The following is a 60,948-nucleotide window of genomic DNA, read 5'->3' as shown; positions in this document are numbered from 1 at the left end:
GGGCGGGGGTAAAGGACCGCACAAGCGCTGGGAATCCGAGACCAGATCGTTGCCCCCGTGGACTGCCTCGCTAACCGCTCGGTCCCGAGACCGGGTAACAGGCATCGTGAATCTTTACCGCACTCGCTCCGGCTTCGGGACTCCAGTGCGGCCCCCGCCCCCGCGAACAGACCGCAGCTGACCAGCGGCACGTCGGAAGCCGCGGTTTAATCGGGAGGCCGGCGGCTGCACCCCCGCGTTCGATCTGTGTCTGGCTCACTGACGGCCAGGGTTCGGACCCGCACCCGGGCCGAGGAGGAGCCAGTTCCCACGCGTTTGAGGAGTAGCGCAAACAGACGAAGACGCGGCGAAAAGAACTCACGTACTCAGGGCAGGATAAACAATAGGGGCAGAATTTATTACCGACAACATCACAGTAAGTTTGTATTTCCCCCACACCCCCCGCAGGAGTGGCCTACTTTCCAGTGCCTTCATATAATCTCTCTCACACACACCCACCCTTGGCAGTTCACCCACAGCAAGAACAAGCCCATTCGGCGCAGAACGTGTTCCGGAAACTCAGCTCCGTGCACGTGCGCGGACACGCGCGCTTTCCACAGTGGGGGTGGGTGGGGGGACTCGGGCGTTGAAGAGCGTCCCGAGGGGGGTTCACGAGAACTGTCCCGAGCATGAAAGGGGGGGAGAGGGGGTTAACGTGCGAGGAGCATTTGGATGGCCGAGGTCCGTATCCGCTGGGGTTTAGAAGGACTGGGGTGGTGGACAGAAAACTCACGGAAACCTATCGGATATTGCAAGGTCTCGCTGCCATGGAAAGGGAGGATGTTTCCACTGGGGGGGCAGTCTAAGACCAGAGGGCCCAGCCTCAGGTTAGAGGGACGTCCACTTAGAACAGAGATGAGGAGGAATTTCTTCAACCAGACGATGGTGATTCATTGCCACAGATTGAGTCATTGGGATCTTTAAAGCAGAGGTTGATTGGTTCTTGGTTAGTCAGGGTGTCAAAGGTTATGGGGGGGGTTTAGAAAAATGGGGTTGAGAGGGAAAATAAATAAATCAGCCATGATGGAATGGCAGAGCAAGCTCGATGGGCTGAATGGCCTGATTCTGTTTCTATATCTTGTGAACACACACACACACACCCCAGCTTCCTGTCCATCCTGGAGGGAGGGCCAGCCAGCAGACTGCAGAGAGATTATAGAGGGTTAACAGGCCAAGCTGGCTACAGCTGGAGAGAACAAGGCCTGGTATTTGGGAAGGAGGGGGGAGGAAGAGAAAGAGGCTGGAGTAAGGCAGCAACACCCCAACAGTGGCGGTAACATCGGTGAGGTGGGATCATCACACCCCACTGGTAAAGGAATGGACTGCAGTCAGCCCTGGGGGGTGGGGGTGGGGGGGGAGGAGGTGACTTTCTCCCCCACCCACAGTGACAAACCACAAACCAGTGATTTCTTTTAACTCCAAACTTAAACATCTCTGCAGTTGAACTGACAAGAGAAGTTTTAACCCGCCATGTTTTCTAGGCCCCTCTCGATACTGGGGTTAACATTATTCCCATTTCTCACTGCACCCACCTCTGCATCGGATACGGGTTGTCAGGGAAACGGCCTGCGTGTCGAGCCGAAGGAATTTCGCTCCCTGGCACCCCCCCCCCCACCCTAGTGGGTTGGCCGGTGAACCACAGAAGCAACTAATTGCCAAGGTTGGCGTGCCCTCCTGCGCCAGTGGTTGCCTGAAATGGTGGGGTAGGGAGAGAGAGGGGGTAATTGTCCCACAATTCCGATGCTGCCACCCACCCGTTTTCCTTGCACCTCCCTCCCTCCCCACAGGGTAAGCCCCCAGGACGCGAGGGGGACGAGCAAGCTGGTGGGGCAGGGGAGGGGGGGGGAAATCGAAACGGCACACGCCCGGCCTTCACACCACGAGGGAGCGGGTAGGCAAGCAGCCTTGCAGGCCCAGACTGCCACTCAGACACATGGTTCTAGCCCCAGAGAGGCTCTTCCACAGCCGGTCTCCTCCCCCCCCCCCTCAAAAGGTCCCCGATCCCGCGTCCGGTTACAGCAGCAAGCACGCACATTGAAATGCTTCCACAGTTAGGGAGGGTGGGGGCACCATTGGCCAGTGACCTTCACCCCTTCCTCGCCCAGAAATCTACAGCAGATGCCACAGACAGTTGCTTCCAGAGAAGGACGACATATTTATAACACGTTTATATACACATGTATATTATAATATATATATTCATATATAAAATCTTATTTCGACGTAAGCTGATGAGGAATGTTGTTCTCAGCTAGTGCACTGATGGGTAATACTGACCACTGTCCTCGTTCTCCCCCTTCTGCCTCTCCTGCGTGTGGAGGGAGGAGGGGTGGGGAGGTGAGAGTGGAGGGAGGGGGTGGCCGGGGAGGCCTCGGTGACCCATCACAGCAGACTGGTGACGACAGCAGTACAGATCCAAGCACGGGCATTGAGCGTTTTAATTTCAAAACACACGTGGGCTGGGGGGAGGGGGGTGTGGTTTGTAGCTTGTTTGGTGGGCGTGGGGAGCAGAATTCCCTGGAGTGGGAGTCCAGCCATTTACTCAGTCTTCCGCTTTGTGCCGGGCAGTTTCTCCTGGATTCTGTGGGAAAAGGTAAAGAAAGAAAGAAAAAAAAAAATCAGAATCAGGAGGGGAGGAGAGGGTCGGGGGTGAAACGGATGAGGAGAATGCGGCAGGGAAGGGCGCACTGGCTGGATGCCCATGTACCCACAAGTCACAGCCAGGAGGAAGAATTATTCAAATTTCCCTCTGGGTCCTCAATCCCACAGCCCCGTGTCAGTCCCCACACCAAACCCACTGTCCCACTCTCTCCCCACAGTCCTGTGTCAGTCCCCACACTAATTCCACTGTCCCACTCTCTCCCCAGTCCTGTGTCAGTCCCCATACTAATCCCACTGTCCCACTCTCTCCCCACAGCCCCGTGTCAGTCCCCACACCAAACCCACTGTCCCACTCTCTCCCCACAGCCCCGTGTCAGTCCCCACACCAAACCCACTGTCCCACTCTCTCCCCACAGCCCCGTGTCAGTCCCCACACCAAACCCACTGTCCCACTCTCTCCCCACAGCCCCGTGTCAGTCCCCACACCAAACCCACTGTCCCACTCTCTCCCCACAGTCCTGTGTCAGTCACCACACCAAACCCACTGTCCCACTCTCTCCCCACAGTCCTGTGTCAGTCCCCACACTAATCCCACTGTCCCACTCTCTCCCTACAGTCCTGTGTCAGTCCCCACACTAATTCCACACTCTCCCCACAGCCCCGTGTCAGTCCCCACACCAAACCCACTGTCCCACTCTCTCCCCACAGTCCTGTGTCAGTCACCACACCAAACCCACTGTCCCACTCTCTCCCTACAGTCCTGTGTCAGTCCCCACACCAAAGCCACTGTCCCACTCTCTCCCCACAGTCCCGTGTCAGTCCCCACACTAATCCCACTGCCCCACTCTCTCCCTACAGTCCTGTGTCAGTCCCCACACTAATCCCACTGTCCCACTCTCTCCCCACAGTCCTGTGTCAGACCCCACACTAATCCCACTGTCCCACTCTCTCCCCACAGCCCCGTGTCAGTCCCCACACTAATCCCACTGTCCCACTCTCCCCACAGCCCCGTGTCAGTCCCCATACTAATCCCACTGTCCCACTCTCTCCCCACAGCCCCGTGTCAGTCCCCACACCAAACCCACTGTCCCACTCTCTCCCCACAGTCCCGTGTCAGTCCCCACACTAATCCCACTGTCCCACTCTCTCCCCACAGCCCCGTGTCAGTCCCCACACTAATCCCACTGTCCCACTCTCTCCCCACAGTCCTGTGTCAGACCCCACACTAATCCCACTGTCCCACTCTCTCCCCACAGCCCTGTGTCAGTCCCCACACTAATCCCAGCTCCCCTTTAAAGAAGTCGGCCCCCAGGAGGTGAGACAGAGGTTACACTGCCAGGGCTGGCTCGTGCTGGCTTTCGGAACGGCCGCAAGGTCTTACAGTTCGAGGGCGACTCACTTCCCAGTGGCACTGCTGATCTGCTTCTGAACCAGCTGCACGTAGTGGTCGATCTCCGTCTGGAACACAGGGAGGGATCGGAACGGTCAGCGACAAGGGGAAAAATCCCCACCATCTCCCCATCCCTCCCCACTCCACCCACAACAGGCTGCTCTCCTCCGTAACTCCAGGAAGTGCAGAGGTAACAGGGACCCCACAACAGACCCGGGGGGGGGGGGGGGGAGCATTCAGCCCCTCACACCCATTTCTCTACTAGCCCTTGCTGACCACCCCTCCCCCCCCCCCCCCCCCACAATTTCACTCCAGCAACCGGCCTTCCCAAGGACCAGCAGTGCCGCTGGGTAGGCGGGAGACAGCGGGACGCGGGTCGGATGGCTGGCCCTGGGACTCACCTGGTATTTCTTGTAGACAGCGGGAACACTGAACGTCAGCAGGAGAGCTGGGTGAGGCAGAAAGAACAAACCCCGTCAGAAATGGCTGGGGGGGGGGGTGAGGAACGTCAGGTCACACCTCAACCCGTCATCTTCCCCCCCACCAGCCCACACACAGACACAATCACAGTACTGGGGGGGGGGGGGGGAGATGGGAAGCTTTCTGACTGACTTCCTATCACCTCCCAGTGTCTCACTTCATCCCCCCTCTCCCCCACCCACCCAACTTCCCCCTCAGTTGGTCTCACCTATCACCTCCTAGTGTCTCACTTCATCCCCCCTCTCCCCCACCCACCCACCTTTCCCTCACATGGTCTCACCTATCACCTCCCAGTGTCTCACTTCATCCCCCCTCTCCCCCACCCACCCACCTTCCCCCTCACCTGGTTTCACCCATCACCTCCCAGTGTCTCACTTCATTCTCCCTCTCCCCCACCCATCTTCCCCCTCACCTGGTCTCACCTATCACCTCCCAGTGTCTCACTTCATCCCCCCTCTCCCCCACCCACCACCTTTTTCTGGCTTGCCCCTTCCTCTCCAGTCCTGCTTAAGGGTGTTGGCCCGAAACGTCAACCGTTTATTCCCCTCCGCAGATGCTGCCTGACCTGCTGAGTGGAACGCCCTGCCAGGGGAGGTGGTGGAGGCAGATACACTGGAGACATTTAAGAGACTCTTAGATAGGCACATGGAAAACTGGAGGTGAACGTGGAGAGTGAAGGGATCGACTGATCTTGGAGTGGGTTTATACAGCATAAGCACAAGAGAAAATCTGTGGATGCTGGAAATCCAGAGCAACACACATAAAATACTGGAGGAACTCAGCAGGTCAGGCAGCGTCTACAGGGAGAAATAACAAGTTGACATTTCAGGCTGAGAAACCTCATCAGAACTGGAAAGGAAGCGGGGCAGAAGTCCAAATAATTCAGGTGTGGTGGAGGCAGATACACTAAGAGACTTAGATAGACACATAGGTGATAGAAGAATGGAGGGGTATGTAGAGGGAAAGGTTAGATTGATCTTGGAGTGGGTTAAAAAGTTGGTAGAGCTACGGAATCAAGAAGAGTTTGCTCCTTGGCCTTACCCAGGATGAGAAGGGTCAGTCCGTTAAATACCGCGCCGACGTATGTCATTAACCACATCAGAACCGCGAGCTGCAGAGAGAATCGGTCACTGGTTCATTAATGGTTCGCAGTCGGGAGGAACAGAGGGACCTTGGGCTCCACGTCCACAGATCCCTCAAAGTTGGTGCACAAGTTGATCGGGTGGTTATGAAGGCGTTTGGTGTGTTGGCTTTCATTAGTCGGGGGATTGAGTTCAGGAGCCGTGAGGTAATGCTGCAGCTCTATAAAACCCTGGTCAGACCACACTGGGAGTATTGTGTTCAGTTCTGGTCGCCTCACTGCAGGAAGGATACGGAAGCTTTAGAGAGGGTGCAGAGGAGATTCACCAGGATGCTGCCTGGATTAGAGAGCGTGTCTTGTGAGGATGGGTTGGGTGAGCTGGGACTTTTCTCTCTGGAGTGTTCTCTCTGGAGTGGAGGAGGATGAGAGGTGACTTGATAGAGGTGTACAAGATGATAAGAGGCACAGATCGAGTGGACAGCCAGAGACTTTTTCCAGGGCAGAAATGGCTCATACGAGGGGACATTTTTAAGGTGATGGGTTGAAAGTATGGGGGGGGGGGGTGTAAATGTTATAAGAACTACTTATTTATTACAGAGAGAGTGATGGGTGTGTGGAACGGTCTGCCAGGGGTGGGATGGAGGCCCGGACATTTGGGTCTCCTAAGAGTCGCATATGGATGATAGGAAAATGGGGGCTTTGTGGGGGAGAAGGGTCAGATTGACAAGATCTGATCAACTGATCGGATTGATAAACACAGGAGGTTCTGCAGGGCAAGTAGACAGAAAACGTGCAAGGTCCACAACGAGGTAGGTTGTGGGACGGAGAGTCACTCAGCGTGTGAGAGGTCTGTTCAGGAATCTGACAACAGTGGGACAGAGCTGTCTACGACAGCGACAGTACACACTTTCAAACTTCTGCCCGATGGGAGAGGGGAGATGAGAGGACGTTCTGGGGTGGGTGGGGTCTTTACTGGAGGGGAGGCCGGTTCAGCAACTCTCTACGGTTCCCCAAGGCCAGAGCAGTTGCCACCCCAAGCTGTGCTGCATCCGGACAGGATGCTTTCTGTGGTGTGTCGATTGAAACTCGTGACATTTATTGGCGGATGGCAGTAACGTGACCAAATCCATTCGCCTAAAGCTTCCCAACATCTACCACGGAGCCAAGGGACTTAGCCATAGAGATATAACCAAATATTAGTGCGGGTCATCGGGGAGAGGAGATCCCCAATCAAACAACCCTCGCTAAAGGCGCTAGGACATCGAGAGCGTGCAGAGGGATGGGAGTGGTGGGGAAAAGGGAGGCCGGGGGGAGAACAGAACATGAGCCGTCGCAAATGGAAGCGTCCAGCCCCAGCAGGCAGCAGACTGACCTTGAGCGAATCGACCAGATCCTGGACCAGGAAGAGCTGCACCAGGTACTTCAGAGCCTGGTTCATGTGCACCAGGGTGGTGTCGCAGTACTTGCGGAATGTGTCCGGCGACATGGTGACGTCCTGCTCCAAGTAGGCTCTGCAGGGAGGGGGGAAGAGATCAGGAGGTGGTTCCCAGCCACAGAATGGGGCAGCTTCTGGAAAACAGAGACCCCCCCCCCCCACCCCCCAAACCCCGGGTCAGCGCTTCGCAAGGCAGCGGGGACGGGCCAGGAGCTGACGTTGTGGGAAAGACTTTCAATGATCCGTTTCGGTTTGCCTCAGGAAAGAGGGACAAGAGAGACGAGAAGCATTAATCGGCATAAGCTGACAGGCCCAAATGAAGTTGAAAGTAAAAGATAAATCTTGTATTTCCACAGGTACTTCAAAACATGTAGTGAATACCAGGAAAGATTCTAGCATGGACAGGGCAGTGGCTGATTGGCAGGAGGCAAAGGCTGGGAATAAGGGGAGCCTTGTCTGGTTGGCTGCCGGTGACGAGTGGTGTCCGACAGGGGTTCGTGTGGGACCCATTCTTTTTACGCCGTACTTCAATGATTCGGATGATGGAGTTGATGGAATTGTTGCCAAGTCTGCAGACGACATGAAGATAGGTGGGGAGGCAGGTAGTTTTGAGGAAGCAGGGAGTTTGCAAAAGGACTAGGACAGATTGGGAGGATGTGCAAAGAATTGGCAGATGAAATACAGTGTTGGGAAGTGTCTGGTCATGCACTTTGGTAGGAGAAATGAAAGGGTTGAATATTTTCTAAATGGAGAGAAAATATAGAAATCTGATGTGCAAAGGGACTTGAGAGTCCTTGTGCAGGATTCCCTAAGGGTTAATTTGCAGGTTGAGTCTGTGGTGAGGAAGACAAATGCAATGTTGGGATTCATTTCAAGAGGACTAGAATACAAAAGCAAAGGTGTAATGTTAAGTCTTTATAAAGCACTGGTGAGGCCTCACTTGGAGTATTGTGAGCAGGGTTGGGCCCCTGATCTTAGTAAGGATGTGCTGACACTGGAGAGGGTTCAAAGGAGATTCACAAAAATGATTCCAGGATTGAATGGCTCGTCATACAAAGAGCGTGTGATGGCTCTGGGCCTGTATTCACTGGAATTCAGAACAATGAGGGGTGGGGGGAAACTCATTGAAACCTATTGAATGGTCAAAGGCCTTGATAGAGTGGATGTGGAGAGGATGTTTCCTATAGTGGGGCGGTCTAGGACCAGAGGGCACAGATAGAGTGGATGTGGAGAGGATGTTTCCTGTAGTGAGAGAGTCTAGGACCAGAGGGCACAGATAGAGTGGATGTGGATAGGATGTTTCCTATAGTGGGGGAGTCTAGAACCAGAGGACACAGATAGAGTGGATGTGGAGAGGATGTTTCCTACAGTGGGGGAGTCTAGGACCAGAGGATACAGATAGAGTGGATGTGGAGAGGATGTTTCCTGTAGTGAGAGAGTCGAGGACCAGAGGACACAGATAGAGTGGATGTGGAGAGGATGTTTCCTATAGTGGGGGAGTCTAGGACCAGAGGACACAGACTCAGAATAGAGAGACGTCCTTTTAGAACGGAGATGAGGAGGAATTTCTTTAGCCAGAGAGTGGTGAATCTGTGGAATTCACTGCAACAGGCGACTGGGGAGGCCAAGTTGTTGGGTATATTTAAAGCGGAGGTTGACAGGTTCTTGATTAGTCATGAAGGGACACGGGGAGAAGGCAGGAGAGTGGGGCTGAGAGGGAAATGGATCAGCCATGATGAAATGACAGAGCAGTCTCGATGGGCCAAATGGCCCAATTCTGCTCTTGTATCGTATGGTTCTATCCGTCTTTGTGACTGTGGCACCTGCAGGAAATCCACGCGGTGACGGGAGGCTGGGGGGGGGGGGCGGGGGCGGTGGGGACGGGACAATGTAGAAACCCCTCGCAGACAGCGGCAGGAACTGAAACCCACTCTCGGAGCTGTGGCCGTAAAGTGTTACGCTAGCCAGAACCACGTCGCCCTGCGCAAGCAGAAATCCGGAAACATCCGCTCCCAGGGAGCCTCCGTTGCCAGGGCGCGGCCTCAGCTGAACACCCTCCATGAGGTGTAGGAAAGAGGAAGATCAGATTTCTGAGGGTGGAATCCGGAACATAGAAGGGAACAGCACAGGAACAGGCCATTCGGCCCACAATGTTGTGCTGACCCGGCTGAAAATCAAATCAAAAATACCCAGACACTAATCCCTTCTACCTACACCATGTCCACATCCCTCCATCTTCCTCACATCCACGTGCCTATCAAATGTCTCTTAAAAACCTCTAATGTAATGGAGGGATATGGACGCTGTGTAAGTAAGAGGGGTTAGTGTTTGAGTGGGGTGTATGGGGTGTCAGGGAGGGGTAGCACCTCCGGTGGGGGAACGTGTCACGTCCTTTTCAAGGCGGTTAGCCCACCTTTGGTCCCCACCTGGCACTCAGCTCTCCCCTGTGGCTCCCCGGAGCTGTTTGCATGTGACAGCGGCCACACCCCGGGCAACGGCTTCGACAAGCCGGCTAAACCAGGTGGGGGTAGCCGACGGGTCTCAAACCCTCGGTGAGATAGGGAGTTGTCTATCCCAGCATGTGAAGACAGACTCTGGTGGATTGAGCGGACGAGACCAATGGAAGGTCCAACAGTCAAGAAGGCGGTTTCTGCAAGCGTCGTGGAACGTGTAGAGCAGGACAAGACACAGAAGACATCCTGGTCATCCACTGCGCCTAGTCCCATCTCCAGCCATCTCGACTCTGTCTTGCCACTGGATCCAGATGGGAATTGGGAAGAGAGAGTGAGGCTGACACTGCGCAACTCTCCCTCACTTAAATCCAAATCACGGGCTAGTCTCGACACCATCATAAGCCGGCCGGCGGCGCAGTAACATCAGCACCGGACTCCGGGAGCGAAGGTTCCCGAGTTCGAACCCAGTCGAGCCGCTCCCGGGCACGCTACCCATCCGTGCCGGGTTGAGTGTCGAGCTCGCAACTCAACTCGTAATTTAAAAAAAAAGTACTAATGGTGTCGAGGTCTTCATCGATGACAATGGACGAACCCTACTGTTTGGGTGTTTTTGATTTGCTTTTTAGCCGGTTCAGCACAACATTGTGGGCCGAATGGCCTTCCTGTGCTGTTCTGTCCTATGTTCTATGAAATGTGCCTCAAATAACCATTGACAACCCAGTCCAGCTCCTGGCCTTCACGGGTGGCTTAGCTACCAAGCCCGGCGGAACAGCGGGTTACTGACTCCGTAAAAACAGTTGCTTCGGGCTCGTCAGCCGCGGTCGGCGGCTCATCCAGGAGAAGGAAAACTCCGATCTCAAACCTCCGCTGCCTTGTGGCTATACCCACCCACGGGGAAGGCTTTGGGAGTGAACCCCGAGGGAAAAATCCGGAGCTGGGGTCCCTAAGACAGTCCTACGTTGAGTTCAATGCCGATGGGCAACTCCTGCGACACTGCCGGTGCCAAACTGTGTCGGTCTCTGCCGTTCCTTTGCATTCATCAGCTGTGAGCCTGCTCCCCATATCGTCCTGTCCTGGCTCACATTTCAACACGGCGAGGGTGTAACATCCATGCTCGACCCTGACCGGTGGAGAGCCTCGGTAAACCACTGAAGGCACAGCCTCAGAATGGAGGGGCGTCCCTTTGGAACGGAGGCGAGGAGGGATTGCTTTAGCCAGAGGGTGGTGAATCTGCGGAATTCATTGCCATACTTGGCTGTCATTGATGTGTTTAACGCAGAGGCCGATGGATTCTTGATAATGGGGTTGAGAGGGATAATAAATCAGCCATGAAGGAACGTCGGATCAGACTGGATCCTGTTCCCCTGGCCTGTGGTCCGGGGTCACTCCAATCAGCGGACAATCCAGAGGGGTTGGGGGGGGGGGGAGAAAAAAAATCAGAGGGGGAACTGTTTCCCCACGTAAAGTGGGTGGGGTTTAGGAAGAGGCTTTCTAACAGAGTGGGGCAGGGAGATCCAATCGGACCCTCCATAAAGGGGATGGGATAAATCCCAGAAGGAATGGATGTTCTTCAGTGTAGAAGAACGGGAGAACCCATGAAATGTTACAGAGTTCTCTTGGGTCGTCGTGGCCGGGGGTGGTGATGGAGATAAGCTCCCACTACCTATAAAGTGCTCCAAATGGCGTGCAGCCCTGACAGCCCGGGCCAACCAGGTCCAACTCTTGCCCTTCATAGGTGGATTAGTTACTAGGCCCGGCGGAACTGTTTCTACTGGCAGGAGAAGAGGCAAAGGTGGACCACTGGGGCCTCAAAACCAGCTGCTTCAGGCAGGTGGGGCTCGTCAGCCTTGGAGAAGGAAAATTCTGATTTTAAACCTCCGCTGCCTTGTGGCCATACCCACCCATGGGAAAGGCTTTGGGAGTAAACCCCGAGGAAGAAATCCGGAGCCGGGGTCCCTAAGGCAGTTTGATGTTGTTTACAACTTCACCCTGGCAACCTCTGCGATGACACTGGTGCCAAGCTGTATCGTCGCTTGCCCATCCCTCAGATACGTCAGTGACGTGGAGAGGGGGAAACCACTGCATGGGCAAGAGCCGGTTCTTCAAATCTTCCCGCCCTGGCTTGCATCCTGGAGAGGACACCTTTCGACGCCCTGACTAATCAAGAACCTGTCAACCTCTGTTTTAAGGATACCCAGTGGCTCCACAGCCACCCGTGGCCACCAGTTCCACAGATTCACCACTCTCTGGCTGCAGAAATTCATCACCTCCATTCTAAATGTACACCCCTCTATTCTGAGGCTGTGCCTTCTGGTTCCAGACTCTCCCAGTACCGACATCCTCTCCACATCCACCCTATCTAGACCTTTCAATATTCAGTAGGTTTCGATAAGATTCTGCACCCCCCCCACCCCCCCATTCTTCTAAACTCCGGTAACAACAGACCCAAACGCTCCTCATACGTTAACCCTCTCATTCCTGTGAATCTCCTCTGGACCCTCTCCGAAGGCAGGCCATCTCTTCTTCGATGAGGGCCCCCCCAAAACTGCTCACGATCCTCCCAAGTGCTAACAACCGCCGCCCGAATCTCTCCAGCCCCACCCTCCCTCCCTTCCTCGAAAACAGCGACTCCACCGCCCTGCGCGCCCCCCCACCCCTACCTGAAAGGGTTTCCCTCGTTGGTCTTCTGCACGGCCTGGATGACCGACTTGTAGACGCGGTAGCTGATGGTGACAGCGAGGAGAGCGAGCACGAGGTAGGCCAGCACGCTGACCACGCTGAAGACCGCCAGCGACACCAGGAGGGTCAGTGCCGAGCCGAACACCAGGCCCGTCTTCTTGGGGTCGGTCCAGTAGATCAGATCCTTCACTGCAGACGAAGGGGACAAACTTAAGTTAAATCCGTTTATTGTACGCAAGACGCAATGAAAATTTCAAACCGATCAGATCATTACACAGTGCACTGAGGTACGGCAAGGTTAAAGAGTAACAGAAAGCAGAATAAAGTGTCACAGCAACAGAGAAAGCACAGTGCAGGCAGCAAGTTCAACACACGCACACACACACACACACACACACACACACGCACGCGCACACACACGCAAAATGTTGGAGGAACTCCAGAACGTTCTGCCCTTGTCTCTGGAGTCCTGCTCTGTAGCTTCTGCCTACACGCAGATGGGAAGAGGACGACCTGATGGTCAGATTTCCCGAAATGCGGCTTTTGACAAACTTGTATAGAAGCGCAGTGGAGAGAACGTTCACTGGTTGCATTAGCGCCTGGTCTGGAAACACCAGTGCCCTCGAACGGAAAATCCTACCAGAAAGTAGTGGACACGGCCCAGTCCCTCACGGGTAAAGCCCTCCCCACCATTGAGCACGTCTACGTGAAACATTGTCGCAGGAAAGCAGCATCAGGGACCCCCACCACCCAGGACATGCTCTCTTCTCGCTGCTACCATCAGGAAGGAGGTCCAGGAGCCTCAGGACCCACACCACCAGTTTCAGGAACAGTTATTAACCTTCAGCCATCAGGTTCCTGAACCAGAGGGGGCAACTTCACTCACCCGACACTGAACTGTTCCCACATCCTCTGGACTCACTTTCGAGGACTCTTCATCGTCGCTTGTTCTCGATATTTTTATCGTTTATTTATTTTTTTCTTCTTTCTTCTCGTATTTGCACAGGTTGTTGCCTCTTGTACGCCGTCTGTCTGGTCCTTCATTGATTCTGTTATTCTATGCATTTACTGTGTCTGCCCGCAAGGAAATGAATCTCACGGTTGTACACGGTGACACACATGCACTTGGATTCGTGCGAGTTACATTTGCGTCAGTTCCAAGCTGAACCTCTCCCACAAAAGACTCTGTGCTGGAGGAACCCGGGCATCATTCACGGTGGAGACGTTTTCAAATCAGCAGCAGCCACCGCCAAACTGGAAGCAGGCGGTTCGCCCTTCGGCTCGCGACCCTTCATCAGGATGGGACGGGGAAAATGGCGTGGCGAGACAGGCTGAGTGATCCCGTCACAGCCACCTTCCCCCTCAATGTCCGTGCGAGGCCAAGGAATCGGGACTCCGGGAAGGAGAAGTTGAGTGAACACCCGCCAGCCCTCAGTTGAGGGGTCGGTGGCGGAAAAGGGTGAGCTGTTTCAAACAGCGATGCCCGTAAGAGATGGCATCCATCATCACAAAGGACCCTTACCACCCAGGACACCATCAGAGAGGGGGCACAGGAGCCCGAAGAGACAGACTCAGTGTTTCAGGAGCCCTCCGCAGTCCGATTTCTGATCCATTTTGCTATTTGTGCACTCAATTTTTAGAGACATTTCTTATTTTTAAATTTACCTTTTACCTATTGCCTCTTACCGCCGCCACGAAAACAACAAATTTCATGACATGCCAGTGATTATTCATGACATGCCCCTTGGAGGGTCAGACACCCTGAGCCAATAGGCTGGTCCTGGACTTATTTCATAATTTACTGGCATAATTTACATATTACTATTTAACTGTTTATGGTTCTATTACTATTTAATTATTTATGGTGCAACTGTAATGAAAACCAATTTCCCCCGGGATCAATAAAGTATGACTATGACTATTATAAACCTGATTCTGATATAAAGTTTAAAAAAAGAGCTGCAGGGAAGAGGTCTGAGGGGAGCTGGCAGGTGACAGATGGGTGGATCGAGTTGAGAACCTTCTCCATTTGGTCAGTCACAGGTAACAAAATGCTGGAGGAACTCAGTAGGTCCATGGAGGGGAATAAACAGTCGACGTTTTGAGCCAAGATCTATCATCAGGACTTTTGGGGGGGGGGGGGGGGGCGGAGAAGCCAGAATAAATAGGTGTGGGGGGGGGGGGGGGAAGGAGAGGAGTATTTCAGTCCTGTTCTCCCAATCTATAAACGTGGTACAAAAGGACACTGGGTGCTCAGAATGAGCACGATGGACCGAACGGCCTCTCTCAGTGCTCCACGGAGCCAAGACTCTCTTTATTTTAATCAGGAACTGCCCCCCCCCCACAGGGGGACAGAGGAGGAGGAGGGTGGAGATGCTTCAGGCCCAGACCCTTCATTCCCAGTCACCCCCTCCACGGATGCTGCCTGACCCACCGAGTCACTTGGCGCAGCTATCCCAGTATCTAACTCCACCTTGATGGAGCAGACCCAATGGGCTGAATGGGCTAATGTTCACCCCGACAGGTCTCACGGAAACTTCGCCGCGGACGGACCCAAGCCGGGCCGCGTATGGTGGAGGGTTGGACCTGGAGCTGGCAGCCCTGTCTCATGAAAAAACCCAGAATGACAGGGACGCCAACAGAAGCTCACGAGGCCTCCTCCCGGGGAGAGGAAGGACCCTGAAGGCGGCCTGGAAGACCGGCCCAGGACAGGGCACTCTGACGAGCTGCTCTCAGTGGCCTGAGCCCCAGCAGGGACGAGGGGCTTAAGCAGATTTTCAGTATCAGCAATTTCCTGCCTTTCCTCCCAGAACACGCCGGGGGGCAGGGGGGGGCAGGCTTTTCAGAGGCACATGTGACTGCAGATACTGGAATCCGGAGCAAAGATAACACATACACTGCTCACCCTGAGGTTCCCAGCTTGTCCAGGGAAAGAGGTCGAAGGAGGGTCTGAGTGAGAGAGCACGAGAGCGACTCCAGAATTCAAAATATTAAAGCAAATTCACCATCAAACGCAAACACAAGGAAATCTGCAGATGCTGGAATTTCAAGCAACACACATCAAAGTTGCTGGTGAACGCAGCAGGCTGGGCAGCATCTCCAGGAAGAGGTACAGTCGACGTTTTGGGCCGAGACCCTTCGCCAGGACCATCAAACTAGCTAGATGTCACCATATACAGCCCTGGGATTTTTCCTTGCAGGCATCACAGGGAAACAATGAAGTACAACAGAATTTGTGAGAAAAGAAAACTACACACAAAGACCGACAACAATGGGGAAAAAGATGACAAGACATGCAAACGCGAGTTGTAAGGAGTCCGTAGGTTGTGGAATCAGTTCGCTGTTGGGATGAGAAGTTATCCACGTCAGTTCAGGAGCCTCACGGTTGAAGCAGGCATCCCACCTCTCTCGGAAGTTCCGGGAGTCTCCTGCATATTAATAGTGCTACCTCCCTGAAATGAGTGTTTGCAGGGTGGGATGACTGTTGAAGGGTAATAACTGTTCCTGAATCTGATGATGTGGGATTAAAGCTCCTGTACCTCCTTCCAGCATGAAGAGAGTATGGCTTGGATGCTGGGTGTCCTTGATGAAGAATGCTGCTCTCCTGCAACAGTGCTCCTTGCGGCGAACGAGGGCAAATCTACAAGGTTGCATAAAACCCCATCTGGTTCACCATGGCCCTCCCTGACCCATGGAGCATTTGCAATTTAAAGACCCAGCAAACCCCAGTTCAGCTATCAGCAATTAAAGATGGGCAATAAATGCCAGTGACGCTCAAAACCCGTGCTAAGTAACAAAAATAATAAAAATTTCTGAGAGGTCAAAGATCAAACCGGAAAGACAAGCTGAGACAGCTCTCCTGCACGCAGTCCAAGCCTGGTAACTTTAAGACCGGCCTTACCGGACGAATCTCAGGGTAGTGTCAAGTGACCTACACGTACCTTAATCATAAATTTACTTTGACCAAGCAAAGACGGGCAATCTATCAATATGCCAAAGCTGGCAAACTGCAAGTAAAATAAATAAGACTGAGAACGCGAGTTGTAAAGGGTCCTTGAAAATGGGTCTGTAGGTCGTGGAATCAATTCAGAGTAGATTTGAGTGAAGTTACCTGCACTGGTTGAGGAGTAATAACTGTTCCTGAACCTGGTGGTGTGGGTCCTGAGGCTCCTGTACCTCCTGCCTGATGGTTGAGGGGTAATAACTGTTCCTGAACCTGGTGGTGTGGGTCCTGAGGTTCCTGTACCTCCTGCCTGATGGTTGAGGGGTAATAACTGTTCCTGAACCTGGTGGAGTGGGTCCTGAGGTTCCTGTACCTCCTTCCTGATGGTCGAGGGGTAATAACTGTTCCTGAACCCGGTGGTGTGGGTCCTGAGGTTCCTGTACCTCATTCCCGATGGCAGCAGTGAGAAGAGAGCATGACCTGGGTGGTGGGGCCCAATGATCGATGCTGCTTTCCTGGGGCAGCGCTCCGCGGTGGGAAATCTACTCAGGGATCAGCGCAGTTCGCGGACATGGGAAGCGCCCACGTGGAGGTTGTGGCAGGGTAAGGTTTGAGACGATGCCCACTCAAGGACGGTTTACAGATCGTGGGCAGACAGTCCGGGGCAGGAGAGATCTTTGCAGAGCGTAACTTCCCTTTGTACAGCAGGGGACCGGAGACAGACAACGATGCAAAGGAAGGATTCCAGGCTGACATTACTATTGGATGGTTACTTTAATACTGAAATATTACTGGCCTTTAGCGTGTCAATTCTATCGGCTGCTAACACCTGTATTACTGTAGTGATTGATTATGTAAATAAAGAATTTGACCTTTACACATGGTTGACAATTGATGGAGCAACACCTCATACTCCACCTGAGTAGCCTCCAACCTGATTTCTCTGACGATGATTTCTCCTCCTTCCCCTCTCTCTTTCTCGTCCATTCTGATTCCTCTCTCACCCCTCTTCTCCTCACCTACCCATCATCTCCTCTGATGGCCCTCCTCCTTCCCTTTCTCCCCTGGTCCTCTCTCCTCTCCTGTCAGATTCCTTCTTCTTCATCCCTTCACCTCTTCCACCTATCATCTCAAGCTCCTTACTTCATTCCCCCCTCACCTGGTTTCACCTATCACCTCCCAGTGTCTCACTTTATCCCCCATCCACCCACCTGGTCTCACCTGTCACCTGCCAGTGTCTCACTTCATCCCCCCCCTCTCCCCCACCCACCCACCTTCCTCCTCACCTGGTCTCACCCATCACCTCCCAGTGTCTCACTTCATCCCCCCTCTCCCTCACCCACCCACCTTCCCCTTCACCTGGTCTCACCCATCACCTCCCAGTGTCTCACTTCTTCCCCCCTCTCCCCCACCCACCCACCTTCCCCCTCAGCTGGTCTCACCCATCACCTCCCAGTGTCTCACTTCATCCCCCCTCACCCCCACCCACCCACCTTCCCCCTCACCTGGTCTCACCCATCACCTCCCAGTGTCTCACTTCATCCCCCCCTCTCCCCCACCCACCCACCACCTTATTCTGGCTTGTGCCCCCTTCCTTTCCAGTCCTGATGAAGGGTCTCAGCCCGAAACTTTGACTGTTTCACATGCTGACTGACCTGCTGAGTTTCTCCAGCACTGTGTTCAAAGTAAATTAATCAAAATACATGTCTCACCACATACAACCCAGAGATTCATTTTCTTGTGGGCACTCACAGTAAATCCAGGAACCACACTAGAATCAATGAGAAACCGCCCCCGGGAGGACCAACGAACAACCACTGTGCTAAACAGCAAATGCATAGGGAAAAATAACAACCCCCCCGTGCTGGGGACATGGTCGGAAAACGCCGAGCACAATCTACAACTGAACTGGCAGGCAGTACACGATCAGGGTTTTGGGGGGGGGGGGGGAAGAATTCACAATAACGCCCTTTAACACCCCCCCGACAACTGACGGAGACGCAGCGACCAAGTTGAACACAGGGCGAGCACTGGATTTTTTTTTTAAAAGAATGATCTAATAGTAGTTTGTGGTTCCGTTGATATGTTGGGCCCAGGAACACAGGTGGCATACCAGTGGCTACACTTTGTCAGAGTTCAAGGAGATTTGGTTCGTCACCAAAGACTCCGGCAAATTTTTAAAAAAATTTAAAACAGATGTATTGTGCAAAAAGTCTTAGTCACATAGCTAGGGTGCAGGGCGCTGAATGTTGGCTAAAATAGGAAGGTAATTGGGAAACAGAAATAAGATTATTTGTTAGTTTAGTAGTATTGTCCGTTTGGTAACTGGATGGACAATTTACAGAACTGTGCACAAGTCTTTTGTTTTCAACAGTACACAGACAGCATTCTGACTGTAGGTCAGGGTGGAATGCAGGGCGCGCTGATGGGAGCGAGGAGGTTCCGCGCGTCGCCGAGCGACTCCAGCGAGTTTCCACCCGTGTCTGGCGGAGGGCATTCTCTGACCGGGTCGCATCACCGCCAGGCACGGAGGAGGGGCCGCTGCGCGGGGTCAGAGAGGAGAGCAGCGGGGGAGGGGGGGGGGTCACAGACGCAGGCGGCCCCCGTCGCCGGCTCGGCTCTCCCCTCACGTCTTCAAAAAGGACGCGCCATCCCGCGCCCATCGTCAGCAGCCCGAAGGCAACATCGTAGGAGCAGTCTCTTCCTCTCCGCCATCAGACCTGCCAAGCCAACTCGTAGGTCTTTGGAACGAGGAGTGCTCAAAGTAAATCCCACAACACACGTCAGTGATAATGAACCCAATTCTGAGGAGGATACCACCCAACGAGAAGGGAGCCTTCCCACGATAGCAGCTACGGTATCTCTCACCTCCTGTCCACAGCAGTCAATATGGCCCCATTCCAGTCCTCCACCCTTCCATCTGCCCATTACCACTGGGTCCTCTCCTCACCATCGAGGCCATCCTCGAAGGGCAATGCCTCCAGGCGGTGTCCATCACTGAGGCCCCCATCACCCAGGACGTGCCCTCCTCTCACTGTTACCATCAGGGAGGAGGTACAGGAGCCTGAAGGCATGCACTCGACGATTCAGGAACCAACACCTCCTTTGCACTAGTTCTGTGTTATGGCTTAAATAAATTACTTTGGCTTGTGACTGTACGGCTGCAAAACAAACTTCATGACAGATGTCGGTTATAACAAACTTGTTTCTGCTCCCATCTGCCCCCCTCTCCTCCTGCATGCCGTTGAATGCTTCACCTTCATCTCTGATCAGATCTCACCATCTGCAGCCCTCTGTCATGACCCCCACTTTCCCCTCCTCCGTCTGCCCATCACTCCCCCTCACCTGGATCCCCCCGTCACCTCCCAGTCTCTGTCACTATTCTCACTCTCCCCCCCTCCGTCTGTCCATCACTCCCCCTCACCTGGATCCCCCCATCACCTCCCAGTCTCTGTCACTATTCCCAATCTTCCCTCCTCCGTCTGCCCATCACTCCCCCTCACCTGATCCACCCATCAGCTCCCAGTCTCTGTCACTATTCCCACTCTCCTCTCCTTCGTCTGTCCATCACTCCCCCTCACCTGGATCCCCCCGTCACCTCCCAGTCTCTGTCACTATTCCCACTATCCCCTCCTCCGTCTGCCCATCACTCCTCCCTCACCTGACCCACCCGTCACCTCCCAGTCTCTGTCACTATTCCCACTCTCCCCCCCTCCGTCTGTCCATCGCTCCCCCTCACCTGGATCCCCCCGTCACCTCCCAGTCTCTGTCACTATTCCCACTCTCCCCCCCTCCGTCTGTCCATCACTCCCCCTCACCTGGATCCCCCCGTCACCTCCCAGTCTCTGTCACTATTCCCACTCTCCCCTCCTCCGTCTGTCCATCACTCCCCCTCACCTGATCCACCCGTCACCTCCCAGTCTGTCACTATTCCCACTCTCCCCTCCTCCGTCTGTCCATCACTCCCCCTCACCTGATCCACCCGTCACCTCCCAGTCTCTGTCACTATTCCCATTCTCCCCTCCTCCGTCTGCCAGCTCTTTCCTCGCCCCTTAGGGACCATCTCCCTTCTTTCATACTTCAGTCTGGGTTAAGGGCCTTGGCTTGAAATGCTGCCTGTCCATCTCCTTCCACAGATGCTGTCTGACTCGCTGAGTTCTTCCAGCACCTTTGTTTGTTGCCACAGACCTCTAAACGTTTCCCACACTGTGCAGTTACTTAAATCAGGAGCCAGATTCAACTCATCCGAGTTAAAAGATGTCAGTTCTCTGATAAAGGATTAACCCCTTCTGAACTAAAAGGGGCCCATTGCCTGGGAGAGAAAGGGGAGAACTTGGTCCTTCATTGGCCACTTCAAGGACTGAATAGTTCAGTATCCAAAACAAAGATCAGCTTTAATTGTCTCTTTTACATACCATAAAAAGCCTTGTTTACATCAAATCAAACAACCGTGTTGATGTAAGGTTAAAGACCATCGAAAACCTCCAGCACAATTACCTAGGGCGACTCACAGTCCTCTATTTATCTAAGCTCCAGCAGTGTCTCTTAAAAGACCCTGTCGTACCCACCTCCACCACCGTCACCGGCAGCCCATTCCACGCACCCACCACTCTCTGCGTCAAAAAAACACTTAACCCTGACATCTCCTCTGTACCTAGTTCCAAGTACCTTAAAACTGTGCGCTCTCATTCTAGCCATTTCAGCCCTGGGAAAAAGCCTCTGACTATCCACACGATCAATGCCTCTCATCATCTTATACACCTCTATCAGGTCACCTCTCATCCTCCGTCGCTCCAAGGAGAAAAGGCCGAGTTCACTCAACCTATTCTCATAAGGCATGCTCCCCAATCCAGGCAACATCCTTGTAAATTTCCTCTGCACCCTTTCTATGGTTTCCACATCCTTCCTGTAGTGAGGTGACCAGAACTCACTACTCCAAGTACACAGGCACAGTACTCCAAGTGGGGTCTGACCAGGTCCTATATAGCTGCAACATTACCTCTTGGCTCCTAAACTCAACCCTACGGTTGATGACGGCCAGCGCACCATATCATCTTTAACTGTCGCCTGTACACGGATACATGGGGTGAAATGTGGTGTTTGTGTTAGTGACCACGCTCCGAGGATGTGCTGGGGGGGGGGCAGAAGGGAGCCCACAGGCGCTAACACAGCGTGCCTGCGACCCCCAGCAGGAGGACACCAGACAACGATGCAAGCAGCATTAACGACGGAACAAAACCAGCCCCTTTCCCACCCTGTCTCTGTCTCTCTCTCTCTCTCTCTCTCTCTCTCTCTCTCTCACACACCCCTCCAAGCCCAGAGCCGGTGGCCTCCTGTCCTCAGTCACCAAGCTTCTGGCACCAACACTGCGTTCCCACAACACAGTAACCCTCATCCATGCGTGTCTACGGACTGCGGCGGGCAACCCATGAGGTCGCGGGTGGAACGTACAAACCTCCTTCACAGTTAGCGGCAGGATCGAACGCCGACCCGCGATCACTGGCACCATTACAACATCACACCGGCCGCTAAGCTCCCACTGGCTGAGCCCTTCAATGTTACCAATCTTCGTTCAGTCAGCTACCCTCCCGCCCCACCAACCCCCTTCCCAACGAAAGCGCGTTGAAACGTCCCCAGTCTCTGTACATCGCTGGCAGCGTGCTGGCGGACGACAGAATCCCGGGGGAGGTAATGGCCCTGTCCTGGGCTCGTGTCGATGATTGGAATGGACGCACTGATGGGGTGAAGCGCGTGGTATGAGGTCACACTGCCTACCCCAAGGAAGTCAAGCTCCCTTCAACCAACTATCCCAGAGCATGCACCGATCTCCAGCTCAATGCAATGACCCCTCCATTAGACATAGGAGCAGAGATAGGCCATTCGGCTCATAAAGCACACTCCGCCATTCCATCACGGCTGATTTACCATCCCTCTCAGCCCCATTCTCCTGCCTTCTCCCCACAACTAATCCAGAACCTATCCATCTCTGCTTTAAATGCAGTATACCCAATGACTCAGCCTCCACAGCTGTCAGTGGCAATGAATTCCACAGATTCACCACCCTCTGGCTAAAGAAATTCTTCCTCATCTTGTTCTAAATGGACATCTCTCTATTCTGAGGCTGTGCCCTCTGGTCCTAGACTGCCCCACTATTGGAAACATCCTCTCCACATCCACTCTATCTGTGTCCTCTGGTCCTAGACTGTCCCACTATTGGAAACATCCTCTCCACATCCACTCTATCTGTGTCCTCTGGTCCTAGACTCCCCCACTATAGGAAACATCCTCTCCACATCCACTCTATCTGTATCCTCTGGTCCTAGACTCCCCCACTATAGGAAACATCCTCTCCACATCCACTCTATCTGTGTCCTCTAGTCCTAGACTCCCCCACTATAGGAAACATCCTCTCCACATCCACTCTATCTGTGTCCTCTGGTCCTAGACTCCCCCACTATAGGAAACATCCTCTCCGCACCCACTCTATCTGTGTCCTCTAGTCCTAGACTCCCCCACTATAGGAAACATCCTCTCCACATCCACTAAGCCTTTCAATATTTGTTAGGTTTCAATGAGATCCCTCCTCTCCCCACCCCCCACCCATTGATTTGAACTCCAGGGAGTACAGGCCCAAAGCCATCAACCTCTCCTCGTATGTTAGCCTGTTCATTCCTGGGATCATTCTTGTGAATCTCCTCTGGACCCTCTCCAATGCCAGCACATCCGAAACTGCTCACGGTACTCCAACTGTGGTCCGATCCTTGCTTTTCTATTCTAGTCCTCTCGAAAAGAATGCTCTTGCTTTCCTCACCACGAACTCAACCTGGAAGTTAACCTTCAGGGAATTCTGCACGAGGACTCGCAAGTCCCTATGCGCCTCAGATTTCTAAATTTACTCCCCGTTTAGGAAATAAGTCTATGTTTCAGTTCCTTCTTCCATAGAGCTGGTTATTCAACCAGATGGGTCATCACAAACACAGCTTATTCCGAAGGGGAATAAACAGTTTGACATTCCAGGCCGAGACCATTCCAAGTGCTGAACAACAATTTCTCTCCCTCCCCCTCCTCTCTTGTTCCATTCCCCATTCTGGATCCCCTCTTACCCCTTCTCTTCTCCTTACCATCCTCTGGTTCCCCGTCTTCTTCCCTTTCTCCCAGGATCTGCTCTCCTCTCCAACAAAATCATTTTCCTCAACCCTTTACCTCTTCCACCCATCCCTCCCAGTGTCTCACTTCATCCCCCTCTCCCCCACCCACCTTCCCCCTCACCTGGTCTCACCTATCACCTCCCAGTGTCTCACTTCATCCCCCTCTCCCACACCCACCTCCCCCTCACCTGGTCTCACCCATCACCTGCCAGTCTGTCCTCTTCACCACCCCCACCCCCATGTTCTTACCCTGACACCTTCCCCCTTCCGTTCTAGTCCTAATGAAGAGTCTCGGCACAAAACGTTGACAGTTTATTCCTCCCCACAGATGCTGCCTGACCTGTCGAGTTTCTGTGTCTCTGTCTGTTCACCTGTGTTCGAGGATGTGCAGAGATGGCACGACACCTCAGACAGCGTTGTCTCAGAGAGGGAGGGGAGAGGGTGTGACCTCCGACACGTGACCTCTGAGAGGGAGGGGAGAGGGTGTGACCTCCGACACGTGACCTCTGAGAGGGAGGGGAGAGGGTGTGACCTCCAACACGTGACCTCTGAGAGGGAGGGGAGAGGGTGTGACCTCTGACAGCGTTGTCTCAGAGAGGGAGGGGAGAGGGTGTGACCTCCAACACGTGACCTCTGAGAGGGAGGGGAGAGGGTGTGACCTCCAACACGTGACCTCTGAGAGGGAGGGGAGAGGGTGTGACCTCCAACACGTGACCTCTGAGAGGGAGGGGAGAGGGTGTGACCTCCAACACGTGACCTCTGAGAGGGAGGGGAGAGGGTGTGACCTCCAACACGTGACCTCTGAGAGGGAGGGGAGAGGGTGTGACCTCTGACAGCGTTGTCTCAGAGAGGGAGGGGAGAGGGTGTGACCTCTGACAGTGTTGTCTCAGAGATGAAGTGACAAACACTGAAGGAGACCCTTCAGGCCGACTGCTCGATGCTGACCAGTTCCACTTGGCCCAGGTCCCCCTGGACCAGGAGCATTCAGTGGACCCGTTGGAGGGTGGGCGTGGGGAAGGCAGGGACGTGCACCAAGAGCGACGCAGTTGGTAGCGCTGCACCCGCACGGTTCCAAAGTCCCGGGTTCGATCCCGACCCCCGGCTCGGCGCGAGATCCCACCGCCCCCGTGGGTGATCTGCTTTCCACCGACACCTCCCACCCGCGTGAATCAGTGAACCCCACACAAGCTGCCCCCAGAATAGGGAGCCGCGGTAACGAGAGGGAAGGGAAGTGCGCATGGACGGCGTCAGCGATCAGCGACCCCCGGGGGGAGGGGGTTTTTCAATTCCTGCCACTGCCAGCAAGGAGTTTGCACGTTCTCCCCTGCGGCCGCCCACAGTACAGAGGCATCCGGCGAGCTGCTGGAAGCATGGTGGCATTTGCAGGCTGCCCCGAGCAGATCCTCCGTCCGGGGCTAAGGACTGGGGGCCCTGGGGGTGGATGTGTGTCTGTGTGGAAGAGGCCTGCTCTGTTCCGCTGAGTCCTGTGACGATGCCGGAGTGTGGCCAGGCCTGCGGGCTGCTCCCGGCACACCCCGAGGAGCTGCTAGCTCTTTACGCAAAAGACGCATTGCACGGTGTACAAATTAACCTGACGCCAACAATCGGTGTACAAACTAACCTGACGTCGGGCGTCCGACAATCAATGCTGACCTTAAACCTTCATTTCAAGAGGACTGTTTATCCCCCTCCATAAATGCTGCCTGACTTGCCGAGTTCCTCCAGCGTTTTGTGTGTGTTATTAAAATAAAAAGGGAGGGTTTCCAGAGGGAATTTCGCAGGGTCTTGGGCCATTGGCAGAGAGATGGGAATCAGGGAATTGTGGAGATGGACAGACAGATCTCCACAGACGGCAGAGAGAAATTTAGAGACAGGAAATGGGGGAGGAGCCGCTGCCAATTCGAGTTTGGCCTTCAAGGACAGACTCTCGTTCTCACCCACACATGCACACCACACAGTGAGGCTGGGTCAGGTCTGTACAAGATCCCAGAATTTCTGGGATGGACTTTGGGAAGGATGTTGGGGGGGGGAGGTGGAAGAGCAGGAAGAGGTGGGGAATGCAGTTAAACAAAACAACAAGCAGACAGCTAAGCTTGTACCTGTGGTTCTCTTCTCTCTCTCCGCAGCCTCCCCACCAACCACCTCCTCCGGGGTCTCCTGGTCTTCCCGTTCCTCTCCACCAGCCGGCGAGGGCTCAGAGGGGGACGCCGGCGGGAGGGCGGGCTCCCGGGGGGCAGGGGGGCTGGTCCGCTCCCCTGTCTCCACTGCTCCGCCTCCCTCGGCGGGCGACGGGCTCCCGGACGGCTCGGGCTCCGGGGTGGGGCCGGATGGGGGTCCAATGACGACAGATGGGGTCTCCAGAACAACCGGAACGGGGCTGGGCTTGACGACAGCCGGTTGCGTCGTGACTGCCGCCAGCGTCTCCTGCTGCTCCCAGGCCAGCACGCCCCTCTGCATTTCCGACCTGCGGATCATCTCCAGAAGAGGGGAGGACGTGTCCCCTACTTCGAGGCTGGGACTCTCTAGGTCAGGGCTGTCCACCGTAACCGCGTCCGGCGAGCTCTTGGGGCTGGCTTTCTGCTCGTCTGCCGCTGCCACTGACCAGCATCCCTCGGCTGGGCCAATGCCCACCGACAGAGGAGGCAACACTCCCGGTGCAGAAGCTCCGATTCTTCCTTGTGCCAGTCCCACCATCCCTCCTGTGGCCCCTCCCTCAGGTCGATGACCTGGAACTCCTGCCCCGTCCGCTGGCCGGGAAGCTGTGCACAACTTTAGTTGGTCCTCCGGCTGGGAAGCTGTGCCCAGTTTTATTTGGTCTGTCAGCTGGGAAGCTGTGCCCAATGCTGCTCGGTCTTCCGGCTGGGAAGCTGTGCCCAATCCTGTTTGTTTTTCCGGCTGGGAAGCTGTGCCCAGTTTTATTTGGTCTGTCAGCTGGGAAGCTGTGCCCAATCCTGTTTGTTTTTCCGGCTGGGAAGCTGTGCCCAGTTTTATTTGGTCTGTCAGCTGGGAAGCTGTGCCCAATCCTGTTTGTTTTTCCGGCTGGGAAGCTGTGCCCAGTTTTATTTGGTCTGTCAGCTGGGAAGCTGTGCCCAATCCTGTTTGTTTTTCCGGCTGGGAAGCTGTGCCCAGTTTTATTTGGTCTGTCAGCTGGGAAGCTGTGCCCAATGCTGCTCGGTCTTCCGGCTGGGAAGCTGTGCCCAATCCTGTTTGTTTTTCCGGCTGGGAAGCTGTGCCCAGTTTTATTTGGTCTGTCAGCTGGGAAGCTGTGCCCAATCCTGTTTGTTTTTCCGGCTGGGAAGCTGTGCCCAGTTTTATTTGGTCTGTCAGCTGGGAAGCTGTGCCCAATCCTGTTTGTTTTTCCGGCTGGGAAGCTGTGCCCAGTTTTATTTGGTCTGTCAGCTGGGAAGCTGTGCCCAATCCTGTTTGGTCTTCCGGCTGGGAAGCTGTGCCCAATCCTGCTTGTTTTTCCGGCTGGGAAGCTGTGCCCAATCCTGTTTGTTTTTCCGGCCCGGAAGCTGTGCCCAATCCTGCCTCGTCCTTTGGCTGGGAAGATGTGCCCAATCCTGTTTGGTTTTCCGGCTGGGAAGTGCGGGTGTCTCCTGGTTGGCTCCCATCCCCCTCGGCACCTTGGCTCACAGGGCTGACTGCCTTCACCTCTCTGGCGCCAACGCCCTGCTCCCGGGCTACCTCGGTGACGCTAGTGACTGACACCAGACCCACATTCTGCTGGCCACCGTAAACGCCGGGCAGACCTGCCACGGCGGCTGCCTCCCGGGCCACGGGCTGGGGACCCGGGGGCCCTTTGAGAACCGCGACGGCCACGTCCCTGGATTCCCCGGATCTGTCTGCCTTCGGTGGTTCCGGCTGAGCGCGGTTGAGGGCAGCGGTGGTCCGGACGGCCGGGGCTCCGGGTGGGCACCACACCGGGGCGGCTTCATTAACGCGTGGGGGAGCCTCCCCCGGGGACCAGGGGCCGGGCCGTGTCTCACCACCGCTTCCCCTGTCAGTCGAAGTCTTGGCCTCAGACACTTGGTCTAAATTCTCCACGTGCCCGTCCGCAACGGGCAGTGTGGGCTGGACGGTGCAGACCTCTGCCGAGGACGGTGCCCCAACTGAGGGGGAGGTAACTGGCTGAGACCACCCGTCCGCCGGACGCTGGTCCAAGGTGACGGACCCGTCCTTAGCCTGCGGACCAGGGCTGGAAGATTCAGGGAGGACGGTCGTTAATGCAGGCGGGGGCGGGAGCGGCTGGAAGCTCTCCAGAGACACTACTGTGGCCAAAGACTGCACTTCTTCCGCCCTTCCCTGCTCCGCCGCTGTGGGTCTGCCCCCCAAGTCGGGAGCCTTCTCCTGAGCTTCGGGGCGGCGGGGGGACTGGTCGCCCGACAGGAAGCTGCACCTCGCGCCCTCCGGCCCTGGAACAGCACCAACTTCGGCCCTCGCTCCGTCGGGCCCACTCCCGCCCGCCGCTCCTCCGGCGGGGGAGGGCTCCTCCAGCCCCGGCAGGCGCTTCTCAGCTGCCGGCGCGGAGCGGGGCTCCTTCTCCTGCGCCTCGGCCAGCACCTCGAACGGCGAGTCGGGCGTCAGCCTCTCCAGGGAGTCCTCCTCCTGCGAGGAGTCAACGGAGGACGGGTCGCTCTTGGCCTGGTCCCTCCCGGCTCCGAGGTCCGCCGGTGGGCGCTTCTCGGCCGCCGCCGGCCGCCCCTCCCTCTCGAACGTCAGCCCGGACTGGCTCATCCAACTGTACTTCTCCAGGTAGCTTCCGGGACCCGGCCCCGCCCTCTGCGGCCCGTCGGCGCCCTGCGTCCCCGAGACGACCTCCTCCTCCTCCTCCTCCGGCGGGCCGGGCGGGCCTCGGTCTGGAGTGGCAGCCTCGGGGGTCCGGGGCGGAGGGGGCGAGGCGGGCAGAGGAGGCGGCGAGGATGGTCCCGCCGGCCCGGGGGCACTTTGTGGTGGTGGTGGTGGCGGCGGCGGCGGCGGAGATCGCTCTGTGACCAGATAGCAACACAAGTTCAGAAACCAGAAAACAGACAGGAGCCAGTCTTGCAGCATGCAGAGCTCGTGGGCAAGGTGAGAGGCTGAGGGAGGAGGGAGGGAGGGAGGGAGGGAGGTGCAAAAGAAAAGACCACGACCACAGCACACATGCACGGGACGGACAACTGAATTGCAACGACTTTCACAACGGAGTTGTAGCATTGCTTCCCCCCCCCCTCCACCCCCAACCATCTGAGGACTCAAGAAGGAAATTGCAACCCAAAAGAAATGACAGAGAGGGGAAAAAAAAGGAACGCAGAAAGGGAGATGAAGGTCAGATCCGACTGGACGAGCCTCACTGGCTTCCCGGACGGGAAGCGTCAGTACTGACTCGCAGCAACGTTACTTCCCGGCTGAGACCTTCCCCCACCCACCCGACTCCAGAAGCAGAGGGGTGACAGCTACGTGGAGGGAATTGGAGATAGCAACGTGCTCCCTCCCCCACCCACCCACCCACTGAGACCAACTCCTCGAAATGGCCGCCCCCCTCCCCTCCCTCCGCGCGGAGCAACGGAAAACGGGAGAAATGGGTCCAAGCAGCCTGGGAGACAAGCACTCGGCTCCTCCGCGCCCTGCGCCCCGCGCGGGGACCGGCTGGGCGGCCCCCTCAACGGCCGATCCCAGCCTGCAGGCATAGCCTTCCCCGCCGCCGAGCGCACTGAACGGAAACTCGCTAGGCAGAGAGAGAGAGAAAGAAAAAATCAGAACCATCGTGGACACTGCAAGCTGCCTTTTCTGAAAGCCTCAAAACTCAAGTTTCTTCCGCCAGGCAGTTAATCTGATCAACCATTCTGTTAGTCCACCCCATCCCCCTCTACTGCCCTGTAAACACTTGAAATCACTTTTTAAAATAAAACTGTTTATGTTGTATTTGAGTCTTTCTGCACATTTCCTTCTATATCTGTTCTTTAACCTCCAACTTTCTGTATAATTGTTGAATTTTCTTTCAGGTGCTGCCTGACTGACACTCCACAGCAAACCCCCAGTGCCTGTAAACGTGCGAGGGGAATAAAGCTAACCCTGGAGGAAAGCAGCTGCCGTCACTAAGACCCAGGCCGTTCTCCCTCCCCCCCTCCCTCTCGTCGCCACCATCGGGCTGGGGGCTCAGGGAAGGATGAGGGAAAAGACCGCAGGAACCGGTATCCCAACCCCACCCCGACGGGGTGCAGGAACACCAGTGCCCGGGAACAGAAGCGTCAACGGAAAGCAGTGGAGGCGGCCCACTCCGCCACGGGGAAAGCCTCCCCGCCACTGAGCGCCGTCCGAAGAGAGGGGCCCCCACCACCACCCCAGCCCAGGCTCTATTCTCACTGGTACCATCAGGAAGGAGGTACAGAGCCTCAGGACTCACACCACCAGGTTCAGGAACAGTTATTACCCCTCAACCATCAGGAAGGAGGTACAGGAGCCTCAGGACCCACACCACCAGGTTCAGGAACAGTTATTACCCCTCAACCATCAGGCAGGAGGTACAGGAGCCTCAGGTCCCACACCACCAGGTTCAGGAACAGTTATTACCCCCTCAACCATCAGGCAGGAGGTACAGGAGCCTCAGGACCCACACCACCAGGTTCAGGAACAGTTATTACCCCTCAACCATCAGGCAGGAGGTACAGGAGCCTCAGGTCCCACACCACCAGGTTCAGGAACAGTTATTACCCCCTCAACCATCAGGCAGGAGGTACAGGAGCCTCAGGACCCACACCACCAGGTTCAGGAACAGTTATTACCCCTCAACCATCAGGAAGGAGGTACAGGAGCCTCAGGTCCCACACCACCAGGTTCAGGAACAGTTATCACCCCTCAACCATCAGGCTCCTGAACCAGAGTGGATAACCTCACTCACCTCAACACTGAACTGATCCCACAACCTACAGACCCCACTCTCAGGGATTCTCAATACTTTTTATTTACACAGATTGTCTTTTATACACTGGTTGTTTGTCAGTCTTTATGTATAGTTTTCATAAATCCTACTTATCTACTTTCCTGTGAACGCCTGCAAGAAAATGAATGTCCAGGTGGTGTATGGCATTGATAACAAATTTCCTCTGAACTTTGAGTTCAAAGCAGAGCTCGGAATCACTGTTACTCTGTATCTCGGGAAACTCCTCGGAGTGACACGCATGCTGGGAATTACCGGCTGGACAAGTGAACACACTCCCGCGTCCCGACCTACTCGAGCAACCCCCTGCATTTCCCGAAGGAGGCTTGGTCAAGGAGACTGGGTTTAAGGCTTCTGGTATTAAGATGGTGCTGGTGAATCTCTGTGACTCCTGGCCGGTGGTTATCGAAACAAGAACAAATATTTACTTTGTTAACCTGGCAAACAGCAAACTTCCCCTTGGACCTAGAGGCAATTCCATGTGACAGAGCTGTGGTGAGGGAGACCCGGGGTCCGAGCGAGTCAGGCGCCAGGCCGGACCGTTAAAAGTCAGGTACAGGGCCCAATCGAGGCAGCGGTGGGGTCCAGGTCCCCCGGCGTATTAAAGCGACTGAACCCGATGTCTGGACGGGCCTTATCCCGACGGGGCCAAATTTGTCGGGGCCCTGAGGCAAAGGACAGGCTGGTTTGGCTCAGTCCCCCATGACGTTTACTCATGATGCTGAACCAAGACTCCCTTTGTGGACTTCAGTTCAGAACGCGATTCCTTTGCATTTATTGTTTGCAGCATCTGTTCTCCCTCTGCATACTGGGTGTTTATTGGTCTTTTTAATTCCCCCCCATGGGGGGAGGGGGGCTTCTTGGTTTCACAGCTGCCTGTACAGAGACGAATCTCATGGTTGTGTAACACATAATAAATGTACTTTGAACTTCGGGGCTCGTCACCAAACACTCCCGCAAATTTCTACAGACACACCGTGGAGAGCATTCAGACCAGCTGCGTCACTGTCTGGTACGGCGGGGGGAAGGGGGCACTGCACAGAATCGGGTTGCCAACTCAGCCAGCCCCATCGCGGACACAACCCTCTCCACCATCCAGGGCACCTTCAAAAGGAGATGCCTCAAACAAAAACCAAAAAGAAAGCCGGCGTCCATTATTAAGGCCCCTCAGCACCCAGGACATGCCCTCTTCTCATTGCTACCATCAGGGAGGAGGTACAGGAGTCTGAAGACACACACTCAACGATTCAGGAACAGCTTCTTCCCCTCCACCAGATTTCCAAACAGACAACGAACCCATGTGCTTTACCTCAATGTTTTTCTCCCCTCATTTCTTCGGTCTTTTTGCACTAATTTTATTTTTTTCTTGCTGTAATTTATAGCTTTTGTGTATTGCAAAGTTCTGGAACCACTAAACAACACATTTCACGACATATACCAGTGATGTTAAACCCAATTCTGATTCCCATTGACCCAGGAGATATGTCTACTCCAGCTCACAATGGAAGTCTATATGGTAACTCCAGACCCTATCCTCAATAAATGGGTCAGACCTTCCCTGCCCCTCTCTACCAAGATTGTTTAATGTCATTTCCAGTACACAAGTGTAAAGGAGAACGAAATAATTGTTACTCCAGATCCAGAGGGGGGAAAAAAAACCACACACAATACAAAGAATACGACAAAAAACACAATAAATACACAGAATAGTTTATACGTCCACTAGGCAGCCCGATAGCATGGTGGTTAGCATTACAAAGTCACAGTGCCAGTGATCCACGTTCAATGTTCTACCTGACTCCTCCAGTTGCCTCACGCATTCCAAAGCCGTGCGGGTTGGGGTTCGTGCCTTGTGGGCGTGCTACAGGAAGCCAGCTTAGTCATTTATTTAGCAACAGTAGAAAAGTCGACATAACTGTACCACAATCTCAGCGGCCTGGGTTCAATACTTGACGCGGTCTGCACAGACAACACAGAGATCCACAGCAAATTACAGGCCCTTCGGCCCACAATGTCGTGCTGACCATGTGACCTACTGCAGAAACCGCCTAGAATTTCCCTACCGCACAACCCTCTATTTTCCCAAGCTCCATGTACCCAAGAGTCTCTTAAAAGACCCTATTGTATCCACCTCTACCACCGTTGCAGGCAGTGCATTCCACACACCCACCACTGTGTGTGTGAAAAACATCCCTCCAACATCCCCTTATACCTACTTCCAAGCCCCTTAAAATTATGCCCACTCCTGTTAGCCATTTCAGCCCTGGGAAAAAGCCTCTGACTATCCACACGATCAATGCCTCTCATCATCTTATACACCCCTATCAGGTCACCTCTCATCCTCCGTCGCTCCAAGGAGAAAAGGCCAAGTTCACTCAACCTGTTCTCATCAGGCAGACTCCCCAATCCAGGAAGAGGAGGAGGAAAGCCCTTAACTCCGAGTGGAGTCACCGGGACGCCGTGGTTTTTTTTAGCAGGCTTTCTTATTTTTACGAGGCCGAGTTGCTAGCTCGATGCTCAACCCAGCACGGATGGAAAGTGTGCAAGGGAGCCGGCTGGATTCAAACTCAGGTGCCTTCGCTCCGAAGTCCGGCGCTGATGCTACTACGCCACCAGCCGGCCCCCCACCAATCCAGGCAACATCCTTGAAAATCTCCTCTGCACTCTCTCTATAGTATCCACATCCTACCTTCACTGAGGCGACCAGAACTGAGCACAGTACTGACCAGGGTCCTATATTACCTCTCAGCTCTTGAAGTCAATCCCACAATTGATGAAGGCCAATGCACTGTATGCCTTCTTAACCACAGAGTCAACCTGTGCAGCAGCTTTGAGTGTCCTATGGACTCGGACCCCAAGATCCCTCTGATCCTCCACACTGCCAAGTCTTACCATTAATACTATATTCTGCCTTCAAATTCGACCTACCGCATGAACCACCTCACACTTATCTGGGTTGAACTCCATCTGGGAAAACAGTCCCACTCTGTCCATTCCCTCCATGTGCAGCTCAAATTTCAAAGCAGATTTATTATCAAACTACACGAGTCTCCATATCCAAGCCCGAGGTTCTTTTTGCAGGCATACACAGTAAATCCAAGAACCATGATAGAATCAATGACAGACGGCACCCAACAGTGTGCAAAAGACAAATTGTGCAAATGCAAAAGAGAATTTAATAATAATAATAAATATTTATTGCCTATTTATTGAGGAATTGAGATGAAGAGTCCTTGAAAGCAAGCCCATAGGTTGTGGGAACAGTTCAGTGAGGGGGTGAGTGAAGTTATCCTTTCTGGTTTAAGAGCCTGATGGTTGAGGGGTAATAACTGGTGGAGAGAGACCCCAGGCTCCTACCAGATGGGTGCAGTAAAGGCTGATTTATACTTCTGCGTCAAATGGATGCCGTAACCCACGCAAGTGGCCGACACATGTTGTGAGCATTTATACTTGCGCGTTGGTGTGATTGCGTTGCTCTGCAAGTCGGGCACGTCGCGCATGCGCACACACCTGCCCGTGCAAGGCTTCACAGTCGTGGTAGTCTTTCTCGGGGTAAACAAGCTTAAAGCGTCTTTTCTCGTGAAAGCGAAATGTGTCCTCCATAATTTCGGAGGTCTGTAAAGCTTTATGGAAAGCATTGCAGCCAGAGTTCCTTCCCTGCCCTTCAGTCGCCCAATGGGAAGCCATTGCAGCGTAGGAGGAAATGCGATGCTACCAAGTGGACCAATCACAGTTCTCACGGTCCGTGTTGCCGCGACGCATAGTTACATTTTGGGAGAGGTGCGCGTCAGGCTACGGCGTAGGGATCTGCGTAGGGTTCATGGCTACGCCGTAGATTTGACACAGAAGTATAAGTCAGCCTTAAGAGGAGAGCATATCCTGTATGGTGAGAGCCCCGATAGTTGATGCTGCTTTTGCTGCTTTCCTCAGGCCCTCCCGCCCCGGTAAACACCCTCGCCAACCCTCTCCAGTTTTTAACCGATGCTCTTTCGACAGCTGGGCACACGGCACTTGCTCCAGCGTCTCAGACGTTGATGCCCGAGTGGCCATACTCAGAAACCCGGCTGGTGAACTGCCACCTTCACAACCCTTCCCGCCCACGTCGACGCCGCCAAGGACCTCCGCGCTCGCGAGGGGCAACTAACAAACCGGACTGCGGCCTACCGCCGGCAGCCAAACTGCCCAACGCATCACCGGCCCCGGCCTACCCAGCATCGAGGACGTGCAGACAGACAGGCTGGACAAGGGACAGTAACATCATGAAGGGTCCCACCCTCCCTGCCCATGTTTGTCCCACTCCCATCAGGGAGGGGGCCACGTAGCATCCACGCCAGGACCACCAGACTCAAAAACAGTTCCTTTCCCCGAGCAGTGAGGCTGATCAACACCTCCACCCACTGACCCACCCCTCCACAAACCCCAACCACCACGACTTTATCATTTCCTGTCACAGTCACCTTGTGTACAGACGCTCCCATGCCTAGAGTGACTGTATAGTTTTTGAGATACAGGCCATTTGAGTCACGGGCGTCTGGCAAACCCCGGTTTAACTCTAGCCTAGTCAGGGGTAAAGTTACAATGACCAATTAACCGACCAACTAGTACCGTGGGAGGAAAGCAGGGCACACGGAGGAACCCCACAGGGTCACGGGGAGAGCGTACAAACTCCTTTAAGATGGAATTCGAACCCGGGTCATTGTAAAGTCACCTCGGATGCCATTGGTGCTCGGAGAAAGATAAAGTGCAGGGGGAGGCAGGGGAGAGAGAGGGAGGGAGTGTCGGGTCGGGGGATTCTGAGAAGCGACCCGGCAGATTGTAACATCGAAACGGCGAGGAGCTGCTAGCCTCCCGCTTCTCGATGTTGCAGGAGCGACCTCTCTCCATCGCTAGTGATGTCGAAGTGTTGGGATGGACTGTAGCTTTTCTTGTTGATAAACTTTAGATCACAGTCTCTGGGAAGCTTTGCTATATTGCTTGCATGCTGGGGAGGGGGGGGTCAGTGCTTTTGCTGGGGCGAGTAAGGGGAAGTGGGAGGGGGAGGGTCAATGCTTTTGCTACTGTTTGTGTGGGGGGGGAGGGAGCTTTGGGGTTCTGACGTCTCTGTCATTCATTCTTTGGGTTTTCCCCGTTTCGTGGATGTCTGTGAAGAGTAAGAATTTCAGGTTGTACACTGTATATATTCTCTGATATTAGATTGAACAACTATAGGAAGGATGTGGAGGCTTTAGAGAGGGTGCGGAGGAGATTTACCAGGATGCTGCCTGGATTAGAGAGCGTGTCTTATGAGGAGAGGTTGAGCGAGCTGGGCCTTTTCTTTCTGGATTGGAGGAGGACGAGAGGAGACTTGATTACAGGTGTACAAGATGATAAGAGGCACAGATCGAGTGGACGGCCACAGGCTTTTTCCCGGGGTGGATGTAGTTAACGTGAGGAGGCATTATGAGGAGGAAAGTGTAGGGCAGATGTCAGAGGTTTTTATTTTTAAATAAAAGATGATGAGAGGCATTGATCGTGTGGATAGTCAGAGGCTTTTACCCAGGGCTGAAACGGCTAACACGGGAGGACACAGTTTTAAGGTGCTTGGAAGCAGGTACAGAGGAGATGTCGGGGTAAGTTTTTTTTAAAACGCAGAGAATGGGGAGTGTGTGGAATAGGCTGCCAGGGACGGTGGTGGAGGTACAAATGACAGGGTCTTTTAAGAGACTCCTGGACAGGTACACGAAGCTTAGAAAAATAGAGGGCTGTGGGTAACTGTAGGTAATTTCTGAAGTAAGTACGTGTTCGGCACAGCTTTGTGGGCCGAAGGGCCTGTATTGTGCTGTAGGTTTTCTATGTTTCTGAAACACAAGAGTGGTGGGTGTGTGGAACGCCCCGCCGGGGGCACTGCTGGTGGCAGATGCATCAGGGACGTTTGGATAGGCACATAGATGCAGTGGAGGGGCTCTGTGGACGGGAGGGGGCAGATTGACCTGTTCATGGCGTACAAACCTACTCCAACAAGAGATTCTGCCCAACGCTGGAATCCCAAAGCGACACGCGTAAGATGGCGGAAGAACCACGAACGAACCAATTCTCTCCGAACCAACACACCAAACCCCACCTCCCCATCAACTTGTGCGGCGACTTTGAGGGATCTGTGGACGTGGAGCCCCAGTTCCCTCTGTTCCTCCCAACTGTGAACCATTAATGAACCAGTGACCGATTCTCTCTGCAGCTCGCGGTTCTGATGTGGTTAATGACGTACGTCGGCGCGGTTTAACGGACTGACCCTTCTCATCCTGGGTAAGGCCAAGGAGCAAACTCTTCTTGATTCCGTAGCTCTACCAACTTTTTAACCCACTCCAAGATCAATCTAACCCCTCCCTCCTACATGACCCTCCATTTTTCTATCACCTATGTGTCTATCTAAGTGTTTCTTTAAACATTCCCCAATGTATCTGCCTCCACCACCACCCCGGCAGGGTGTTCTACTCAGAAAGCCGGGCAGCATCCATGGAGAGGAATAAACAGGCCAAGAGCCTTCACCAGGACTGGATCGGAGGAGGCAGAAGCCAGGATAACTCAGGGGCAGTGCTGGAGGGACACTCGGGACATTTCAGAGACTCTGAGAAGGATCTCAGAGCAGGTTAAAAGGTCGGCACAAAACCGCGGGCTGAAGTGCCTGTACGCACAAAACCGCGGGCTGAAGTGCCTGTACTGTTTTATATTCTGCCTAAGGGAATTCTGGAAAAAGGTGGGGGGAGGGGCGTGGGGGAAAGAGGACCAGAAGTTACAGCCCCTCATAGCAGGGGTATAGAGGGGGACACAAGGGGCGCAGAGGCACAGGGAGGGGGGGCGAGGGGGGCAGGGGCACAGGGAGGGAGGGCGAGGGGGGCAGGGGCACAGGGAGGGAGGGCGAGGGGGGGCAGGGGCACAGGGAGGGAGGGCGAGGGGGACAGAGGCACAGGGAGGGAGGGCGAGGAGGACAGAGGCACAGGGAGGGAGGGCGAGGGGGACAGAGGCACAGGGAGGGAGGGCGAGGAGGACAGAGGCACAGGGAGGGAGGGCGAGGAGGACAGAGGCACAGGGAGGGAGGGCGAGGGGGACAGGGGCACAGGGAGGGAGGGCGAGGAGGACAGAGGCACAGGGAGGGAGGGCGAGGAGGACAGAGGCACAGGGAGGGAGGGCGAGGGGGACAGAGGCACAGGGAGGGAGGGCGAGGGGGACAGAGGCACAGGGAGGGAGGGCGAGGGGGGCAGAGGCACAGGGAGGGAGGGCGAGGGGGACAGAGGCACAGGAAGGGAGGGCGAGGGGGGCAGGGGCACAGGGAGGGAGGGCGAGGAGGACAGAGGCACAGGGAGGGAGGGCGAGGGGGACAGAGGCACAGGGAGGGGGGGCGAGGGGGACTGGGGCACAGGGAGGGAGGGCGAGGGGGACAGAGGCACAGGGGGGGGCGAGGGGGACAGAGGCACAGGGAGGGAGGGCGAGGGGGACAGAGGCACAGGGAGGGAGGGCGAGGGGGACAGAGGCACAGGGAGGGCGAGGGGGGCAGGGGCACAGGGAGGGGGGGCGAGGGGGACAGAGGCACAGGGAGGGGGGGCGAGGGGGGCAGGGGCACAGGGAGGGGGGGCGAGGGGGACAGAGGCACAGGGAGGGAGGGCGAGGGGGGCAGGGGCACAGGGAGGGAGGGCGAGGGGGACAGAGGCACAGGGAGGGAGGGCGAGGGGGACAGAGGCACAGGGAGGGAGGGCGAGGGGGACAGAGGCACAGGGAGGGAGGGCGAGGGGGACAGAGGCACAGGGAGGGAGGGCGAGGGGGACAGAGGCACAGGGAGGGAGGGCGAGGGGGACAGAGGCACAGGGGGGGGCGAGGGGGACAGAGGCACAGGGAGGGAGGGCGAGGGGGGCAGGGGCACAGGGAGGGAGGGCGAGGGGGACAGAGGCACAGGGAGGGAGGGCGAGGGGGGCAGGGGCACAGGGAGGGAGGGCGAGGGGGACAGAGGCACAGGGAGGGAGGGCGAGGGGGACAGAGGCACAGGGAGGGAGGGCGAGGAGGACAGAGGCACAGGGGGGGGCGAGGGGGACAGAGGCACAGGGAGGGAGGGCGAGGAGGACAGAGGCACAGGGAGGGAGGGCGAGGGGGACAGAGGCACAGGGAGGGAGGGCGAGGGGGACAGAGGCACAGGGAGGGAAGGCGAGGAGGACAGAGGCACAGGGAGGGGGGGCGAGGGGGACAGAGGCACAGGGAGGGAGGGCGAGGGGGACAGAGGCACAGGGAGGGAGGGCGAGGGGGACAGAGGCACAGGGAGGGAGGGCGAGGGGGACAGAGGCACAGGGAGGGGGGGCGAGGGGGACAGAGGCACAGGGAGGGAGGGCGAGGGGGACAGAGGCACAGGGAGGGAGGGGCGAGGGGGACAGAGGCACAGGGAGGGGGGGGCGAGGGGGACAGGGGCACAGGGAGGGGGGGCGAGGGGGACAGGGGCACAGGGAGGGGGGGCGAGGGGGACAGAGGCACAGGGAGGGAGGGCGAGGGGGACAGAGGCACAGGGAGGGAGGGCGAGGGGGACAGAGGCACAGGGAGGGAGGGCGAGGGGGACAGAGGCACAGGGAGGGAGGGCGAGGGGGACAGAGGCACAGGGAGGGAGGGCGAGGGGGACAGAGGCACAGGGAGGGAGGGCGAGGGGGACAGAGGCACAGGGGGGGAGGGCAAGGAGGACAGAGGCACAGGGAGGGAGGGCGAGGGGGACAGAGGCACAGGGAGGGAGGGCGAGGGGGACAGAGGCACAGGGAGGGGGGGCGAGGGGGACAGAGGCACAGGGAGGGAGGGCGAGGGGGACAGAGGCACAGGGAGGGAAGGCGAGGAGGACAGAGGCACAGGGAGGGAGGGCGAGGAGGACAGAGGCACAGGGAGGGAGGGCGAGGGGGACAGAGGCACAGGGAGGGAGGGCGAGGGGGACAGAGGCACAGGGAGGGAGGGCGAGGGGGACAGAGGCACAGGGAGGGAGGGCGAGGAGGACAGAGGCACAGGGAGGGAGGGCGAGGGGGACAGAGGCACAGGGAGGGAGGGCGAGGGGGACAGAGGCACAGGGAGGGAGGGCGAGGGGGACAGGGGCACAGGGAGGGAGGGCGAGGGGGGCAGGGGCACAGGGAGGGAGGGCGAGGGGGACAGAGGCACAGGGAGGGAAGGCGAGGGGGACAGAGGCACAGGGAGGGAAGGCGAGGGGGACAGAGGCACAGGGAGGGAGGGCGAGGGGGACAGAGGCACAGGGAGGGAGGGCGAGGGGGACAGAGGCACAGGGAGGGGGGGCGAGGGGGACAGAGGCACAGGGAGGGAGGGCGAGGGGGACAGAGGCACAGGGAGGGAGGGCGAGGGGGACAGAGGCACAGGGAGGGAGGGCGAGGGGGGCAGGGGCACAGGGAGGGGGGGCGAGGGGGACAGAGGCACAGGGAGGGAGGGCGAGGGGGACAGAGGCACAGGGAGGGAGGGCGAGGGGGACAGAGGCACAGGGAGGGAGGGCGAGGGGGGCAGGGGCACAGGGAGGGGGGGCGAGGAGGACAGGGGCACAGGGAGGGAGGGCGAGGGGGACAGGGGCACAGGGGGGGGCGAGGGGGACAGAGGCACAGGGAGGGAGGGCGAGGAGGACAGGGGCACAGGGAGGGAGGGCGAGGGGGACAGAGGCACAGGGAGGGAGGGCGAGGGGGACAGAGGCACAGGGAGGGAGGGCGAGGAGGACAGAGGCACAGGGAGGGAGGGCGAGGGGGACAGAGGCACAGGGAGGGGGGGGGAGGAGGACAGAGGCACGGGGGGGGAGGGCGAGGGGGACAGAGGCACAGGGAGGGAGGGCGAGGGGGACAGAGGCACAGGGGAGGGCGAGGGGGACAGAGGCACAGGGGAGGGAGGGCGAGGGGGACAGAGGCACAGGGAGGGAGGGCGAGGAGGACAGAGGCACAGGGAGGAGGGGCGAGGAGGACAGAGGCACAGGGGGGAGGGCGAGGGGGACAGAGGCACAGGGAGGGAGGGCGAGGGGGACAGAGGCACAGGGAGGGAGGGCGAGGGGGACAGAGGCACAGGGAGGGAGGGCGAGGGGGACAGAGGCACAGGGAGGGAGGGCGAGGGGGACAGAGGCACAGGGGGGGCGAGGAGGACAGAGGCACAGGGAGGGAGGGCGAGGGGGACAGGGGCACAGGGAGGGAGGGCGAGGAGGACAGAGGCACAGGGAGGGAGGGCGAGGAGGACAGAGGCACAGGGGAGGGCGAGGGGGACAGAGGCACAGGGAGGGGGGGGGAGGAGGACAGAGGCACAGGGGGGGAGGGCGAGGGGGACAGAGGCACAGGGAGGGGGGGCGAGGAGGACAGAGGCACAGGGGGGGGCGAGGAGGACAGAGGCACAGGGAGGGAGGGCGAGGGGGACAGAGGCACAGGGAGGGAGGGCGAGGGGGGCAGGGGCACAGGGAGGGAGGGCGAGGGGGACAGAGGCACAGGGAGGGAGGGCGAGGGGGGCAGGGGCACAGGGAGGGAGGGCGAGGGGGACAGAGGCACAGGGAGGGAGGGCGAGGGGGACAGAGGCACAGGGAGGGGGGGCGAGGGGGACAGAGGCACAGGGAGGGGGGGCGAGGGGGACAGAGGCACAGGGAGGGAGGGCGAGGGGGACAGAGGCACAGGGAGGGGGGGCGAGGGGGACAGAGGCACAGGGAGGGCGAGGGGGACAGAGGCACAGGGAGGGGGGGCGAGGAGGACAGAGGCACAGGGAGGGAGGGCGAGGGGGACAGAGGCACAGGGAGGGAGGGCGAGGAGGACAGAGGCACAGGGAGGGAGGGCGAGGAGGACAGGGGCACAGGGAGGGAGGGCGAGGGGGACAGAGGCACAGGGAGGGAGGGCGAGGGGGACAGAGGCACAGGGAGGGGGGGGCGAGGAGGACAGAGGCACAGGGAGGGAGGGCGAGGGGGACAGAGGCACAGGGAGGGAGGGCGAGGAGGACAGAGGCACGGGGGGGGCGAGGGGGACAGAGGCACAGGGAGGGAGGGCGAGGGGGGCAGGGGCACAGGGACGGGGGGCGAGGGGGACAGAGGCACAGGGGGGGGGGGCGAGGAGGACAGAGGCACAGGGGGGGAGGGCGAGGGGGACAGAGGCACAGGGAGGGAGGGCGAGGGGGGCAGAGGCACAGGGAGGGAGGGCGAGGGGGGCAGGGGCACAGGGAGGGGGGGCGAGGGGGACAGAGGCACAGGGAGGGAGGGCGAGGGGGGCAGGGGCACAGGGAGGGAGGGCGAGGGGGGACAGAGGCACAGGGAGGGAGGGCGAGGAGGACAGAGGCACAGGGAGGGAGGGCGAGGAGGACAGAGGCACAGGGAGGGAGGGCGAGGGGGGCAGGGGCACAGGGAGGGGGGCGAGGGGGGCAGGGGCACAGGGAGGGAGGGCGAGGGGGACAGAGGCACAGGGAGGGAGGGCGAGGGGGACAGAGGCACAGGGAGGGAGGGCGAGGGGGACAGAGGCACAGGGAGGGAGGGCGAGGGGGACAGGGGCACAGGGAGGGAGGGCGAGGGGGGCAGGGGCACAGGGAGGGAGGGCGAGGGGGGCAGGGGCACAGGGAGGGAGGGCGAGGGGGACAGAGGCACAGGGAGGGAGGGCGAGGGGGACAGAGGCACAGGGAGGGAGGGCGAGGGGGACAGAGGCACAGGGAGGGAGGGCGAGGGGGACAGAGGCACAGGGAGGGAAGGCGAGGGGGACAGAGGCACAGGGAGGGAGGGCGAGGGGGACAGAGGCACAGGGGGGGGCGAGGGGGACAGAGGCACAGGGAGGGGGGGGCGAGGAGGACAGAGGCACAGGGGGGGCGAGGGGGACAGAGGCACAGGGAGGGAGGGCGAGGAGGACAGAGGCACAGGGAGGGAGGGCGAGGGGGACAGGGGCACAGGGAGGGGGGGCGAGGAGGACAGAGGCACAGGGGGGGCGAGGGGGACAGAGGCACAGGGAGGGAGGGCGAGGAGGACAGAGGCACAGGGAGGGAGGGCGAGGGGGACAGAGGCACAGGGAGGGAGGGCGAGGGGGACAGAGGCACAGGGAGGGAAGGCGAGGGGGACAGAGGCACAGGGAGGGAGGGCGAGGGGGACAGAGGCACAGGGGGGGGCGAGGGGGACAGAGGCACAGGGAGGGGGGGGCGAGGAGGACAGAGGCACAGGGGGGGCGAGGGGGACAGAGGCACAGGGAGGGAGGGCGAGGAGGACAGAGGCACAGGGAGGGAGGGCGAGGGGGACAGGGGCACAGGGAGGGGGGGCGAGGAGGACAGAGGCACAGGGGGGGCGAGGGGGACAGAGGCACAGGGAGGGAGGGCGAGGAGGACAGAGGCACAGGGAGGGAGGGCGAGGGGGACAGAGGCACAGGGAGGGAAGGCGAGGGGGACAGAGGCACAGGGAGGGGGGGCGAGGGGGACAGAGGCACAGGGAGGGAGGGCGAGGGGGACAGAGGCACAGGGAGGGAGGGCGAGGGGGACAGAGGCACAGGGAGGGAGGGCGAGGGGGACAGAGGCACAGGGAGGGAGGGCGAGGGGGACAGAGGCACAGGGAGGGAGGGCGAGGGGGACAGAGGCACAGGGAGGGAGGGCGAGGGGGGCAGGGGCACAGGGAGGGAGGGCGAGGGGGGCAGGGGCACAGGGAGGGAGGGCGAGGGGGGCAGGGGCACAGGGAGGGAGGGCGAGGGGGACAGAGGCACAGGGAGGGAGGGCGAGGAGGACAGAGGCACAGGGAGGGAGGGCGAGGGGGACAGGGGCACAGGGAGGGAGGGCGAGGGGGACAGAGGCACAGGGAGGGGGGGCGAGGGGGACAGAGGCACAGGGGGGGCGAGGGGGACAGGGGCACAGGGAGGGAGGGCGAGGGGGGCAGGGGCACAGGGAGGGAGGGCGAGGAGGACAGAGGCACAGGGAGGGGGGGCGAGGGGGACAGAGGCACAGGGAGGGAGGGCGAGGGGGGCAGGGGCACAGGGAGGGAGGGCGAGGGGGACAGAGGCACAGGGAGGGGGGGCGAGGGGGACAGAGGCACAGGGGGGGGGGGCGAGGGGGACAGAGGCACAGGGAGGGAGGGCGAGGGGGACAGAGGCACAGGGGGGGGCGAGGAGGACAGAGGCACAGGGAGGGAGGGCGAGGGGGACAGGGGCACAGGGAGGGAGGGCGAGGGGGACAGAGGCACAGGGAGGGGGGGCGAGGGGGACAGAGGCACAGGGAGGGGGGGCGAGGAGGACAGAGGCACAGGGAGGGGGGGCGAGGAGGACAGAGGCACAGGGGGGGAGGGCGAGGGGGACAGAGGCACAGGGAGGGCGAGGAGGACAGAGGCACAGGGAGGGAGGGCGAGGGGGACAGAGGCACAGGGAGGGAGGGCGAGGGGGGCAGGGGCACAGGGAGGGAGGGCGAGGGGGACAGAGGCACAGGGAGGGAGGGCGAGGGGGACAGAGGCACAGGGAGGGGGGGCGAGGAGGACAGGGGCACAGGGAGGGAGGGCGAGGGGGACAGAGGCACAGGGAGGGAGGGCGAGGGGGACAGAGGCACAGGGAGGGAGGGCGAGGGGGACAGAGGCACAGGGAGGGAGGGCGAGGGGGACAGAGGCACAGGGAGGGAGGGCGAGGGGGACAGAGGCACAGGGGGGGAGGGCAAGGAGGACAGAGGCACAGGGAGGGAGGGCGAGGGGGACAGAGGCACAGGGAGGGAGGGCGAGGGGGACAGAGGCACAGGGAGGGGGGGCGAGGGGGACAGAGGCACAGGGAGGGAGGGCGAGGGGGACAGAGGCACAGGGAGGGAGGGCGAGGAGGACAGAGGCACAGGGAGGGAGGGCGAGGGGGACAGAGGCACAGGGAGGGAGGGCGAGGGGGACAGGGGCACAGGGAGGGAGGGCGAGGGGGGCAGGGGCACAGGGAGGGAGGGCGAGGGGGACAGAGGCACAGGGAGGGAAGGCGAGGGGGACAGAGGCACAGGGAGGGAAGGCGAGGGGGACAGAGGCACAGGGAGGGAGGGCGAGGGGGACAGAGGCACAGGGAGGGAGGGCGAGGGGGACAGAGGCACAGGGAGGGGGGGCGAGGGGGACAGAGGCACAGGGAGGGGGGGGCGAGGGGGACAGAGGCACAGGGAGGGAGGGCGAGGGGGGCAGGGGCACAGGGAGGGAGGGCGAGGGGGGCAGGGGCACAGGGAGGGAGGGCGAGGGGGGCAGAGGCACAGGGAGGGAGGGCGAGGGGGACAGAGGCACAGGGAGGGGGGGCGAGGAGGACAGAGGCACAGGGAGGGAGGGCGAGGAGGACAGAGGCACAGGGAGGGAGGGCGAGGGGGACAGAGGCACAGGGAGGGGGGGCGAGGAGGACAGAGGCACAGGGAGGGAGGGCGAGGAGGACAGAGGCACAGGGAGGGAGGGCGAGGGGGGCAGAGGCACAGGGAGGGAGGGCGAGGGGGACAGGGGCACAGGGAGGGAGGGCGAGGGGGGCAGGGGCACAGGGAGGGAGGGCGAGGGGGACAGAGGCACAGGGAGGGAGGGCGAGGGGGACAGAGGCACAGGGAGGGGGGGCGAGGGGGACAGAGGCACAGGGAGGGGGGGCGAGGAGGACAGAGGCACAGGGAGGGAGGGCGAGGGGGACAGAGGCACAGGGAGGGAGGGCGAGGGGGACAGGGGCACAGGGAGGGAGGGCGAGGGGGGCAGGGGCACAGGGAGGGGGGGCGAGGGGGACAGAGGCACAGGGAGGGGGGGCGAGGGGGACAGAGGCACAGGGAGGGAGGGCGAGGGGGACAGAGGCACAGGGAGGGGGGGCGAGGGGGACAGAGGCACAGGGAGGGGGGGGCGAGGAGGACAGAGGCACAGGGAGGGGGGGCGAGGGGGGCAGGGGCACAGGGAGGGGGGGGCGAGGGGGACAGAGGCACAGGGAGGGGGGGCGAGGGGGGCAGGGGCACAGGGAGGGAGGGCGAGGGGGACAGAGGCACAGGGAGGGGGGGCGAGGGGGGCAGGGGCACAGGGAGGGGGGGCGAGGGGGGCAGGGGCACAGGGAGGGAGGGCGAGGGGGGCAGGGGCACAGGGAGGGAGGGCGAGGAGGACAGAGGCACAGGGAGGGAGGGCGAGGGGGACAGAGGCACAGGGAGGGAGGGCGAGGGGGACAGAGGCACAGGGAGGGAGGGCGAGGGGGACAGAGGCACAGGGAGGGGGGGCGAGGGGGGCAGAGGCACAGGGAGGGAGGGCGAGGAGGACAGAGGCACAGGGAGGGAGGGCGAGGAGGACAGGGGCACAGGGAGGGAGGGCAAGGAGGACAGAGGCACAGGGAGGGAGGGCGAGGGGGACAGAGGCACAGGGAGGGAGGGCGAGGAGGACAGAGGCACAGGGAGGGGGGGCGAGGGGGACAGAGGCACAGGGAGGGGGGGCGAGGGGGACAGAGGCACAGGGGGGGAGGGCGAGGGGGACAGAGGCACAGGGAGGGAGGGCGAGGGGGACAGAGGCACAGGGAGGGAGGGCGAGGGGGACAGAGGCACAGGGAGGGCGAGGGGGACAGAGGCACAGGGAGGGAGGGCGAGGAGGACAGAGGCACAGGGAGGGAGGGCGAGGAGGACAGAGGCACAGGGAGGGAGGGCGAGGGGGACAGAGGCACAGGGAGGGAGGGCGAGGGGGACAGAGGCACAGGGGGGGAGGGCAAGGAGGACAGAGGCACAGGGGGGGAGGGCAAGGAGGACAGAGGCACAGGGAGGGAGGGCGAGGGGGACAGAGGCACAGGGAGGGAGGGCGAGGGGGACAGAGGCACAGGGGGGGAGGGCAAGGAGGACAGAGGCACAGGGGGGGAGGGCAAGGAGGACAGAGGCACAGGGAGGGAGGGCGAGGGGGACAGAGGCACAGGGAGGGAGGGCGAGGGGGACAGAGGCACAGGGAGGGAGGGCGAGGGGGGCAGAGGCACAGGGAGGGAGGGCGAGGGGGACAGAGGCACAGGGAGGGAGGGCGAGGGGGACAGAGGCACAGGGAGGGAGGGCGAGGGGGGCAGGGGCACAGGGAGGGAGGGCGAGGGGGACAGAGGCACAGGGAGGGAGGGCGAGGGGGGCAGAGGCACAGGGAGGGAGGGCGAGGGGGACAGAGGCACAGGGAGGGAGGGCGAGGGGGGCAGAGGCACAGGGAGGGAGGGCGAGGGGGGCAGGGGCACAGGGAGGGGGGGCGAGGGGGACAGAGGCACAGGGAGGGAGGGCGAGGGGGACAGAGGCACAGGGGGGGGGGGCGAGGAGGACAGAGGCACAGGGAGGGAGGGCGAGGAGGACAGAGGCACAGGGAGGGAGGGCGAGGGGGGCAGGGGCACAGGGGGGAGGGCGAGGGGGACAGAGGCACAGGGAGGGAGGGCGAGGGGGACAGAGGCACAGGGAGGGAGGGCGAGGGGGACAGAGGCACAGGGAGGGAGGGCGAGGGGGACAGAGGCACAGGGGGGGAGGGCGAGGGGGGCAGGGGCACAGGGAGGGAGGGCGAGGGGGACAGAGGCACAGGGAGGGGGGGCGAGGAGGACAGAGGCACAGGGAGGGGGGGGCGAGGAGGACAGAGGCACAGGGGGGGGGGGGCGAGGAGGACAGAGGCACAGGGGGGAGGGCGAGGGGGACAGAGGCACAGGGAGGGGGGGCGAGGGGGACAGGGGCACAGGGAGGGAGGGCGAGGAGGACAGAGGCACAGGGGGGAGGGCGAGGGGGACAGAGGCACAGGGGGGAGGGCGAGGGGGACAGAGGCACAGGGAGGGAGGGCGAGGAGGACAGAGGCACAGGGAGGGGGGGCGAGGGGGACAGAGGCACAGGGAGGGAGGGCGAGGGGGGCAGAGGCACAGGGAGGGAGGGCGAGGAGGACAGAGGCACAGGGAGGGAGGGCGAGGGGGACAGAGGCACAGGGAGGGAGGGCGAGGGGGACAGAGGCACAGGGAGGGAAGGCGAGGGGGACAGAGGCACAGGGAGGGAGGGCGAGGGGGGCAGGGGCACAGGGAGGGAGGGCGAGGAGGACAGAGGCACAGGGAGGGAGGGCGAGGGGGACAGAGGCACAGGGAGGGAGGGCGAGGGGGGCAGGGGCACAGGGAGGGAGGGCGAGGGGGACAGAGGCACAGGGAGGGAGGGCGAGGAGGACAGAGGCACAGGGAGGGAGGGCGAGGGGGACAGAGGCACAGGGAGGGAGGGCGAGGAGGACAGAGGCACAGGGAGGGAGGGCGAGGGGGACAGAGGCACAGGGAGGGAGGGCGAGGGGGGCAGGGGCACAGGGAGGGAGGGCGAGGGGGACAGAGGCACAGGGAGGGAGGGCGAGGGGGACAGAGGCACAGGGAGGGAGGGCGAGGGGGACAGAGGCACAGGGGGGGCGAGGAGGACAGAGGCACAGGGAGGGAGGGCGAGGGGGACAGAGGCACAGGGAGGGAGGGCGAGGGGGACAGAGGCACAGGGAGGGAGGGCGAGGGGGACAGAGGCACAGGGAGGGAGGGCGAGGAGGACAGGGGCACAGGGAGGGAGGGCGAGGGGGACAGAGGCACAGGGAGGGAAGGCGAGGGGGACAGAGGCACAGGGAGGGAGGGCGAGGAGGACAGGGGCACAGGGAGGGAGGGCGAGGGGGGCAGAGGCACAGGGAGGGAGGGCGAGGGGGACAGAGGCACAGGGAGGGAGGGCGAGGGGGACAGAGGCACAGGGAGGGAGGGCGAGGGGGGCAGGGGCACAGGGAGGGAGGGCGAGGGGGACAGAGGCACAGGGAGGGAGGGCGAGGGGGACAGAGGCACAGGGAGGGAGGGCGAGGGGGACAGAGGCACAGGGAGGGAGGGCGAGGGGGACAGAGGCACAGGGAGGGAGGGCGAGGGGGACAGAGGCACAGGGAGGGAGGGCGAGGGGGACAGAGGCACAGGGAGGGAGGGCGAGGGGGACAGAGGCACAGGGGGGGAGGGCAAGGAGGACAGAGGCACAGGGGGGGAGGGCAAGGAGGACAGAGGCACAGGGAGGGAGGGCGAGGGGGACAGAGGCACAGGGAGGGAGGGCGAGGGGGACAGAGGCACAGGGAGGGAGGGCGAGGGGGACAGAGGCACAGGGAGGGAGGGCGAGGGGGGCAGAGGCACAGGGAGGGAGGGCGAGGGGGACAGAGGCACAGGGAGGGAGGGCGAGGGGGACAGAGGCACAGGGGGCGGGCGAGGGGGGCAGGGGCACAGGGAGGGAGGGCGAGGGGGACAGAGGCACAGGGAGGGAGGGCGAGGGGGACAGAGGCACAGGGAGGGAAGGCGAGGGGGACAGAGGCACAGGGAGGGGGGGCGAGGGGGACAGAGGCACAGGGAGGGAAGGCGAGGAGGACAGAGGCACAGGGAGGAGGGGCGAGGAGGACAGAGGCACAGGGAGGGAAGGCGAGGAGGACAGAGGCACAGGGAGGGAGGGCGAGGGGGACAGAGGCACAGGGAGGGGGGGCGAGGAGGACAGAGGCACAGGGAGGGAGGGCGAGGGGGACAGAGGCACAGGGAGGGAGGGCGAGGGGGACAGAGGCACAGGGAGGGCGAGGGGGACAGAGGCACAGGGAGGGGCGAGGGGGACAGAGGCACAGGGAGGGAGGGCGAGGGGGGCAGGGGCACAGGGAGGGAGGGCGAGGAGGACAGAGGCACAGGGGGGGGCGAGGGGGACAGAGGCACAGGGGGGGGCGAGGAGGACAGAGGCACAGGGAGGGAGGGCGAGGGGGACTGGGGCACAGGGAGGGAGGGCGAGGGGGGCAGAGGCACAGGGAGGGAGGGCGAGGGGGACAGAGGCACAGGGAGGGAGGGCGAGGAGGACAGAGGCACAGGGAGGGAGGGCGAGGGGGGCAGAGGCACAGGGAGGGAGGGCGAGGGGGACAGAGGCACAGGGAGGGAGGGCGAGGGGGACAGAGGCACAGGGAGGGAGGGCGAGGGGGACAGAGGCACAGGGGGCGGGCGAGGGGGGCAGGGGCACAGGGAGGGAGGGCGAGGGGGACAGAGGCACAGGGAGGGAGGGCGAGGGGGACAGAGGCACAGGGAGGGAAGGCGAGGAGGACAGAGGCACAGGGAGGGAGGGCGAGGGGGGCAGAGGCACAGGGGGGGCGGGCGAGGGGGACAGAGGCACAGGGAGGGAGGGCGAGGGGGACAGAGGCACAGGGAGGGAGGGCGAGGGGGACAGAGGCACAGGGAGGGAGGGCGAGGGGGACAGAGGCACAGGGAGGGAGGGCGAGGGGGGCAGGGGCACAGGGAGGGAGGGCGAGGGGGACAGAGGCACAGGGAGGGAGGGCGAGGGGGACAGAGGCACAGGGAGGGGGGGCGAGGAGGACAGAGGCACGGGGGGGGCGAGGGGGACAGAGGCACAGGGAGGGAGGGCGAGGGGGACAGAGGCACAGGGAGGGAAGGCGAGGGGGACAGAGGCACAGGGGGGGCGAGGGGGACAGAGGCACAGGGAGGGGGGGGCGAGGAGGACAGAGGCACAGGGAGGGAGGGCGAGGAGGACAGAGGCACAGGGAGGGGGGGCGAGGGGGACAGAGGCACAGGGAGGGGGGGCGAGGGGGACAGAGGCACAGGGAGGGAAGGCGAGGAGGACAGAGGCACAGGGAGGGAGGGCGAGGGGGACAGAGGCACAGGGAGGGGGGGCGAGGAGGACAGAGGCACAGGGAGGGAGGGCGAGGGGGACAGAGGCACAGGGAGGGAGGGCGAGGGGGACAGAGGCACAGGGAGGGCGAGGGGGACAGAGGCACAGGGAGGGGCGAGGGGGACAGAGGCACAGGGAGGGAGGGCGAGGGGGGCAGGGGCACAGGGAGGGAGGGCGAGGAGGACAGAGGCACAGGGGGGGGCGAGGGGGACAGAGGCACAGGGGGGGGCGAGGAGGACAGAGGCACAGGGGGGGCGAGGGGGACAGAGGCACAGGGAGGGGCGAGGGGGACAGAGGCACAGGGAGGGAGGGCGAGGGGGGCAGGGGCACAGGGAGGGAGGGCGAGGGGGACAGAGGCACAGGGAGGGAGGGCAAGGAGGACAGAGGCACAGGGGGGGGCGAGGGGGACAGAGGCACAGGGGGGGGCGAGGGGGACAGAGGCACAGGGGGGGAGGGCAAGGAGGACAGAGGCACAGGGAGGGAGGGCGAGGGGGACAGAGGCACAGGGAGGGAGGGCGAGGGGGACAGGGGCACAGGGAGGGAGGGCGAGGGGGACAGAGGCACAGGGAGGGAAGGCGAGGAGGACAGAGGCACAGGGGGGGCGAGGGGGACAGAGGCACAGAGACAGATTGTGGGGTAGAGAAGGGTGAGAGCTGGTGTGGCATACAGAGAGGAGCTTGTGGGGTATATAGGTGCATGGGTTTAGACAGGAGTGTGGGATATTAAAAGGGGAATAGAGATTGCTGTGAGTATTGACGGGGTCTCTGGTATGGAGAGGGGTGTGGGCAAGTGAGGAGAAGAGAAGGGGGGAGAGGGGAACCAGGACGGGGAGCGGAAAGAGAGAAGGGGGGGCGGAAAACACTGGAGGTTTGAGAAATCAGCATTGACGCGGGCAGGTTGGAGGCTACCCAGGTGGAGCACAGGACACTGCTCCTCTAACCTGAGAACAGTTGTGTCATCAGCAAATTTACAGATGGCAGTCGTGGGCTGGGCACATCCCCTCCTCGTCGACAATCGACACTGGTGCAGCACAGAGGTGTGTGCGTAGCCCACCGCTCTACTCTCTCCACACCCGTGACTGTGTGGCTCGGCGCAGCTCAAACGCTGTCTGTAAATTTGCTGACAACACATCTGTCGCTGGTAGAATCTCAGGTGGTGACGAGAGGGCGTACAGGAGTGAGATATGCCAACTAGTGGAGTGGTGTCACAGCAACAACCTGGCACTCAACGTCAGTAAGACAAAAGAGCTGATTGCGGACTTCAGGAAGGGTAAGATGAAGGAACACATACCAATCCTCATAGAGGGATCAGAAGTGGAGAGAGTGAGCAGCTTCAAGTTCCTGGGTGTCAAGATCTCTAAGGATCTGACCTGGCCCCAAAATATCAATGCAGACACAAAGACGGCAAGACAGTGGCTACGTTTCATTCAGAGTTTGAGGAGATTTGGTCTGGCTACCAAAGACACTCGCAAATTCCTACAGATGTTACCGTGGAGAGAGTTCTAACTGGTGTACCTGGGGGAGAACGGGAAGGTTCTGCACAGGATGAGAAAGAGCTGCAGAAATTTGTTAACTCAGCCAGCTCCATCATGGGCACCAGCCTCCCCGGCATCGAGGACATCGTCAAAGGGCGATGCCTCAGGAAAAGGCTGCAGTCCCTCATCACCCGGGACGTGCCTCCGTTTCTTTGTCACCATCGAGGAGCCCGAAGACACACAATGAGCATTTTAGGAACAACTTCTCCTCCTCCACCCTGAGATTTGTGAATGGACATTGAACACAACCTCACTATTTTTCCCTCTCTTTTGGCACTACTTAATTTATATAAAAAATTTCTTAGCGTAATTTATAATTTTTCTGTTATGCATTGTAACGAATTTCAGCAGAGGCGGCCGTGGCACATGTCACAACAGGAAGCAAGAACTGACACGGGTGGCCACCGGGAAACCCTGCCTTTTAACGCAATTCTTCCGTGCCTTGCACACCACGATCTTTGCCCCGTTCTGTGCTAGCTGTGGACATTGCCATCTGATTACTCACCCAAGCAAGGAATTTCATCATCGAAATCACAGGCAAAATGTGGAAAGAAGTAGACCTTGCACAGCCCCGCTTATCACAGCCAGCCAAACAAAAAGAAAGGCCCCCCTTTGTTTCCCGAATCTTTGTCTCCTGCCAGCAAGACTATCTTCTACCCATGCTAGTATCTTTCCTATTAATAATAGCGGGCTCTTATCTTGTGAAACCAGCAGCCTCGTGTGTGGCAGCTTCTGAGAATTTAAGCAAACAACACCTTTGACAATAAAATAATGTAATCTAATCTAAGAGGAATTAGAGGTCAGCAATCTAATTATCCAGGACAGGAAGAGACACCCCCACCAACATTTAAACTGCACCCATGGACCCAGTACAGGAAGGTGGGGTAGAGCGGGTCACAACAGCTGAACTACCAAGTGGCTGGGCGTAAATTAATATAAAGGCGGTGGCGGAGGCACCAGCTCGGGAGAAGTTACAAGATTTGGCATTTTTCGGTGGTAAATGACAATAATTCGCCCCTCACCGCCATGCGAGAACCCGGGCGCGCATGCGCGCTGCTTTCCGCACTGCGGACTCTTTGTATCGAGCGGGAGCCGCACGCGCAACATTGTATCCCGGGCGGGGGTTGGCGACGCATGCGTCACGGAGGCCCCGCCTCCCCCGGCAGGCTGGGCTCAGCCTCTCATCCTGCCGCAGGCCACGCCCACACACCCAGTCCTCCAGCCACGCCCACCCCGCCTCGCGCCGCGCCCGGGAGGTTCGGCTCGGCGGCTACCCGGCCACGCCCATCCGACCCCAGTCCTCCAGCCACGCCCTCCCCGTCCGCGACCGTGGAGGGAAGAGGAGACACACTGTATTCCCGTCCGACCCGCTGATATATTGTAACCAAGGCGACGGGCCCGGGCGCGCATTCGTGCGCGGGAGCGAGCAGCGGCCGCGCGCTTGTTTACCTCCAACGCGAGCCCCCACCCCCCCTTTCCTTCTGCACAAATACTGTACACAAGCAGCGTCGGGAGCGCGCCCGGCCCTCAGACCCTACACCCCAAAGCGGAACAAAGGTCAAACAAGTCGCTCGGGCGTTGTTAAAGCTCTCTCACAGATTTACTGCGCTTTAACAAAAACCTTAAAGCACCCATTTTCTTTTCGGTTTTCGCAAATAAACACTGGCCACCCCGTTGCACGCCCACAGTTATCCTCCAGGGCAAATAAATGACCCGCCCCCTCCCTACACACACACACAGCAAATTCAGATATATACAGAAGCCTTTGCAAAATTATCCCAGACTGCGATGCAAATCCCCTCCCCACCTCCTTCAAAGATGCACCGTTCTCCACCTTCGGTGCACGTTGAATTCCCGATTTCTTACCGACAGACATTCCTGACGAGGCTGCTGGGGATGAATCAACATTGCCTTCTGTTCCTTTGGACGAGGTAACGAGGGACGATTGGGTATGATCTTCCATTCCTTCGTGTTTCGGGTTTTCCGTCTAAAGTCTTCTGTCGCTTTGTTTTCTTGTTTTTAAAAAAAAATAATAATATTTTCTTCGCTCTGATCTCTGCTCGCCTTTCTCCGGGGCTGGGAGACACCGCCCAGAGCTCGGTGTCGGTGAATCGGCTCCGCAACTCGTTATGACAAGCGCAGGCGAGCGAGGGGAATAAAAGAGAGCCCGCCCACCTCCCTCCTCCCGACGCTCAGGGTGAGAGGTGAGACGGTATCGATTCATCGTTTCACAGGCAAGCCACTCGGCATTGCGGCAGGCGCAGCCGGGGAGGGCGAAAACTGTACAGAGATGTACGGCCATTCCGCCCGCTCAGTCCGTTCCGAACCACTTAAACGACCTACTCCCGCCGACCTGCACCGCACCCCTACCGCCCATCTACCGAACCAAACGTCTCTCCAACGTTGAAATCGAGCTCAGCTCGTTCCGCACTCTCGCCACCCTCTGAGTGGAAAAGTTGCCCCTCATGCTCCCCTTCAACTTTTCACCTTTCACCCTTAACCCATGACCTCTAGCTGTAGCCCCACCCAACCTCAGTGGAAAAAGCCTGCTTGCATTTACCCTATCTGTACCCCTCATAATTTTGTATGCCTCTATCAAATCTCCCCTCAATCTTCTACGCTCTAAGGAATACAGTCCTAACCTATTCAATCTTTCCTTATAGGGTCGGCACAAGATTGTGGGCCGAAGGGCCTGTACTGTGCTGTACTATTGTGTTCTATGTTATATATAACTCCGGTCCCGGAAACATCCTTGTAAATTTTCTCTGCCCTCTTTCAAACTTATTTACGTCTTTCCTGTCGGTAGGTGACCAAAACTGCACACAGTACTCCAAGTTAGGCCTCACCAATGTCTTATACAACTTCAACATTACATCCCATCTCCTGTACTCAGTACTTTGATTTATGAAGGCTAATGTGCCAAAAGCTTTCTGTATGACCCTATCTACCTCTGACGCCACTTTCAATGAATTATGGACCTGTATCCCCAGATCCCTTTGTTCTGCCTCACTCCTCAGTATAAGTAGTGTGTGTGCATAGGGAGGGAGAAAGCAATTATATTGTGTATCCTGCAGCAAGGATCGGTGGCAAAATATATTGATAATTGTCATCAGAATTGTACGCAACAAGACGAACGAACAGTGGCACGTATGAGCTGAAAGGTCTTCATCCATCGACTGTTTATTCCCCTGATCTGCTGAGTTCCTCGAGCATTTTGTGTGCGAGGTGTTCAGTGGTGGACATGCCACATACTCTCATGCATATGTTTCAACATAAATGCCACGGATGGTCAACACACAAGATAGACACACGTACTGACTGAGAAGATTGAGGGGAGATTTGATAGAGGTACACAAAATTATGAGGGGGCAACGTTGCTCTGTCAGGTAAAAAGTGAAATCAAACCATGAGAAAGAGGTGACATGGGGGCAGAAGATGCTGAATCGTTGTGGATAGAGCTAAGGATCTGCGAGGGTAAAAAGACCCTGATGGGAGTTGTATACAGACCCCCAAACAGTAGTAAGGATGTGGTCTACAATTTACAATGGGAGATAGAAAATGCATGCCAAAAGGGCGATGTTACAGGAGTCAAGGGGGGGGTTTCAATATGCAAGTAGATAGGGAGAATCAGGTTGGTGCTGGATTCCAAGAGGGAGAATTTCAAGAATGACTATGTGATGTCTTTCAGAGCAGCTGGTGGTTGAGCCTACTAGGGGGTCAGCTATTCTGGATTGGGTGTTGTGCAATGAACCAGAATTGATTAGAGAGCTTAAGGTAAAGGAACCCTTAGGGGTGTGTGATCATAATATGATTGAATTCACCCTGAAATATGAGAAGGAGAATCTAAAGTCAGATGTATCAATATTGCAGTGGAGTAAAGGGAATTAATGAGGCATAGGGGAGGAGTAGGCCAAAATTGATTGGGGGAAAAAACACTGCAAGCTATGACAGCAAGGCAGCAATGGCTGGAATTTCTGGAACGATTGGGAAGGCACAGGATATACTGTACATCCCAAAGAGGAAGAAGGGTTCTGAAGGAAAGATGACACAACTGTGGCTAACAAGAGAAGTCGAAGCCAGGGTAAAAGCCAAAGAGAAGACATATAATAGAACAAAAATTACTGGGGAAGTTAGAGGATTTGGAAGCGTTTATAAATCAACAGAGGCAACTAGAGATATCATTAAGAAGGTAAAAATGGAATATGAGAGTAAGCTAGCCAATAATATTAAAGAGGATACCAACAATTTTGTCAAATACATGAAGTGTAAAAGAGAGGTGAAAGTGGATACCAGACCACTGGAAAACGATGCTGGAGAGGTAGTAATGGGGGGGGGCAATGGTGGAGGAACTGAATATGTATTTTGCAACAGTCTTCACTGTGGAAGACACTAGCAATAGGATGGAAGTTGCAAGCGTCAGGGCTCATAAAGTGTGTGAAGTTACCATAACTAGAGAGAAGGTTCTTGGGAAACTGAAAGGTTTGAAGGTAGATGTCACCTGGACCAGACAGTGTACACCCCAGAGTTCTGAGGGAGGTGGCTGAAGAGATGGTGAAGGCATGTAACAATTATTTTGTTTTCCCTTGTCCCTGTGTACTGGAATTGACATCAAACTATCTAGCATCTTGAACCTATGCACAGCACAGACGCGTGCACGTACTGACAGACGGCACACGCACCACTCAGCAGGCACGCTCTTCGCAATGGTGACGGTGGGTTAACATTCCAGGGAGAAATCCCCGTTACACGGTGAGCACTGGCAGGGCTGGACCCAGGGGCAGAGGAACGACAGACTCTGTCACGGTGAGCGTTGGCAAAGACCTGACCCAGGAGCGGAGGAACAACAGACTCCCCAGGTAGAGACAGAAACAGGAGGTCAGACATCGGAATACCAACAGAGACTGAAAGGTACGACTGAGCGACACCGCGTGACAAATCCTTCTCCACAAACACTTCTCCACAAACAGAAGGACTCCACTCCAGTGCTAAACAGGAGTCCCCATGAGATAATGACGGAATGCGGGAAACCCGTGCCAGTCACAGTTAACTTGACAAGATGACTTCCCACTATCGGAACGGTATTGAGGCTTTGGAGAGGGTGCAGAAGAGGCTCACCAGGATGCTGCCTGGTTTAACGGGCATGTGCTATCACAAGAGGCTGGATTGTTTTCTCTGGAGTGTCGGAGACTGAGGGGAGACCTGATCGAGGTTTGTAAGATTATGAGAAGCATAGATAGAGTAGAGAGGGGGTATCTGTTTCCCAGGGTTGAAATGTCTAATAGAGGGCATGCATTGAAGGTGAGATGGGGCAGGTTCAAAGGGGATGTGAGGGGTAAGTTTTTTACTCAGAGAGTGGTGGATACCTGGTATGGTGGAGGCAAACACGTAAGAAGCTTTTAAGAGATGTTTGATAGGCACATGGATGTGAGGAAGATAGAGGGACATGGACATTGTGTAGGTAGGAGGGTTTAGTCTGTGAATGTTTTTGATTTGGTTTTTAGCCGGTTAGGCACAATATTGTGGGCTGAATGGCCTGCTCCTGTGCCATACTGTTCTGTGTTATTACGCAGAAAGCACAAGGGCTTGACGGCTCTCAGGACAACAGGCAGGAAATACGTGTGCTGAAGAAACCCCAAAGGACAACTCTCTCTGGCAAGCCCCAAAGGCCCACAGGGCTAATGACACTCCACCGGAACTTCTGTTGGTGACTGTGGGCCAGCTTTGCCTCCACGGCATTGGTAGACAGGGCCGCAGTACAACAGTCTGTAAACTTTGAGAACACACACGGTCTCAAAGATGCTGCTCAACCCACTGAGTCCTCCTGGAGATTGTTTGATGCTCCCATATTCCGGTATCGGCGTCTCCAACCACATCGGAAAATCCCCAAGTGCTGGAAGGCACGACGGAAATGGCAGTCTTCACTTCCATCACCATCAGAGCCTTGGACCTGATGGCAAGAATGTCAATTTCCCTAAATTCCAGTCATTTCTCCCCCCCATCCCACTCTCTTTTCTCATTCCCCATTCTGGTTGCCCCCTCACCCTTCTCTTCTCCTCACCTGCCTATCATCTCCCTCTGGTTCCCCTCCTCCTTCCCTTTCTCCCATAGAAACCATGGAAAAACTACAGCACAGAAACAGTCCTTTTGGCCCTTCTTGGCTGTGCTGAACCATTTTCTGCCTAGTCCCACTGACCTGCACACACCTCCATACACCTCCCATCCATGTATCTGTCCAATTTATTCTTAAATGTTAAAAAAGAACCCGCATTTACCACCTCGTCTGGCAGCTCATTCCATACTCCCACCACTGTCTGTGTGAAGAAGCCCCCCCATTGTTCCCTTTAAACTTTTCCCCCCTCACCCTTAACCCATGTCCTCTGGTTTTTTTCTCCCCTTGCCTCAGTGGAAAAAGCCTGCTTACATTCACTCTATCAATACCCATCATAATTTTATATACCTCTATCAAATCTCCCATCATTCTTCTACGCTCCAGGGAATAACTATCAGATTCCTTCTTCTTAGCCCATATCAACGTCAGTAAGACCAAAGAGCTGATTGTGGACTTCAGGAAGGTAAGATGAGTGAACACACACCAGTCCTCACAGAGGGATCAGAAGTGGAGAGAGTGAGCAATTTCAAGTTCCTGGATGTCAACACCTCTGAGGATCTATCCAACATGTCGATACAGCTACAAAGAAGGCACAATAGAGGCTATATTTCACTAGGAATTTGAGGAGATTTGGTTTGTCACCACAGACTCTCGGGGCAAATTTCTACAGATGTATGGTGGAGAGCATTCTGACCATCTGCATCACTGTCTGGTATGGGGGGACGGGGGGGTGGGGTGGGAGGGCTACTGCACAGGATGGAAATAAGCTGCAGAGAGTTGTAAACTCAGTCAGCTCCATCACGGGCACCAGCCTCCGTAGTATCCAGGACATCTTCAAGGAGCGATGCCTCAGAAAGGCAGCGTCCATCATTACGGACCCCCATCACCCAGGACATGCCCTCTTCTCATTGCTACCATCAGGGAGGAGGTACAGGAGCCTGAAGACACACACTCAGCGATTCAGGAACAGCTGCCATCAGATTTCTGAACGGACATTGAACCCACGAACACTACCTCACTACTTTTTTAGTTTCTGTTTTTGCACTATTTATTTAATTTAACTATTTAATATATATTTACCATAATTCAGTTTTTTTTTCTATTATTATGTATAGCATTGTACCGCTGTCGCAAAGACAACAAATTTCACGGCATATGCCAGTGATATTAAACTCGATTCTGAATCTGTAATAGGTATTATTCTATAGATTCACAGAGTATGTCCACAGGAATGTATATGGTGACAGATATGCGCCTTGATTATAAAATTTACTTTGAAATTTAATACCCCGAGCCCATATGTCTCTGGAACATCGGAGGAAACCCACGAGGTCGTGGAGCGAAGGAAATTGGGTTCGTGGACAGTTTTGAGATCTGAAACCTGTTCCTGAAATGTCTTCAGGCTCCCGTATCTCCTCCCCGTTGCTGGTATCGAGAAGCGGGCAAGTCGCAGATGGCGGAGGTCCTCACTGATGGAGGCCGCCTTCTTGAGGCACGGCCTTTTGAAGGCGGGGAGGGCTGAGCCGGCGACCCCCTCCCCGTGGCATTCTCCCAAAGGAAGTGAACCCAAGGGCAGGACACAGGCACGGAGATTGAGTTTGGGTGTTTACACGGGCGTAAACGCCGAACAGCAAGCAGGAGGAATCTTGCCACCGAGCCCTGGTATGGAGCCTTGACTCAGAGAAGCCGAGTCTCATAGTCCTTGAAACTGGAGCTAAACCTAGAACAAATGGTTCTAAGCAGCCGGGAAACGTAGTTTACTCACAGGGAAAAAGACCAACGAACTGGTGACTAGTGGTTGTGACGCCGGGGTTCTTGTACTGCAGTTCTTGATGGAAACCAGGTGTGCCGTCATCAAAGCAAGTTAGAAGCAATTGGGAAATTAATGGTCGGACCCGTGGCACAGTCAACGGAAATTAGGAGCAAGATAGGGAATAAACCATGATGCCAGTAGCAGTTCACTTACCGTCACGCCCACCGCTGGCTCCAGCCATGTCCTGGCGATCCCCGGGCAGCGGCTGTATCACTCTGTACCCTGGAGGACATCTCTCCATTTCAAAAGTGAAAGGGGTATTGCTTTTTATACCAACGGCCAGGTTTTAGTTTCAGCTGCCCCTAACGTGGAGAACAGACGCTGAACACAGCACCATCCCGTCGGGGTGCAGACGTGCCTGGACTCTCTTCTGCTTTGGATTTTATTTTCCACCTCCCCTGCAGATCTGCAGAGCTTCCCCCAATCCGCCATGCCCGATGGGGGACAGAAAATCCTTCACGGGTAATCATTATTATTACAGAAATTTACTTTTTCGCAGCTCAGGCTGCTACAGGCAAAGCCAAGCACACTAATTTCTTAATTGCTAGGCACTCACGGATTCTTCTCACGGTGTTTAGTATTGAGGTTTCCTGAAGATTTACATAAATATTGCCGGATAGGCCTAATTGTTTAATGCTGTTGTGTGTACCAGTTGTAGATATTACTACAGGTACAATGCACACCCAGTTCATATTCCATAGTCTTTCAATTTCCTCTTTTAATTCAGCATATTTCTGGTGTTTTTCACTTATTGGTTTCTGTATGTTGTTTGTGTTCGGAATGACTGTATCTTTTAAATAAGTTGTTCTTGTTTGTTTATCCTGTATTATTATAAATGTCAATTATGGATTGTCCTATCTGTAATAATGGATCACTTGGAATATAATTTGTGGGACACAGCTCTAAAACTGGATCAAGGCTTGTATTTATAATAATAATAACTTTATTGGTCCCCAGCGGGAACTTATCGTAATGTGACGGGGTCCTGAATTACCCCTATGAACTGTGCTTTTGAAAAGAGAGCGAGTTATGTAACACAAACACCTTGTTAAAAAGAGAAAGAGAGAGAGACGAAGACTGCTCACAGTTTGTTTATACTCTCTACAAGGACATGGTCTGCTTGTACATTCTTACACAGACAGCGAAGGGAAGAGCTGTTTGAATGACAGTTGGTACTCAGCACGGGGAGATAAGTAGGAGGTCAGATGATAGAACTCAGACACATGGTTTTGGACACTGAACGAGCTTTGTTGTGCCCACAGAAAAAGGGGATTTTGGAGGATTGATCAGTGGCTCTCGTAGTGTGAACAGGGCGTGACCGGTGGGGAGTTATTTGTGTGTCCAACCCTTATCAACCGATAGCTCCACCACAGAAGAACGGTCCCCTTTTGTTGTGGTCACAGTCGGTGACTTCGAAAGGATTTCGGAGGACAACGGGAAGGTCGATGGCATCAGCTCACCTGAAGACTCAAATCTCTCCCTCTCTCTCTCTCTCCATCAGTACTCAACTCAATACCACGAACTGAACTGAACTTTACTCATTATCGTAAGACTATCTATTTACCCCTAGACTTGAAGAAGCTTGGTTTTTCACATATTTCCACACTTACTGATATACTTACTTATATAATCATTGCTAATCTGTTTGATTTATCTGCATTTATATTACTGTATTGCGTAGTTACTAATAAATACCATTAGTTAATAACAATACTGGGCTCCAAGGTGTTTTCCATTTCTGTTGGTTCTTTAACCCGTCACGGGGTACGTGACAGT

The 60,948-nt window shown here is 57.7% G+C and overlaps 1 protein-coding gene across 3 annotated transcripts; it reads right to left on the bottom strand.

Annotated features, from left to right (window-relative positions):
* Positions 1-376: 376 nt before the first annotated feature.
* Positions 377-53,415, bottom strand: LOC140189320 (reticulon-3-like). Of its 3 annotated transcripts, XM_072246028.1 has the most exons (8): positions 53,117-53,414; positions 25,349-28,237; positions 12,140-12,347; positions 6,964-7,102; positions 5,552-5,621; positions 4,432-4,478; positions 4,040-4,098; positions 377-2,620 (listed from the first exon to the last, which is right to left on the bottom strand). In XM_072246028.1, exons 1-8 carry the CDS (start codon positions 53,211-53,213, stop codon positions 2,578-2,580), a joined length of 3,552 nt encoding a protein of 1,183 aa, XP_072102129.1. In that variant the 5' UTR covers positions 53,214-53,414; the 3' UTR covers positions 377-2,577. The 3 variants fall into 3 exon arrangements, with proteins under 3 accessions (XP_072102129.1, XP_072102130.1, XP_072102131.1); XM_072246029.1 differs by lacking the exon at positions 4,432-4,478 and having other exon boundaries at positions 53,117-53,415; XM_072246030.1 differs by lacking the exon at positions 25,349-28,237 and having other exon boundaries at positions 53,117-53,396.
* Between the last annotated feature and the right edge of the window lie 7,533 nt (positions 53,416-60,948).

Source organism: Mobula birostris, chromosome 28 (assembly GCF_030028105.1).
Source record: "Mobula birostris isolate sMobBir1 chromosome 28, sMobBir1.hap1, whole genome shotgun sequence".
In the NCBI taxonomy this organism is placed as follows: Eukaryota; Metazoa; Chordata; class Chondrichthyes; order Myliobatiformes; family Myliobatidae; genus Mobula; species Mobula birostris.
This window is presented reverse-complemented; position numbering and strand designations above follow the sequence as displayed.

Excerpts from the sequence above, each read along its gene's own strand:
- LOC140189320 (XM_072246028.1), bottom strand. The coding sequence starts at position 53,213 with ATGGAAGATCATACCCAATCGTCCCTCGTTACCTCGTCCAAAGGAACA. Across the intron at positions 28,238-53,116 it reads CTCGTCAGGAATGTCTGTCG|AGCGATCTCCGCCGCCGCCG; the intron begins GTAAGAAATCGG and ends ATCTGGTCACAG. Across the intron at positions 4,099-4,431 it reads CTGTCTACAAGAAATACCAG|ACGGAGATCGACCACTACGT; the intron begins GTGAGTCCCAGG and ends CCTGTGTTCCAG.